Here is a 72,089-nt window from a genome sequence, read left to right as displayed (position 1 = left end):
CTCTTGTCCCAGGCCCCCCTCTACTTGGGCGAGTGCTGCCTTTTCCCACCAGTTCAAAGCAGTTTTTTTTTTCAGATTAACTTTTTGGCTCAAAAGTGACCTGACTCACCACAGTACAGGCAACATTTTTCTCTCATGCGTCTGTTGTGGAAATTTTTATTTTTCATATGCTTTTTACCTGTATTCTTGTGAAATATGATGCTTATGGAACATGGTATGATGTTGGCTTCATTGGTAATGTTTAACATAGTGTTTACATGGATGTTAAAAATAGAAAGAGCAAGATATGGTATGGGGACATGCAAGATGTATGTTAAAAACATGTCTGTGCTAACAATGTGTGGAAAGTTACAGCCACTAAGAGATGTTCCTAATATGGTTAAAGGACAGAGGCTTCGGCCTTTTACACTCTGCAGCTACTTGTGTTTCTGTATCACCTGTCTGATCTTTCTTGCAAGAAATAAAAGCTTTAAAGACAATTGGACGTGTTTGTCTCTTATGCAGTAGAGTCGGAGTTGATTTTTTGCCACAACACGTCTCTCCCTCTCGGCCTGTGATAACCGGGTTCTCCCTAGTTGCATTGGCTCCTCAGAACACCCGATCAGTGAGGAAGGTTCCATAGAACCAGTGGAGGTCTCACGACAATGTTCACCCTGACGATCTCAAATGCAGTTGTCCAGTCTGATGGCAACATCAATCAGAGACTCCAAATCAGGAGCCAGGTCTCTGTAGGTCAGCTCATCTTTTAACTCATGTGAAAGTGCACGATGGAATGCAGCTTTCAGGGCTCGCTGATCCCACTCACTTTCTGCAGCCAGGGTGCGGAACTCGATAGCAAACTCTGCAACACTGCGTGTTCCTTGTGTGAGTTGAAGCAGACGATGATCAACCTCTGCTCCACTAACAGGGTGGTGGAAGACCTTTCTCATCTCTGCTATGAAGAGGTCACTGCTGGATATGAGAGGAGACCGCCGCTCCCAGAGAGCTGTAGCCCAGTCCAATGCTTTTCCTACAAGAAGGGTTGTCATGTATGCCACTCTGCTGCATTCTGTAGGGAAACTGTTAGGTTGCAATTGGAAGGCAAGAGTACACTGTGTAATAAATCCACGACACCTCTCTGGGTTCCCGTCATACCTCTCAGGGGCTGGAAGCCTAGGCTCAAGCAGGAGACCAGCTGGTGGACCTGGCTGAGGGATACATTGAGACTGTGCTGGTGGAACTAGAGCAACTTGAGAAATGGACTGGATTGGTGGTTCTGGAGAGGCTTGATGTCTTAGACGCTGGAGAATCTCAGTTAGAATCTGTTCATGCTTGTGAATGGCTGCAGCTTGGCTAGAGAGCTCAGATAAAATGTGTTCCACATTGGAGGGAGAAGTCTGTTCCTCTGCTGGGTCTACTTCCATGGTTCAGTCTTGCGGTCACAATAACCAAAGTGTCTGAGGTAGGTCTCAAACCCAGGTCTCCCAGTCAGGGAAAGCTACTTCTTTACCTCTGGTCTACTGGAGATGATAGTTTTTCAGAAGACCCATGTGCAGAAGGAAAGGCAAACTAGGAGGCTCAGATAACTCAAAAGCAAGCTGTCTTTACTTGAAGTCAGTTTTTAAATACAACAAAAGAGCTATCACAGCTTTACAAAACAAAACATAAATAAGGTCAAATGGCAACAGAGAAACATAGCTTAACTCTTTCTAGAACTCAGGTAATACATACTGGGTTGATTCCAAGACTGAACACAGCTCAATGAAACTACCAAACTTAAATAGGACAAAATACAGGTGGATCAAATTAACTTGATGAGCAAACTTAATTAGAGAGTTCACAGCAGGTGGTGCCACCTAGTGGCTCGGAGTGTCCTCACAGTAAAGGGCAGGTGGTGCCCACCAATGGCTTGGAGAGTCATTGCATGAGGGAGCGGACAGCGCTCCCTAGTGGCTTGGAGAGTCACTGCAAGAGGAGTCTTACAGATTCTGAATTAATAGAGCAATGATGTCATAGCTTTATTTATTAGTCATGGTTTAATCATCAGAGGCTAAACATAGGAATAAAATCACAAACATGACACTTTTCTAAATAAAATAAATTTATATATACAATTTATTAGTAACAAAATTTTATGGTTTGAATCTGGGAGCTATAGTTATAAATGCAGCATCCTCACTTTTTGCTGACGGGCTCAGATGATGTAGACAAAATTATATACACAAAATATTTAGGTTACAACCAGAAATTAATTTGATGTTATTGTTATTTTCAGAAATTAGTGAAATGTACTATAATTATAAAAAATAAGGTTAATGACCATTTTATTTCTTTCTTTCTTTTATTTAATTCTAACCAGAATCATTTTAAAAAGAAACCCCAGAACTCATGTAGTAAATATGACCCTGTTGCATGTGTGTAAAACAAAAGTGGATGATTGCTCCTGATCTTCACTGGAAATATTTTTAATCCCACCAATGTCCTATATCAACGTGTTCTGCATTTATGTTCCCCAGGTTTTTCTTTTTTTTTCTTCTTAAAAAACATGTTTGAATGTGTGGCCGCTATGGTTGCCGGTGTGCAAATATGTTGTATCCACCCCTCAATGTAAAATTTGAATAGGAGGATAACATTTATGCACCTAACACAAAATAACTGCTTTCAACAGATCAATCAAAGTTGAAGAACATTCGATGTGAACACAAAAAAGTTACATTTAGCTTATGATCTCTTGAATATGAAAACACATCAAACAACAAATCCATTAGACTTAAAGTGGTGGAACATAGTGCAGAACAAAGTGCAGCCATTAAGTTGCTCCAACAGAATTTCAACATTGTGAATTAAAATGTTAAATCACATTGTTCATTAGAAAAAATTACATCTATATGTGACCCTGGACCACAAAACCAGTCATAAGTTGCACGGTAATATTTGTAGCAATAGCAAACAATACATTGTATGGGTCAAAATTATTGCTTTTTTTTTTCTTCTCTAAAATCATTAGGATATTGAGAAAAGATCATGTTCAGTTAAGATATTTTGTAAACTTTCTACTGTAAATATATATATAAATAAAAACTTTTTGTGAATGGATATACATTGTTAAGGACTTCATTTGGTCAACTTTAAGGCAATTTTCTCAATATTTATCTTTTTTTTTTTTTTTTTTTTTGCACCTTCAGATTCCAGATTTTCAAATAGTTGAGTCTTGGCCAAATGTCCTATCCTAACAAACCATACATCAATGGAAAGCTTATATATATTCAGCTTTTAGATGATATTTAAATCTCAATTTAAATAAAAATTACCTTTATGTCTGGTTTTGTAGTCCAGGGTCACATATAACAAACAAACAAAAAATAAATTAATTTAAAAATATATTAATTAACAAATAACAATATATAATATATATCAATATAAAATATTATTGAAGCAGAAAGCACTAAACAACACCTATAACCTTGATTTATTAACCCATTAAACACAGTATACCCCATTTCCCAATGATATATGTACTTACAAGTCATTTGTCCACCTGCAACTATAGTTGCCGCTTGGACTTTTGACTAAGAATACAAAAAACTATAGTTCCCTTTCGATACTTCACTCGTACTGCGTATGGGAAAAGTCTACCTTCTTCCCCATCACTGAAGCCTTTTTCAATAACGCAGTGTAACTGCACCGTCATTGGTTCACTCATAGACAAGTTGTTGAACCAATGGCGGCGCGGCATAGCCATGCGGCATATGGCGAGAAAGCACGTGAACTTATAAGGGCTATATAAGCAGGCGTTTCGCCAAAGGATTTCAGTGTTTTCTCCTTCAGCGACGACTTCTACTTCTCCTCGCTGATCTCCGCCTGAAGCCGAAGAAGCTCGCCACCTTCTAGAAGCTCTCGCCGCCGTCTGAAGAGGCTCCTGCAGCGGACTCAGCTGGACTCGCCGGTCGGAGACAGCGCCGGCGCCCTCGCTGACTGCAGCCCGCAGTGCCGTCCTCGAGTCGCCACCTTCCGCTCCCGCTTCCGTCCGCTTCCCAGCGTGTCTCCTGCCGCCATCCGGCGCGCCTTCTTGAGAGCTTCTCCGCGGCTTGTTGCCGCTCTAAAAGAGCATAAACAGCGTTTTTCACCGCTTCACTTGAGCTGTGGCCCTTGCCACTCTAAAAAGAGCCCCCCAATCGCCGTTATCACGGCGGTCCAAATGCCGCGCCACTCATGTGGCACGTGCAGAGCCCCTCTGCACGGCGACGATGGTCACAGCGAATGCGTTGCTTGCCTGGGCAAGTAAAAAAAAAACCCACGCTGATGGCGCGCTCGCTGGAGCCTCATGCCCGCACTGCGAGAGCATGAGTCTCGGTTCCCTGCGCAAGGAAGAGACAGCGAGGTAGAGCGACCCAGCGCCAGGAGTTTGGCGAGCTCATGCCGGCCTAGCCCCCGCATGCATTCTCCCGTCTTGTTCTCCCGACCCGAGCAGCTTCCCTCTGCCGATGCAAGTGACCTCATCTCGTTTGGAGGATCGGACGACGAGCATGATGACTCCATGTCCCTCGCTGCCTCCGAAGCAGAAGGATGGGCTGGTGAGCCGGAAGATCCCGCTCCTTTCTTCCCCGAGGTCCACGAGGAGCTCACTAAATCGTGGCACGACGCATCGCTCTGCCCTCATTGCCGTCGACGGCGCCGAGCAGAAGGGATAGGAGCATCTGCCACCCCTGGATGAAGCGGTGGCTGCTCACCTCTGCCCTCCCGCGGCTGTGGGATGGAAGACGAAGAGGGCCCTTCATTCCAAGCCCTGCCGGACCACATCCACTCTGGCTGGATGGGCTTACACCTCGGCGGGCCAGGCTGCCTCTGCGCTCCATACTATGGCCATATTCCAGGTCTTCCAGGCCAAACTCCTCCGCTCGCTGGATGAGTCTGGGATAGATACACTGGCCTTCAAGGACCTCCGCAGCGCCACCGATCTAGCCCTGCGAGCCACGAAGGCTACGGCCCAGGCCATTGGCTGCTCAATGGCCAGCCTGGTAGTGTTGGAGCGCCACCTGTGGCTCAACTTGACGGAGATAAAGGACCTGGACAAGACGGCCTTCCTGGACGCTCCGGTCTCACCCTCCGGTCTCTTTGGGCCAGCAGTGGATGGCTTCACCAAGCGCTTCACCGCGGCGCAGAAGTCGTCTCAGGCTATGAGACACTTTCTGCCCAAGCGCTTCAGCTCTGCTTCTGCTTCCAGCCGCCCCAGGACTGCGCCGGCTCAGCAGAAAAAGCCAACACCACCCGCCGCCCAGGCAGCGCCACTTAAGGAGCACCGCCAGCGCTCACGCCCTGCGAAGCGCCCTCCCTTCCTGCGACGCCAGGGACCCCGGCCCAAGATTGTGCTGGACCCGGTGACTCCGAAGACGTCCTGATTTCTCAAAAAGGAAGAGAATGGGGGATTGTCTCGTTGCGACCAGACCACCCCTAAAGCTCCTACGTGCAGTTTCCCCTCCGCCTCGTTTAATTCCGGGCGTGGGAAACATGCTTCATGCTGTAGCTGGGCCAACACCTGTTGCGCCCACTCAAAACGCCGTTTTCACGGCTGACACTATTTTACTTCATCAAAAAGAGAGCAAATTTCCTCTTCCACCTCTCTCGGTGTGCGGCCCCCTTCCCGGCGGCTTGCCATACGATGTCATTCAACCCCTTGTCACTCGGGCCGAGGCTTGGCAAGCCATCCCCGATGTGTCAGAATGGACCCTGGGGATCGTAACTCAGGGCTACTCACTCCCATTTGCACAACAGCCCCCTCGCTTCAGCGGGGTGCTTCAAACCTCGGTGAACCCGGACGACGCTCACGTCCTCCATGCCGAGGTTATTACGATGCTAAGAAAGGGGGCTGTGGAAATAGTTCCCCCTGCGGAGCGCGAGTCAGGCTTTTACAGCCGCTACTTTCTGGTCCCCAAGAAGGATGGCGGTCTCAGACCCATCCTAGATCTCAGACTTTTGAATCGCTCCCTCATGAGACGGAAGTTCAAAATGCTGACGCTGAAGCAGATCCTCGCGCACATTTGCCCCGAGGACTGGTTCTGTTCGCTGGACCTGAAGGATGTGTATTTTCACATCCAGATAGCCCCCCATCACAAGCGATTTTTGAGATTCGCATTCGAGGGGGTAGCGTACCAATATACGGTCCTGCCTTTCGGGCTGTCTCTGCCTCCTCGCACTTTCACCAAGTGCATGAATGCGGCGCTTTCCCCTCTGAGACAAATGGGAATCCGGGTTCTGAATTATCTCGACGACTGGCTCATCCTAGCCCGTTCGCGAGCTGAGCTGGATCACCACAGATCCGTGCTCTTCAGCCATCTGCAATGCCTGGGTCTCAGGGTCAACTTAGCCAAGAGCTCGCTGTGCCCCAGCCAGCAAATTTTGTTCCTGGGGGCAGTCTTAGACTCAGTCCATATGACGGCAGTAGTCTTGTCAGGACACGCTCTGGCGATTCAGCAGCGACCTCTGTCGCTCTGTCGCTCTGGCGACCTCAGTCAAGAACAAAGCCTATCTCCCTCTGAAGCTTTTCCAGAGGTTGCTAGGGTTGATGGCTTCCGCCTCCCCGGTGCTACAGCTCGGCCTTCTTCGAATGCGGCCTCTGCAGTACTGGTTGAAGTTCCGGGTTCCTCCAAACGCCTGGCGGCACAGCCGCCTGTGTCTCAAGGTCAATCGGGCCTGTCTTCTAGCCCTGAAACCTTGGTTGAACCCTGCCTGGTTCAGTCTTGGAGTACCCCTGCAGGCGGTCTCACGAAGGACGGTGCTCTCAACGGACGCCTCCAATTCGGGTTGGGACGCTGTGTGCGGGGGCAGACCGGCCTTCGGCTCGTGGAGTCACGAGGAAAGCCGTCTACACATCAACTGTCTAGAGATGTTAGCAGTGATGAAAGCCCTTCAATCTTTTCAGGCTCACTTGACAGGACGCCATGTCTTAGTCCAATCGGACAACATGACAGTGGTGTCGTACATAAACCATCAGGGAGGTCTCTCATCCAGCCGCTTGTGCGCTCTGGCGAAACGTCTTCTGATATGGGCTCTGCCGAGACTTCAGTCGCTCAGAGTGTTTATGCCTTTATGCCTTTCCTCCGATCGCACTGATCCCTCAGGTCATCAGGCGCATCAGAGAAGACCAACACAGAGTCCTTCTGGTGGCCCCGCTCTGGAGGAGCCAAGTCTGGTCCTCGGAGCTGTTCAAGCTCTCCACGAGAGCCCCCTGGCCGATTCCCCTGAAACGGGATCTCCTCTCTCAGGCAAACAGAACGATCTGGCACCCACAGCCAGAGCTCTGAGCTCTACACCTCTGGTCCCTCGATGGGAGCCGACTAACCTCCCAGGGGACGTTCTAAATACCACGAAAAGCCCCGTCCACGAGACGCCTCTACGCTCAAAAATGGTCGGTCTTTGTTGATTGGTGTTCCTCATGCAACATAGACCCTGTGGAGAGTGACGTATCCTTCATACTGTCTTTCCTCCAAAAGCGTTTGGATATGGGGCGCGCCCCTTCAACGCTTAAAGTATACGTGGCAGCCATCGCAGCATTCCATGCTCCTATTGCCGGCCAATCAGTGGGGCGAAACGGCCTTGTGGTCCGTTTCTTAATAGGTTCTAGGCAATTATATCCACCTCGTCCCCTTACTGTGCCCACTTGGGACCTTTCTTTGGTCCTCAGGGCCCTAAAAGGCAACCCCTTTGAGCCGCTGCATTCAACTGACCTCAGGGCCCTGATGCTAAAAACCGCTCTGCTACTTGCACTAGCATCGGTCAAGCTCGTTGGCGATTTGCAGGCCCTCTCTGTGAGCCCTGCATGCCTCGAATTCGGACCTCATGATTCTAAGTTCATTCTGAAACCCAAGCATGGCTACAATCCCAAAGTGCTCTCAACCCCGTTTAAAGCTCAGGTCATCTCTCTTTCCGCTCTTCCTTCCTCTACAGATGAACGAGAACTGAAAATTACTCTGCCCTGTCAGGGCATTGAAGACCTATGTGGAGCCATCTCAGCCTTTCAGGCAGTCGGATCAGCCCTTTTGTTTGTTTTGGTGGCCACACCAAGGGGTCTCCGGTCTCAAAACAACGTCTCTCATGTTGGATAGTCGACACCATTAATCTGTGTTACTCCTCCCTGGGTGCTGAATGCCCCATAGGAGTTAGAGCTCATTCCACTAGGGGAATGGCTTCATTATGGGCTCTGTCCAACGGAGTTTCCATAAAAGACATCTGTGAGGCGGCCGGCTGGTCTTCGCCGTCTACTTTTGTCAGGTTCTTCCATCTTGATGTCTCGACCTTACAAGCTCGGGTTCTTTCAGTGTGATTGGCGGCCCCTTATGAGTTCCGTCTCACGCCGTTACAGGATTCATTTCCTTGTAGTGTAACAAGGGATACGGCGGCTTTGCCTTCTAGCTTGTTTCCTTGGTCCTCTCTTGGCGTCCGAAACAAGTTATGTCGTTCCCTGCCGTGGCGCGGCGCAGTTGAATTCGTTCCCCATACGCAGTATGAGTGAAGTATCGAAAGGGAACGTACTCGGTTACTAACGTAACCTCGGTTCCCTGAGATACGGAACGAGTACTGCGTTACTTGCCGTGCCACGAGGCCGCGGCTTCAGAGTCCTCGCTTCAGTCGATTGGCACTGAAATCCTATGGCGAAACACCTGCTTATATAGCCCTTAACCCCGCCCATTTCGGCGGGAAAGTTTGTGCGCTTTCTCGCCATAGGCCGTACAGCTATGCCGCGCCGCCATTGGTTCAACAACTTGTCTATGAGTGAACCAATGACGGTGCAGTTACACTGCGTTATTGAAAAAGGCTTCAGTGACGGGGAAAAAAGGAGACTTTTCCCATACTCGTTCCGTATCTCAGGGAACCGAGGTTACGTTAGTAACCGAGTACGATCTCTTGTAAGATTTGTTTTGTTTGGATGATTCTAGAGACCCTCAGGATTACGTAGATATATATATGTCAACAAAAAAATCCTAATATTAACATGAAAATTACTTTTCTTTGGGAGGGTTTGCCTTCAATATTCTTCCTGAACGTAGGGGTAGGAAGTTGACAGCCTCATGTCACAGGAAGGAAGTGAATACCTTTTATTTTTGTTCTTGAAATCCTTTATTTGGATGTTTCCTTGCATGTCATTGAGAAATAAAACATGGAAAACATCTAGAAAAAAACTTACAAAAGAAAAATGACAACCATACACTTCTAAAATGGGTTAAGACTCTTTTGGTCCTCAATGATTTACATTCTTTCAGATATGGTCAGTGTAATTAACGAAGATTAAAGACTCTGTAAATGTAAATGAAATGATTGTGGTTCAACAGTTGTACAAGATTATCAAGGTTCATTTGTATCCTCCTCTCTTATCTGACACCTGTAGGAAAATAAGTGACCTGAATTGTGCAGTGCATATAATGAGCTGCAAATACAATGTGTAACAGATGTTCTGTCTGGTTAAAAGAAGAAAAGAAAAAGAAATATACAGTCTTTTCTCTTCTTAATGCTCACATTCTGAGGGGGGATCCCAAAGGAGTTCAGAAACAACAAGTATTTGAATTACAGATTCTAAAAATGTAGAAATACAGTGTAATACATTCCTAGAAATACATTGTTACCATTATCACAGCACAAAGAGTGCTGCTTGATTTACTTTTAAAAAGTGAATGGTTATACAAAGTTAATAATGTAAAGAAATGGCTAACACTCATGTGTGGGGTTCAATTCTCACTTTTAACCATGCTTGTTAGCTTGCATATACTAGCATTTTGGCTGTTTGTAAGTATTTATGAAGTACATATAAATGCCCTATTCCGCATTACCATATTCTAGGGGAGTGTGGGGTACAAACTAGCAGGGTTAGATTAATGCACATGGTTTAAATACTTTCACACATGCTAGAATGATGAAACTTAGAGTATTTATTAGTTGCCAACACTGTATAGATAAACAAAAATTGTGCAAAAATTCAGAAATAAGATATCACTGAACATTGTAGCAAATAGTAGTAAATTTCTTAACCCTCTACTGCACACATTATGATAAATCTATAGAAAAAATATTTGACTCTTTTTCTTTACTTAGAATGGATTAACTTGAAGTGCTGTAAAAACTTTACTGTAATTTATGATATGTTGCCATATGGCAACAATGTACAATAGTGGAAATAACTTAGAATAAGTGTAATATAGTTAATATTTTTCCTCAGAAATGTTGTTTGTATTGAATCAATTGGTGCTATTATAAGCTTTAGAAGTAAATATAAACAACACCTTATACTTATTTTCCAACATCTTGTTATTCTATTCTCTTTTGCTGAATAATGCTTTATATTCTTTGAATTCATAACTTACCTGAGATGTTAATTTTTTTGTGACGTTTTAGTTTGCTTTCAGCAACTACTGACAAGAGACGGCAGTCTGTCAGAAATCGCGCCACAGAAAAAATTTGCATGTCATGTGACTTAACCAAAGCACATAATTGGCTAAACTAAGGTCTTCTCTTACCACCAAAAAATGAGAATGTTCTCTTAAAGAGACAGTTGCAAGGAAATTAGTATGTTGCCAAATGGCAACACTATAGAGGGTTAATGCTCTAAAGAACTAGCTCAAGCACTTTATACAAAAGAAAACAAAAGAAAAGCAACCATTACAAATACGAACAAATAAATAAACAAGTTTAACAAAACAAAATAAACAAAACAATAGAACAAATATGTGCTGAAGAGCAGATATAACAAAGAAGCCAAGTAAACAACGCATCGACGAGCAAGTTTATTGGGAGAAAGACAACGCAGACAAAGCAGCTGCATCAACGAATGTTGCCCCGCAGTTCTCCCCAAATGCAATGGGTCCCAAAGTCAAATTAATAATAAAAAAAAATAATAATATAAAATTGTTCACCACTAGTATATAAAGGTAGCAATAGTTCTACATACCTTCAAATTATCGTTGTTGTCATAAATTTAATCATGTGCACTCGCTAACTATGGAAGCACAGCTCAATACAAGTACACAGGATGGATCGATGCTAGCAGGCAGTGACATGACAAAATATAGCTGATCCTGATTGGTCCTTGTGTGTGCAGTTAGTTAGAGTTTGACTTTGTAGATAGAATCTTTTTGTTTTCTAAAGTTGGGGACACACTTAACGACTACCTGAAACATTCTAAGACTGTACTTGTCAGGGTTCTGTCACTTCGGTCTAGTTTATTTCTTGGTTTTGTGACAGAGCTCTGACACTCCCGTTCTTGTCCTGTTTTTGTGTGAGCGTACGGTCTCGAGTGTTCTCGAGCCATGCGCTCTCTTGTCTGCGTGCCTTGTTTCATGTTGGGAGCGTGGCGTTCGGATCCCGGCACTCGTGCTCACAGTGGAGGGGCTCAACATCAGCGACACAGCGCTCAAGGACATTTTTAACAGCAGCCTTAATGAGCCCGTCAGCGCCTGGGAGATGGGAATGCTGGGGATTTTGTCTTTCTGGCAGTTTGTGGGGTTTGTTTACAACCGCGGAGAGGAGGGTGGCCTTCCCCCTCTTGGTCCACCTCCCATACCCCTCACAAGCTGCCAAGTCCCCAGTCCTCCGATGACCTCTTCGGGGAGACGGAGGAGGAAGAACAGGTTAGCCTCATCTGCCACCTGCCCAGAGGTGGCAGAACCCACTGCTGCCCCTCCAGTGGTTGCTGTGACCGCTGAGGTCACACAGAGGAGGTAGGCACAGTGCCACCTCCTCGCCCACGTAAACGGAGGAAGAGGAAGAAGCCTTCCTCTAACCTTCAAGGCCCGGAGGCCTTCCCAGAGCCCGCTGTAGGCCCGGAGGCCTTCCCAGAGCCCGCTGTAGGCCCGGAGGCCTTTAGAGAGCCTGCTGTAGGCCCTGAGGCCTTCCCAGAGCCCGCTGTAGGCCCGGAGGCCTTCCCAGAGCCCACTGTAGGCCCGGAGGCCTTCCCAGAGCCCGCTTCAGGCCCGGAGGCCTTTCCAGAGCCCGCTGTAGGCCCGGAGGCCTTCCCAGAGCCCGCTCCAGCCCGTGAGTCCGCTCCAACCCCAGAGGCCATTCTTGTGCCGCCCAACCGCCTTGCCCTGCCGGCGCCACCCGAGCCGTCTGCCCTGTCGGCGCCTGCCAAGCCGTCTGCCCGAACCCAAAAAAGTATTTGAATAAAATGGAAACTAAAAGACTTTCACAAGAGCCAATATTTTATTCACAATAGAACACAGATAACATAACAAATGTTTAAACTAAGAAATTTTACAATTTTATGCACAAAATGAACTCATTTCAAATTTGATGGCTGCTATGGGTCTCAAAATAGTTGGGATGGGGGCAGCAAATGGCTGAAAAAGCAATACATTTTGAAAAGATTTTGAAAAGATTTAGCTTGGAGAACATCTAACAACTAATTAAGTTAATTGATATCAGTCTCTCAGAAGTAAAGATGGGCAGAGCTGTGAAAGAGTGCATAAAAAGATTGTGGAATACTTTAAAAACAATGTTCCTCAACGTCAAATTGTAAAGGCTTTGCAAATCTCATCATCATCAGTGCATAACATAATCAAAAGATTCAGAGAAACTGGAGAAATCTCTGTTCGTAAGGGACAAGGCCGGAGAACTTTACTGGATGCCCGTGGTCTTCAGGCCCTCAGACGACATTGCATCACTCATCGGCATGATTGTGTCAATAACATTACTAAATGGGCCCAGGAATACTTCCAGAAAACACTGTCGGTAAACACAATCTGCCGTGCCATCTGCAGATGCCAACTAAAGCTCTATCATGCAAAAAGGAAGTCATATGTGAACATGGTCCAGAAGTGCCGTCGTGTCCTGTAGGCCAAGGATCATTTAAAATGGACTGTTTCAAAGTGGAAAAGTGTTCTATGGTCAGACAAGTCCAAATTTTACATTCTTGTTTGAAATCACAGATGCCTTGTCCTCCGGGCTAAAGAGAAGGGAGACCTTCCAGCTTGTTATCAGCATTCAATTCAAAAGCCAGCATCTCTGATGGTATGGGGGTGCATAAGTGCATACGGTATGGGCAGCTTGCATGTTTTGGAAGGCACTATGAATGATGAAATGTATATAAAGGTTTTAGGGCAACATTAAATGAAAAATATGTCAAAGACAACCACAAACACTTCAGCAGCTGGAAAACTACATCAGGCAAGTATTGGACCAAATTCCAACACCAAAACACCAGAAACCTCGATGCCCAGACATCTTCAAACTGTTTTGAAAAAAGGAGATGCTACACCATGGTAAACACGCCGCCATCCCAACTATTTTGAGACCCATAGCAGGCATCAAATTTGAAATTAGCTCAATTTGTGTATAAATTGTAAAAAAAAATCTCAGTTTAAACATGTTATCTATGTTCTATTGTGAATAAAATAATGGCTCATGTGAATTTAAAGTCTTTTAGTTCTCATTTTATTCAAATTTAAAAAACGTCCCAACTTTTTCCGGAATTCGGGTTGTAAGTTGTCACAGAATAAGAATATGTGAATAATTCAATTTTGACAAAAATGTCAAATAGAACCTTAGAATTCCAAGGGGGCGATATGTTTAAATGAAATGTTAAAAGTAGTGTAAGAAATAGCAAACGTAAATTATATTATTGAATTTGAATGATAGTTTTGCTCCAAACGTTGCACATAGAAAAATTTATATTTAGAAAAATATGGAGGAAGGCAGCTGCCAACCAACAGTGATCATCAGTAATAAAACTACAATCCAAATAAAACTGTCTACCTCAAGCCACACATCTCGATGCTGCTAGTTAGCAAAACAACACATACCTGTGAGACGGAAAGGAGAAAAAACGGAATGGGTGGACCTTGGACAGTGACACACAACGGTGCCTTAAAAGTCCCCTTTTATATACCCATGAAAGTAATTTATTGGACAACTCACACATCCAAGAAATGTTAAAATACTTAAAGAAAACCACCATTTATACCACTACATTCTCAATTGAGACACATCCACTTTATTTAACTTTAAAGTCTATAAAATAAATGTACATTTTAAACATTTTACTGTTAATGTATAGATTTTTTTTGTTTTGTTTGTTTTTTGCTTTTTTGTTAGATAGGTAACACTTTACAATAAGGTTGATTTTTTTTTAACATTAGGTAATATATTAACTATGAACTAACAATGAGCAATAGAGTATTTATCTTTGTTAATTTTAGCTAATAAAAATACTGTTCATAGCTTGTTCACGTTAGTTCACAGTGCATTAACTAACTTGATTCTGATTGGTCAATCGTGCCATCCAGCTGTTTGTTATTCCCTGATGACAGCAACGCTATACGCATACAAGGAATGCTTTTTCTTCGTTGAAGTTTTGCGTTTGGTGAGTTAATACAATATTTAAACTCAGTCAAATCAATATTTTGTGGACAGTTATTTATATCATCAGTACCATGGACTTGCTCTCTCATTTCATGCAAATGCAGCTGCTGCCATTTTCTTTTTGTTTAGTACACTGTTGGATTATAAAATAACAAACCTGTATGATTTCAAAACATTCATCTGAAATTAACACTAAGTATGATTAATAAATACTGTAGAAGTATTATTTATAAGGTGTGGGTAACCGGGTTAAACAGAACTAAGGAAAGCAGACTAAATTGCTTTTCTTTTATGCGATTTCTTAACTGTAAAATGCTTTATGTTGTGAGGGGAAGTCCGAATATATTAGAAACTACAGGAATAACAAATGATCAAACAATACTCAAGATATAATGTGACTTTTCAATAGTGCCATAAAAAGACTAAAAGAAATTCACAAATACTGCAACAAGCCAAAGCATTTTTAGGCGACAGTGGCCCGTGTTAAACAGCATGATTTAGTGATTATATGGTGGATATTCATAATCAAAGGCTTCACCCAAAACTTGCTCAAGGGAAGATTATGTTGAGAATAACAAGTTGTATGGAGATAATGGACATATCAGCCGTGAGTAAAGTGACACAATCAAATTCAACTGCTCTAGTATTCCTGGTATCTTCGAACTATAAGAGTAACACCTCACAGTCAAAACAGTTTGAGAGATAGTCAAAAAACCCAGCTGTCACAGATGCTTATATGAGAGTCTATTATAGTCATTTGTAGTTTTACAGTTTTTTCCAATTGCTAACACACTAAAATGACATGCACAGCACAATTATTTAAACGGACACACAGAGAGCAAAACTTCTTCTCAAGTCTCCAAAAGTCTAAACACCTTTTCTGTTTTACACACATTTTGCATTTCAAAATAGCACTTTTTAAATTCACTAAATACAGTTCTCTGCATAAGACACAACAATCTGACATAAAGTCACATGTTTGCCATTTCAAAACACTGCCATTCAAAATGACACTACATGAGCTAATTGACCAATTACATGTGCCACCTGGCCAAACACCTCAGTGGTTAATTGTTAACACTTCAATCAGGATGTAAGCACTATGAAAAAGACCACAGGTGAGAACCTTTTTTTTTTACAACAACAATGGAAGACATTGCAGAGAGAGGAAGAGGAAGAGGAAGAGGGAGGTTGAGAATAAGAGGGGGAGGAAGAGTGAGAGGTAGGGGTAGAGCAGGTAGAGGAGTTCATGGCCAAAGAAGACAAACACTTTCAAATGAAATCAGAGCAACCTTAGTAGATCATGTCATCAACCATGGGTTGACAATGCGTGAGGCTGGACAGAGAGTGCAGCCAAACTTGAGCCGTTTTACTGTCGCCTCTGTCATCCGGACCTTTAGACTGGAGAACAGGTATGTAACCAAAATTTCATGTAGTACACATGTAGTATACCCCATGTCATAGTGTATCAGTTGGGTGACACCTGTTTACTTAGTGTATAACATCAGCCATTCATGAACTGTACAAGTTTCCTGTACAATGTACTCTACTGTGGGGGAAAATATTTAGGCTGCATTGTCCAAGCCCTATATATATTTTTATTTTATTTTTTCTAAAGGACTGAGAGACGACACCATGGTGGAGGAAGGGGCCAAATGTTCACCGGGGTACAGGAAGCTGCCATTGTAAACTTGGTTTTGGAAAATAATGAAATCCGATTACGAGAAATTCAAAGCCACATCATCCAAGACAACACCTTATTCAACAACATTCAACGAGTTAGTCTGTCCACATTGGCTCGCATTCTCAAGCGAAACCAAATCAGAATGAAACAACTTTATAAGGTGCCGTTTGAGAGAAACTCTCAAAGAAACAAAGAGTTCAGACGAGCATATGTGGATGTAAGTACTATATTGACTGCAGTACACTACACACAACATTGTTTCCCAGTGTACTGGATAACACCATATTGAGTGATTTTTGTTCTTTGTTTTCAGGGAGTACTGGAAATGGATGCTCATGCAATCCCACATGAGTTCATCTTTATAGATGAGGCTGGGTTCAACCTAGCAAAGACCAGAAGAAGAGGGAGAAACCTCATTGGCCACAGAGCCATTATAGATGTTCCTGGCCAACGTGGTGGGAACATCACAATGTGCGCTGCCATCTCCAATATGCATGGTGTCCTCCACCGTCATGCCAAACTTGGACCATACAACACAGCCCATATTCTCACATTTCTGGACAGACTTCACAACATTCTCATACCACCAGAGCGTATGAATGATGCAGACCATCAAAGAAACCGGTACGTTGTAGTATGGGACAATGTGAGCTTTCATCGTGCAGCCCCAGTCCAAAACTGGTTTGCTGACCACCCAACATTTCTCGTGCAATACCTCCCACCATACTCACCATTTCTGAACCCCATAGAAGAATTCTTTTCGGCATGGCGGTGGAAGGTATACGACCGGCAGCCCTTTGTGCGCATGCCTCTTGTGCAGGCCATGGAAGAGGCATGTGATGAGATTGATGTGGGTGCAATTCAGGGATGGATAAGGCACTCAAGGCGTTTCTTCCCTCGATGTCTGGCAAGGGAAGATATTGCCTGTGATGTTGACGAGGCGTTGTGGCCAGACCCGGCTGTGCGGCAAGATGCTGCCTAATTATTTTTCTTGCCTTTTTTTTTGTTTTGTTTTTTTTACTGTAATATATTTTTTTTCAGAAATTTTCTTTTTCAGTTTACTTTTTTTGTAAGAATATTTTTGTTCAGTCCCATGTAAATATATCTGCTGTGCTTATGTTGTACTGACTTGTTTACTGTAGTGAAGGAAAAAAAATAAAAATGTTGCAACAGCATGTGTGTGTATCTGCAAATATTTCTGTGCATGTGAACAATCTGATACATATTTTAGTATTATGGCAAAGCATACTAAAGATGGGGGTGCTTTTCATTATGCCCAACAGTGTGTAGGTGGTTAGGCAAAAATCTGGTAATATGAATGAAGTGTGTGCCATTTCATGCAAAAGTTTGATTTTGATAATGCTCTGTGTAGTTTCGGTTGCAGTGCTTCATTTTGCAGGATATATGAGGTATTTTGCAGTTTGGGTGTGTGGTTTTGTGAATTGTGTTAAGTGTTTTGATAAAACCAGACTAGTTTGAAAAATTGTGTGTTAGCAATTGGAAAAAACTGTAATTCATCAGATTTACTCTCTTTTACCTTGTTATGGGCCAATATTAATTCATTCTGTTATTTTCTTCCAGTTTCTTCCTGAAGATTTCACTGCAGCAATAGTGTTGCCTGTTGCTGAGAAAATGTGTTTAAATTATTTCTATCGTTTGGTTCTTATCTCTTAATCTTCAGCAGAGAAGTGTATATCACTCTGAAACTCTTCATGCATCACACGATTGGCTGCTCCCTGCAAACGTCACATTTTTATTTGCAAGCGCTCAAGAATTTAAAGCCAGTGCTGTGATACCAAGATTAAAACTGAATTTTTTCTTCGACTTCAACATTGTGTATCTCAATACAGACCACGGGTTCACTTCCCCAGACTATAGACTACAACCTGTGAGTATCAGTTTACACAAAGCTCATTTTATATTTGTGTAACATGTACAGTGCTGTTTTTTTTATTTTTTTGTAAGTGAAAAACTTTTGTAAAAAGGTGTCTATCAATAATCTTCAAAGCATTGAGTAATAAGTATAAAAAAAAGCAATACTTTGATAATATGTATTTTCCTGGAGAAAATCTGCTGTATTTTCTGGGGTTTGACTTTGCCTTTTAATTGTTTCACAGCCTACAGACAAAAGAAGAACGCTGAGGTATGTCAACTTTAATTTATTTTCACGTAATATTTGTGTAACTGAATGCGCACAAACTGCTTTATTAGGTCAAATATCAGACGGTGCTTTGATATGTTTTGTTCAGCAGGTCATGAAGATCCATCAGTCTACCGTGATTCTGCTGCTGGTTATATGTGCACCATTGTCCACTTACAGCCAGAGTTATGAGGCTTTCAAAAACAAACATGTGGCTCCAAACAAGATGACTGGACGGGATTGTACCGCTGTGATCGATAATAGACAAATCAAAAAAGGCGGCGGTTGCAAACAAATAAACACCTTCATACTAGCAACTGAAGATGAAATTAAAGCTGTTTGTGAGAATGGAAAAAAGCAAGAGGATGGAAAGACCTTCATAAGCAATACTGAATTTGATGTGATTGATTGTACTTTTGACAAAAAAGAGAAGAACACTTGTAAATATAAGGATGCGAAACCAAAAAAAATTCCCATCACTTTGACATGTGAAAAGGGTCTCCCAGTACATTATGGTAAAGCATATTAGCCGGCTGAATGTGGCATCACATAGCTTCAGTTTATTTCCCTTCATGTATTTCTTCTTTTCTGTGTTTCTTTTCCAGATTGTTTGTCTTTTTTCACTTTTCACATGATTGATTACAGTATAATTTATAAGCAGCAAAAAAAAAGAAAAAGAAAAAAAGTGTTAAAAGTTAAAAGTGCTTCAGTGCCTGGTACTATTACTTTGGGTGTTGGTGTCAGCCAGTGTGGCAAAAAGTGTGGAAGTTGTTAACACTTGATGAGTAAAGAAAAGTTTCTTCATTTTAGAGAGTAGTGAATGTACAAAAACAAACAAGGGAAGAAAGATGAAGATGAGTGAAGAATAAAGTGAATGTTGTGCTTTCTGTGCTGAGACCCTCAATAAACTTCTCTATAGCATTAAACATGTGTCTGATTCTCTTAAATCTCAAGAAGACCAAACTGAATATAAGCAGGGATGTAGTGGAGGGTAAACCATGTAAAAGCAGTTCACATATGGCTATACCTTTTTGTCGAACATTATGACTTATTATTATCTTAGCATTTTCTAAATATATCAAAGTCTCTTGTTTGACTCCTGGAATGGAAATGATTGTTGTGTTTATGCTATGGTTGGTTATTTCAGTGCTATACAGGTAATATATAGGTGTGGAGCATCTCTTATTGGACAGTTTGTTGGTAATTGTCAACTTAAGGCAGACTTGTTTGCAATGAAGCAAAATATTTCATGAGGACATTCAATGAGGGAAGGAAAAAAAGGTTGGAGGTTGACAGGGAAAATGGAAATCCCATGTGTCCTTACTGGAGAAAACTCCCACCTGACTTAAAAGCCTTTCTGCAGCACAGGAGGAGGTTTGCTGCTAATAACGGTCAGCCATTCCTTTAGCTGTAAATTGTTAAACATTTTCTCTTCTAAATAATCTAAAACAGCATAAAATTATTTATGCAGAAGTATCTCCTGTGGCCTGTCTCACAAAACAGGTTTAAGTGTTTATCCAGGTTTTAGTTTAGTTTGAGCAAACTCAAAAAATAAAAATAAAAAATGATAAATGGAGTCTTACTTTTTAGTGATTGTTACAACTGTAGAATATGTGCTATCAGAAATGACTATCATCAAAAAAGTAGAACAATTCTGAAAAAACATGCACTCTTCGAAGAAGATCCCATATTAAACCATTTAATAAGTATTTTTTTTAGTAGGAACAGTAACTTGCTTGACAATACTGAAATCTGCTTACTTTGAAGTGAAAACCATCACATTCATGACATTAATGACACAAAGAACATTTGTGTCCATGTGCAAAACATTTTAATGCTATTGGTGCCAATACTGCAGTTACACAAGGCTGGTGCTATAAACACTGAATATAAACACAAAATTAAAAACAGATCATTAGCTGCTTGTTTTGTGAGCTGATAACACCTGATCCTGTTTTATCTTGGCTTTCTTTGTCACAACAAATATATTTTATGAACACACATTTACAGCAGCCAAAGGAAAGCTAACACAAGAAGACGTTGAAAAGATGTCTTCTGGACATAACTTTGCTTAGGCCTTAGGGGATCACAATAAGACGCGATGCTGCCCTCTAGTACAGTGAAGCAGAAATACATTTCATTGGTCCAAAAATGAGAGAAAAAATATTTTATACTCGCAAATGTAAATAATGCAATCATCAAATATTAAACAGCATATAAATCAAAACTGCCTAATGTTACTGAATTTTGAACCGATGAAGAGGAAGCAACTGTGAAGCTTTGGATGTGTTGATGGACTCGATCTACTCCATCTGTATTTTGATCGTGGTCTTTGACAAAAATGCAATTTTCTCAACTTTTTGTTTAAAATGTTGTCTTTCTTTATGAAACTTACCCACATTCAAGCGTTGATAAAAACTGATGCATGTAGTTAGAATAAAATGTTTATTTAATTAGTTAAAGTACATTTCAAGTATTAAAAAATATATACCTGGAACATAGTAGTATACTTAAAGTGCAAAAATAATATATAAATATTAAACTATAATTATGATGTTATGTTCACTTAAAGGTGCAGTATGTAAGAATTATGTCCGCTAGAGTTTGATGATGCCAAGTTTGAGCACAGAATCTTGGGACATGTGGTCTTCACCTCAATGGCCGGTGGAAAAGAATTGGGATAGGACTCAGGAAGAAATCATGTTCATGGATGCGATTATTAACGTCACTGTAGTATGAAGCAGAGCAGGACCGAGTGTTGTGGGAGCTGAACGAGGAGTTGGAGCGATTGATCAACACACGCCTCACGAGCAGCGGGACTTTTATTATGACAAAGTCGCCGGCGCTGCTTCCGCTTTTCCGGTCATGAGTTTGAGGTAACGCAGCTCTGTTTATCATATTAGATACATTTGAGCGTGTTGAAAATGATGTTATAACGTTACTCTGTGCATTCACTCGGTGGCTGCTGTGAGACACTGTTGCACACTGCGGTAAGATAGATCGATTTTAGAATATCATATTAAATGCTGGATGGCTTGTGTTGATAAATGACATGCAATTAATTTAAAAACGTATTGTATGATGGAGAAAATGCTGTTACTAAAAATAAAACTGCATCTGATTATGCTATGTTAGCTACTTCACAAAGTAGTGTTTTTCTCTGAGGCATAGTAAAGCATGGTACTCGCAAAAAAATAAAAAAAAATGATTTAAACAGTAAGACTAAACATGTTGAGCTATATAACAATAATTAGTTTTCTGTCAATAAATATATCAAAACAGTCGTTCCCTTGTCTTTTAAAATGTGTAATATATTTGGTGTTTCCATGGTTTCTACAACATAAAACTGAAAACCGAGGGTAACGCGGGTATGGCGTAATTGACAGGTTAAAATTGACAGTCTTGGTTAAAATTGCAGTTTTCTCAAAAATAAATATAAATACTTAAAAAAATTATATAAATACTGTTCGTTTTCTCGCACAAACCGATTGTTTCGTGTCTTAGGACATCAATGTGTCGTCACGAGCCGCAGGTTTTAATTTTGATTTGTCTATGGAAGTTTTTTCGACTCTTATTGTTCAAGTTCCCAATCACTGCTATTATTTGACTGACAGACGGCAACGGTTGCAGTTAAAAATCATAATTTGTGTTCGACTGAAGAAAAAAAGTGTTCTACATCTTGGATGCCCTGGGGGTAAGCAGATAAACATCAAATTTTCATTTTTGGGTGAACTATCCCTTTAACTGCTTTGACTAGTAAATCAGTTATGTATTAGCATGACAAAAAGTTTTATTATTTTTATAGTTTTCATAAACAGTGACAGTTTCAACTGTCTACTGTTTCTGTCATAAAACATGGAGGGAAAAGACTGATCAGCTACTGACATTGTTCCAGGGTTATTAACAAAACTATTAAAACATCATTTCATTTCAGTTAGTTGCCAAGGCAACTACAACATTTATGAAATTGAAGTACCAAATTAACTAAAACCAAATAAACTAAAATTTAAATATAAAATATAGACACAAATAATTAAAATGAAAACGGAGAATGTAAAAAAAATACATTTCAACAAAAACTATAATAGTATATCAATGATACTGAAACATTGCATTGTACTAAAAACACGTTTTTACACTCACCAGGTGCAACTCAGTGAAGACCAAATGACGAGGCTTTCAGATAAAATAAGAGAACGATTCTCATATCGGCCACTATACGCTCTGTGGACTTAAAATAGAAATATTAGAGCACATGTATTATGAACCATAATGACTTTGCAAATAGACTTTATAAAAGAAATGAACTCACTCGTCTTTAGCATCAGTTCTGTCATCAGTGTAAAAGTCCAACAGATCCAAACAAACACACAATGACACCGTGAGTGAGGATGAACTAATGCAGGTAAAAACAATCAAACTGTTGCTGTCATTTATTTGGGGAAAAACACTCAACAAGGTTTGCACCATTAACATTTGCAACAAATTTAAAAAATACAATTTATTATCATGTAAAAAAAATAAATAAATACTGGATCATCTCTCTCTCTCTATATACAAAGTAGAGATCTCTTTGAATTCACTGTATTATAAAAACAATCTGTCACAACTCAAAACTTTTGATCCAATCTAAAAAAAGAGCATTTACTACAACGGCTCATTCTTGGATTTCTGACATCAGAAACTTGACGTAATAACACACAAGTGCCCATATTTCCATATTATAACCAAGCCTTTCTAAGCATGCTCAGAAACACAGTCTGCAAGAGTAACAATGAGTAACATATTAAAATAAAGAGAATTGTTAAGAAGAGCGACATGAGGAAATACTGAACCATGAGACATATTCACAGTCCATGGCATCAATAAAACACACCATATGAGCCCAATATTGTATATAAATGAAATATAAAAGGTAAACTATTTACACAGGTTTTGCTTTAAAGCACCAAAGAGAGTCATAAGGCTGTACTTGTGGTACAGTGTTTCAGCACTGACTGATGTAGTGTATCTGATAGTGTTCATATAAGCAAGAGAAGCATCTGACACCACCAGCTGCTTATCTGAAGATGTTGTAGGGTGTCCAATGAGGAGATGCAGATCTGAAGCACAAAGCTCGAGTCTACACAGGCAGTCTATGCACCACATTAGTAAAACTGCATGTATGCACCTTATTTTGCAAGGCTATTGTCTGTGAATGTGCGAGACTTCCGATTCATTTGCAGCTATTCGCATTCACTATCAACATGACCATCAAACAAACACAATACCTAAGTATTACACAAAATTTTTAAGCAGAACACTGAACGGACTTGTGAATGTTTGAGTAAACAGTGGATGAATCTGGTAGATTGACTCAATGCAATGATTGTTGGACTGAATTAGGCTGCGTCTCCTCCGTCTCTATCTCTCCCAGCCTCCTGTTCTTCAGTCTCTAACATCGGTCTCAACTCAAATGATTGTGCTGCATTCTGGTTCTGGTTATGTGGAGTTTCATCAGGGACGGCCTCATTCTGTGTTCAGAAGGAGACACACGATTTAACCATCATCGATGCTATTATATATCTGCTTTAATATAAGGAAAGTTGCTTGAAAGATGAAATTACAAACACTTGACTGTGACACTTTTCAGTTCTTCTGGCACTCAGAAAAAAAAAAGCGGTTTTATATTTCCAGTTCATTAAAATGAATTGATAAAAGGTAACTAAAAGTACTGTGTGAGGCTGAAACACCCCGTTTCCAACAGCATGCTGGGCTTTTCCGTCGAGATAAAGTCAGTCTAACACAAATGATAAACTTGAGAAGCAAAAAAATCACAAAAGAAAACAAGTGCTGATTTCTGAAAATCTGATTAAATTAAGTGACTTTACACCTTGGCAGTTTAATACACACTCCGAACCACTGAATCGAAACAAATGATTTGTAAAGCTTCGAAGCTTCATGAAGCAGTGTTTTGAAATCGCTCATCACTAGATATTGTTGAACAAAGTCGCTAATTTGTTTTTTTGGCGCACATAAAGTATTCTCGTCACTTCATAACACTGAGGTTTTAAATATGTCTTTAGTAGCTTTCTGGGCATTGAAAGTGTTAATTATCTTGCTGTCTATGGAGGCCTCACTGAGCCATTGGATTTTATCAAAAATATCTTAATTTGTGTCCTGAAGATGAACGGGTGTGGAACGACATGAGGGTGAGTAATAAATGGCAGAAATTCCATTTTTTGGGTGAACTAACCCTTTGATTTTACTCACTTAAACAGTCGTTTTGCATCTTAAGAAAATGTATCTTGATTTAATAAAGTTTAGATATTTGTAAAGGAAAACAAGACAAAAATACTAAGTGAGAAAATCATTTTTGCAGTATAAACACTGAAACTTAAACTTAAAGCTACTTGTCTGAAGAACCTAAAAATGCAGCTGCATCATCATAATTTCATCTATAATGCAGGTTAGTGACAAATCTCAAATAAATATAACGTTATATGAGATGTTCACCTGAGAGGAGTGATTCTGCTGTGATCTTCTGGCTGGATTCTGTGTTTGTGAAAAGATGTTAAATACATGAAGTAAATCTCATATCAATCAATATCAAATAAATATTAAATCTTTAAATATATACTGTATATTACTAACCTGAAAATGCTGCTGAACTTTTTTAATGACTGAAAAAAGGGGGAAATATATTTAGTGAATCACAGTGAACTTGATCATTCTCAACTAAAGCACCACTGCTATACACACATCAGACTGTCTAATGGCTGATTCATGGATTTAGAAAACAAAGAGCTATTATTTCACCTACACCTTCAAAAATGACCTGCAGCACCAGTGTCACCAAAAATAATGAGTGTTTTCAAACAGGTTTCTCAAACCGCTATTGGTTGTACAGAAAAAATAAAATAAACAGACCCAGTGCCTTTTTAAACACCTGATTTATAGCAAATAAAGAAACTCACAGAGAAACTAAAGATCAGCCTGTTAGATGATGTCAATGTTATTTAAACTAGTGGTTTATACATATTTATAGTTTATACTCACAAGGTTCGAAAATGATTAACAGCAGCACAAATGATGCAAAGATGCATTCAGAGGAAAAGACAACTTTTCTCAGATCCTTCATCGCACGCTCACCATTAACTGTGAAATTAAAACGTTACAGTAAATACAAAGTTTGATCACTCAATATACTTCAAGCATCAGAGAACTAACTGGTGTGATGTCATTTTGAACCAATTCACGCCAAAACGAAGTTCATTTTGTGTTTGTTTCAGGAGTTTGAAGCCAACTTTCTGGAAAAAACAGCTTCGAACTACCATAGGTCCATGGTGATGTTGTAATAAGTGGGCGTGGCCCCAAGGCTCCGCCTTCTTTTACATGGAAATCTTCTCTGGTTAATTTCTTCTATTTAGTCTGCTGCGGGTGTGCCTCATACATCCTGAAAGTGAGGCCGCGGACTCTTTGATCGCCCCCTGGTGGCTGGATGCAGCATAGGTCATAGATCCCACCCTCTCCATTTAAACAAACAGGAATGAATCAAATAAAATTTTCCGAAAGATGATTTTGGTCATTTAAGGTAGTTGTTATCATGCTGATATATATTCAATAGTTTTTTTTGTGATAAGTTTGATTTTAGCTAGCAATGTGATGCTATAGAAACAGGGCGTGTCGTCGTGATTCACAGTTGTGATTGACAGCTTCTCTGAGGACTGTCGGAGCTTCCAGGGGAGACTGAAGAGATATAACTATTAATTTTCAATTTCTGTGTTATTTCACATCGATAAAATTAGTTGTTCATCAGTAAACTGTACTAACTCGGTAACGTTAAATGTGGGCTTTAAGCTATTTAATAAATGTTACTAGTTAAGATAACACACCTAATGTTAGCCATGACAGGAAAAAGCAGGTAATGGTTATCTGGCAGTTACTAATTATTTTTATAGCTATAAAATAAAAATTAGCAGGACAAAATTAATTATAGCCTACTCTAATTACAGCAATCAATCTCCTGTAATGTTAGTTCAACTTTATTTAAAATGGCAGGACCGTTTCTGACATTTTAGAGTTGTTTCTATTGGCAGATTATATTAAGTTTATCTACTGAATTTGCTGTTTCAAAAATATTATTGCTCTAGAAACAGAATACTGACGATTCCTTCTGCGCATGCCCAGGCTCCAAACTGACGTTTTTGTGTAACATGTCAACGTCCATCGTCGTACGTTTTACATTCAGTTCATTACAATGGAAGGCGTCGCCTCGCCCATCATTTTTTACAGTCTATGATCTGTTGAGGTCGGACGTTCGTGAGTAAAAACATGAACAGACTGGAGAGCCACATTATAGTAAAAAAATGAAGTTGTAATTATAATTTTTTTAAGAGACACTGACACTGTTTTTCATGCTTAATACAGTAAAGCTGCTGCTTTAAAGCAGCGTGATCAGATGCTTTCTTATATGCTGTTTTCTCACCGTTGTTATTTTAGTTGTGTGTTTTTGGTTTTTTTTGTTATTGAAAGGAAAGCATGCAGCACATATTTAAATATTCATCTAAACGTTGCTCTCAGACACATGGACGGCATCAGGACATTTTCTAACAGTATATCACTGATCACGTATTTCTAACTTCTTTTTAACCCAAAGCAAAGAATTAAATAAAACCTTGCCGTGGGATCAAACATTTAAAAGATGTAGCCTTGAATAGCTGCATTGTTTATTTATACTTTTGTTATTGCAGACTGAACTTTTGATTCACATTACAGTTTTGCTTTCCTTTCAGTTTTCAGTACAACGTTAAATGTTTATAAAAACTCACCCATTTTCAAGAACAGCTCGGTCATCAATGCAATAGAGTTGACTAGAACAACAACAACTGATCCGATAAGGTGCACAATGTGTCTAAAAGGAAGATCTGTTAAAGAGATTAAAAAAATAAAAATATATATTATATTATATTATATATAACATAAAACTGGTATGAAATAAAAAGGTTGCAGCCATGTTTAATAAATGTAAATACAGAATATGCAGAAGTTATTAAAGACTAATTGATACTGTACCCAGGTCACCAAATGAGTGTTTCAGGACCACAATTCCCCAGAGAACTTGAAGAAATGCAGCTACACACACCCATCCTTCACAATCTACAATTGGAGAAAAGCAGAAAACCATTTACATTTCACAGTATCAACTTTAATTGGACATTTTTATGTAATTGTAGCCATTATTGTACCTTTTTCTTTTTTCAGTGCTATCAGGTATGAATAGACCATTATTGTGTTCACCACTATCATGAAACTTATCCACGCTACTCTCCTGACTGAGCGCAAACCTGCGAAATGCAAAAAATGTGAAAAAACTTCAGATAATTTTGGATCAAAATGTTCATTAAACAACTCATGAATTGGCAGATTTAGCTTTTCCTGAAGATCTGACATTCATTCAACAGTGAGTCATTTAAAACCATCAAAGGTAGTGCTATTCATGACAGTTTAAGATAAATGGGTTGTCATTAAATTATCTATGATCAGTTATTGATGCAGTTGAAACACAATTCATTTAATACTTACATTTCAGTTTTTCCACACATGCATCTTTCCAATTATATCTGGTCAAAGTTAGGAACAGTGGAAAAACTCCAACAACAAAAAGCGCTGCATATGGAGAAAAACAACAGGCTTTAGAAACAAACAGTCAACATGAAATTATTTACTAGTGAGTTGCTTATCCTTCAGAAAATTAAACGAAATTCAGCTGTTTTGCCTTTTATTCATTTTCCCTGATTTTGTGATTTTATGCAGATTTACAGATCAGTCGTTTAGTAGGCCAGTTTGATCTTAGGTGTTCATTATCACTGATAAACATATTTTCCTTAAATTAAGGAAAAACATTTATTTACTTACAGTGTTAAGATATAAAAACTAACAAATGTTAGAAAATGGAATTAGATTATGCATTTACTTTTAAATTTTAAAGTATGTAGACAAAAGTTAAATGTTTATATGACGGAGGCTTTTATCTGAACTAAATCAAGTTACCAAGATAGCAAGCAATTTTATCAAAAAGAAATCAATGTTAATGGCATTGAATCAATGTTACAATGTTATGTTGGTTCAACATCATGCTTTAACTCTCAGAAAATGAAACAATTTCAAGTGACAAAGCCACACAGCCTGAAATCAATTGAAGATAAAAGAAGACAAGACATCTCTGAAGATCTCAGCAGAGGATGATTAAACAACATTACCAGCTTCACTTATTATTAACCAGATTGACTTTATTTCTGTCGTTCATCTACAGAAGTTCTTATATGTTGGATTAGATGTTGATGTTTTATTGAAAATGATTGATCACTGTTATTGTGATCAGTGTTTCCTTTAGTTGGGCAGTTTGACTCTTGGAGTTTATGGTCTTTGTAACCATGTTTACCTAAATGCATAATTTGCTGCAAAGTTAGTTAGTTTTCAACATTATAAAGTAGAAGAATTTGCTAATCTATTGTCTGAACAAAAGTGGTTATTTGTTATTCACCAACAATTCTTTCTCACCACAGATCAGACATTCTGAATTTAGATTTTTAATACATTATGGGGAAAAAAGATCATGCTGAGAGTTTTATACTATTGTGGCTCCCAGCATGCATGTCATCATTGCTGAGATTCATATGCTGATTCTTGATGTCTGTGTGTGGAAAAACAAAGAAAAAAAATCCACAATGTATGTAAAAATCTAAATTCAGTCTGATCTGTTGCAAGAAATTTTTGTTGGTAAATATAATCTATTAATAACAAATAACCACTTTTGGTCAGGAATAAGATTAGTAAATTATTGTTCTTCATGGTGATGAAAACTAAATCACCTGATCATCATTGTTTCTGGCTTTATTTGCAACTAATTATGTGTTTTGGTAAACACTGTTACAAAGACCATAAACTCAACATAAAAATCCAAGAGTCAAACTGCCCAACTAAAACACTGATCACCATAATGATGACCAAACATAAAAGAAAAACATCTAAACCTCTGTTAATTTTCAACAAGAACTGAAGACGAATGACAGAAATAAAGTCAATCTGGTTAGTAATAAGTGAAGCTGGTAATGCTCTTTTTCTTGTGTAATCATTCTCTGCTGATTTATGGTCTTCTTTGTCTTCAAGGGTGGATTATAGTTTCTTCAAGTAGTTGATGCAAAACTCCTGAATCTTCTCTGAAATACGCTACAGTATTTTTTATATTAAATAATTCATTTATTTTACAGAATGCAGTTAGTCTAAAATTTTTTAATTCACATAAATGAATCCAAATGTTTATAAAAACGTCTCACCTCCACTGGCAGCTCCAAAAGCGTAGAAGAGGAAGATGAGTTGTAACGGAGGCAGAACATCATGGCCGATATCAGACACGAGGTCTAATACAGCACGCATGCGGCCATCTTTATTTCTAATCAGTTCAGCCAATACTGTGTCAAACAAATAGAAATTTAATTAACATCGTTTCACGAAAGTGCAATAAACAGTAGAACAAGAGGAAGTGAGAAATTCACTGGGCTGAACAATTTGAGTATAGAATAGCCCAGCAATGAATAAAATCCTGACATAAATTATTAACAAAAATGTGCTTATTCTGTTGTTGAAGTATTAATGATTTACATGCTTTTCTCTAGCTAATAGTCTCCAGCACTCAAAAAAAAAAAATCAAGTGGACAATGTAGGACATATAACGTTTAGATTTCTCTAATGAATGTTTGAATGAAGTGATACTTACAGAAAACGATGTTCGTGATGCATATCAGAATCATAATCGCAAAGAGGATTGTTATCAGGACTCTGTCAGATTGTTCATAACTCAGACTTTTTTTCCAGAAAGACTGAAAAAGAACTAGAACAAAGAAAGAGACGCTGTTGATGGAGCTTAACTTGAGCTGAAACCATTTCAAGTTTCTTTAATGAGAGTGTTAATATCACTTATGATAATATGTGTGGTCGATATTCAAATTTGCTTACCTGAATAAACAACATTTGTAAAGAGGGAATATTGTAGATGAACAATGCAGTGAATGGCTGTTTTACGATTGCCTGTAAACAAAAAAAGTCTTAACTACAAAACATATCATGATTCATGTATGTAACTAAACAAACAAGCAAACAAACACTTGAAACAGAGATAGAAACATTTATTTTCTGTTCTTTTGCCCATTTACTGAAAAAGATCTGCTCTGGAAATTCTGAAAATCATCAAATCAACTCATTTGAGCAACTCGCTGATAAACTAAAATGCAGATTTACACTAAATAAAAATAGCAGTATTTCTTTGAACGGAGAATAAATAGTTGTTAGATGCTATTTATACTTTAGTGGCAGATACAATTTGCACCTCGGTGTATTGTAGTATATTATAAAACAATATGCAATACCATATTATATACAACGTCGAAATTATGACAAAAAGTCATAGCTATGACTATTATCTCATAATTATAAAGTCATTTCGACTTTGTCATAACTTCAAATTAGTATGTCTTAACTTTTTAAGTCTTAATTTCAATTTAGAATGTAATAATTTTGACTTTTTAAGGTATAACTTTGTCTTAGTATGTCAATTTTGTGATATGATAACTTGTGATTGACCATGTCAATTTCAACGTTTTATCTCATAATTATGACTTTCTAATCTCATAATTTTGATATAGTATGACATTTTGGACATCTCATAATTGACTTTTAATATACTTTCGACATTTTCTCTCATGATTATGACTTTTTAATCTCATAAGTATGTCAACTTAGTATGTCAACTTCAACTCAGTCGATTTCGAATTAGTATTTCACAATTAAGATTTTAAAGATATTATTTAGATTTTTGTCTCATAATTATGACTTTTTAAGTCAATTTTGACTTTATTTCATTATTTTGACTGTCATGACTTCAAATAAGTGTCATAATTTTGATTTATGTTGTAGTTTCCTCTATCTCCTAAGTATGACTTTTTAAATCTTAATTTCACTTTAGTCAATTTTGATCTCGTAATTGTTTTTTCATGTCAATTCAGTGTTCAATCTCATAATTACGATTTTTAATCTCATAATTTTGATTTACTGTCAATTTTGACTGTTAATCTCATAATCTCGTGACTTTACATTTCATAATTTCAGTGTTTTATTATCTCATAATTATGACTTTTTAAATCTTATAATTTTGATTATCACTACTTCGAATTTTTAATTGGTATGTCAGTTTTGACTTTTAAAGACATCATTTTGACTTTTATCTCATAATTATGACTACTTATATCATAATTTTATTTTTTTATGTCATTATGATTCACCAGAGCATGTTGAGCATTTAACATATGGAAAAATAGGCTTCCATAAATACGCAATGTGAAAAAGGAAAAAAGTTTGGTAAAAGGCGGATTCTAACTTGTACTCCACGCCACTGATCCTGTTATCAGACGGGTTTCTTTTGTAATTTTGTCTGGATCAATCAGACGTTGGTGGGCGGAGTTTGTTTAAATAGCCTCTGCCAACAAGCCAGGCTATTTGCACTTGGTATAAACAGACACTCTGAACTCCAAATGATTTAAAATGACAAACCTGGGAAATGTTCTGAATGAGGAGACACCCATAACAACAGAAGGGGCCTCAGAATATAATGAGCGCAGCAAGCAACAGTCTCACTGAGAAAACCTAGGGAAAGAAGAAAAAAACAAACAGAGGATACACTAATTATTTATTCTCTTCTACAAAACTCTGAATGGACCCATTTTACAATTTAAAACAAAAAGTGACTAGGCAATGCCAGTTTCCTCATCATTTCAGTGGAATACTGACCTTCAATAACACCCCAGAACCAGAAGGCAAAAAACATAATGAGGTTCGGTACAAAGACTGAAGAGATCTGAAGGAGAAGGGCTGCATCTAGAGAGAAGTACTTCAGTCAGAAGTGCTTAATTATTTAAATAATTATTTAGCATATACTGTATTAGTGCAATAGGGGTAATGCGCAATCTAACTTCTGTTTTCTGTAAAACAGATTAGATCGCATCCGGTTTACATCTTTTGTATGGGCTTCATGAAAAATTAGCTGTTGTATTCAAGATAACTTAAAAGGAGCGAGCCAAGATGGGCATAACGGATGTCCCCTGCATATACAGATTGATATTTAAAAGACTTTTACATTTTTCTTCACACTGCCGTTTAGATATTTAATGGAACGCCTATAAAAATGTGCACTAGGTAGATTCAATGATTACCTTAACCATGTGACGTTCAACATATACCCTATTTAACAAATGCTATACTTTCACATAAAGCCATAAACCTACTAACAATTAAGAATAATTTTTGTGCAAACATACTTGTCTTTTGCAGTCTGTGCATTTTATACCATAGAGTTGTCAGCAGAAGTGCAGATGCAGATGCAATGACACAGAGAATGAACACAATACTGTGTAAAGCAGAGTAACCTGTGAAACAGAATTTAAAAAAAAAATTACTGTCGGGTCATACAGTTTTCACCTGAGATTTGGAGCCAAATTACAGATGTCGAAAGATGGCACTATTTTATTTCCGCAGATAGATATATAGGTCTGTTAGTAAAATCTGTTGACTTTGAGTAAAACGACAGTTTTTCAGACTGTACAAAGCCTATTATTTTTTGAGACAAGCTATTAAAATGCAACTAAATTTGATAAAGCTCATGTATCAGTGAAGGCTGTTTTTTGCTCACCCAGTTGCTCCACTTCTGCAGTTGCATTGGCTGAAAAATTTCCAGCATTCGCGTGACAGATGTAAACCCCCTGGTCCTCAGTTCTGACACTCTTCAGTCTGAGAGAGAAGTTTCCTTTAGGGATTTCATCGGTGAAGAACTCAACTCTGTCTCTGTATCGCTCATCAGCTGGTAGAGTTTTATTCTTCTCAAAAAACAGAATCATGATGTTTCCATCCATTTTCCTCCAGGAAACCTGTTGAATGTGTTCAGGTGGGATGTGAGAGTCCACAGAGCAGTTCAGCGTGACGTCTTCACCCACAGACACAGATAAAAAAAAATATATATATATATATTTAAGAGAGATATTAAAAGAAGGGCTTTGTCCAAGACAAAATAATGTGATTGTTACAACTGAAAAACTTGGAAGGCCATTTCAATTATTATTTATATATTATATATGAAATTAATGACAGTAACAGGATTGACATAATGGTAACAGGACTGACCAGAGTAACAGGAATGACGGGACACACATTCTTCAGCATACAATCTACATATTTTCTTACTTTTTAATTTACATTATATTGTTTTGCATTCACTTTTTCATGGCTGTTTTAGTGAAACATTCAATTTCTAAGAGATCAAGAGCTTTATTTATAAAATGTTGCACAGAAACCATCCTAAATTTGATCTTACGATCATTTCTCAGATGTCCATATGTGAGATTCTTAGAATGAACGTACACACAGAAAACGAGCCTATGTCTCTCTTTCAGATGTGAAATATATAGCCTAAATCACAAATAATCTTGAACTTGAGCACAGCTGAATGGTTTTAGTTCTTCATCTTCTAAATCGTATGAATAGCTTAGATTTCCCAAAAAAATTGCAGTAATCTGGCAAGGAAAAGTGTGTACTGTATGTCTGTTCAGACTCTTGATGTGGCGCTAAGCACTTTTCCACGTTTTTATAAATATGAGCGCTGGCGTGGATTTAACACTCTAAGACCAAATCTGTGCATATGCACACTTTACAAAATGTTTTAAGGCTACTGTAATTAGACCAATGCGTCCATACATTTTGTCTGTGTCAGTGTGTCCCCGCACAGAGCTTAAAATATTCACTGCCTGCCGTGCCCAGCCAAAAAAAAGGTTGTTGTTGGATTTTAATAGGTAAACACTTAAGAACCTATGAATGGATCATTATTATAGTAATTATTATGTGTCTAGCATGTTATATGTTTGGCAATGGTTCTTTTAATCCTAAGAGATGTAGTGTGTAGCTTTTAATAATAATAATAATAATAATATTATGTTTTATTTATTTAGCGCCTTTCAGGAACCCAAGGACGCTTTACAGAAAGTTGCAATATAATATGAATACATATAAGTATACAGTCAGTATCAATCATCCAGATGGAACAGACAAAGAAGGTTAATCAACATTAGACTTACAAAAAACAAGCACAGTGCTGGAAAGTTGAGGCAGACAATCAAATAACATAACATAAAGTGAATAAGTGTGTTTTGAGGGCAGTTTTAAAGGTCTGAAGAGAGGAGATATCTCGAAGGTTTTGTGGTACATTGTTCCAGAGCTTAGGAGCTGATATGCTGAAAGCCCTACCACCCACACTGGATAGACGGAACTTGGGTACTGCAAGCAAGTTTTCAGTGCTCGATCTCAGAGTACGGGCAGGGACATAGGGGATAATCATTTTGCAAAGGTAGGAAGGTGCTAAACCATGACGAGCCTTAAAAACTAGAAGAAAAATCTTAAACTTGATGAGGTAATTAACAGGGAGCCAGTGTAGTTGCTGTAAGACAGGGGTGATGTGAGCTGATTTTTTGGTAAAAGTGAGGACCCTGGCAGCTGAATTCTGAATGAACTGTAAGCGATTTATGACTTTTTTGGGTAGACCATAAAGCAAAGAGTTACAATAATCAAGACGTGAAGCGTGTATAAAAGCGTATAAAAGCGTGAACAACAGTTTCTGCATCTTTGAGATTTAGTGAGGGTCTTAAACGGACAATGTTGCGAAGATGGAAGAAACAGGACTTGACAAGCTGATTGATGTGGGGTTCAAAGCTTAGCCTAGAATTGAACAACACACCGAGGTTTCGAATAGTGGGAGAGGGTTGAACCAGGACACCGTCAATATTAACAGAAAAATCGTGTTGGGTGAGATCAAGGGATTTAGGAGCTACTAGCAGAATTTCAGTTTTTTCCATATTCAACATTAAGTAGCTTTGAGCCATCCATATTTTGAGATCGTGTAAGCAAGATGTTAAGGAAGGGGGAGGAAAAACAGAGTTAGGTTGTACAGTGAAATAAATTTGTGTGTCGTCAGCATAACTGTGAAAATTAAAGCCATGGCGCCGGATGATCTGACCTAGGGGAAGTGTGTAGATTAAGAATAAAAGTGGACCAAGGACAGATCCTTGAGGCATTCCACGGGAGAAGGTGACAGAATGAGAGTTGAATTTGTCAATGCTAATGAACTGTTGCCTGTCTGTGAGATATGATTTTAGCCATTGTAGAGCCGTTTCTGAAATGCCGATTGCAGAGTGACAGACAGTATCAAAAGCGGAAGTCAGGTCCAAAAGGACCAGAATGCTGAGGACACCAGAATCAGAGGCGAGGAGGAGATCATTTACTACTTTGAGAAGAGCAGTCTCTGTACTGTGGAGGGGGCGAAAACCAGACTGAAAGGGTTCCTGCAGATTATTTTTGTCCAAGTGGGTCTGCAGTTGTGTAGCAACCACTTTTTCTAAGACTTTAGACAGAAAAGGAAGATTGGAAATTGGTCTGAAGTTACTCAGTACTGTGTCATCAAGGCCAGGTTTTTTAAGTATAGGGGTGATCATGGCTATTTTCAGTCCAGGTGGTACATAACCGGTCATCAGGGAACTATTTATCATGTGGGTGATAGGTATAATGAGGGAAGGGAGAAGGTTTTTGAGTAGATGTGTTGGTAAAGGATCTAACTGGCAGGTAGAGGAGTTAGAGCACATAATCAGCTGTTCAACCACAGATGTATTGGTGAGAGTAAAGTTCAAGATTGGGTAGGGTATCTGGAAAGTAGAAGTTTCTGAGGGAGTTGAAAAAGAGAAAGATTGATAGATATTGTCAATTTTGTGTGTAAAGAATGTCAGAAAATTTTCACAAAGGTCAGAAGAACCATTAAGCAGTGGAGAAGGTGGTTTAACAAGTTTGCTGATCTCAGAAAAAAGGGTCCTGGGTTTACACTTTGCTCTGTTTATAATATTAGATAAGTAAGTAGCACGTGCAGTGTTAAGGGCTATTTTATATTGTGATATAAATTCAGCGTAGAGGGTAGCATGAGCAGGAAGACAGGTCTTCTTATAAACAAAGGTTTCCTAAACAAAGGTGTTGAAGGATGTGTCATGGCCATATTCCAGGATGACAATGCCAATATTCAACAGGGTTAAAGCTGTGAATGAATGGTTCACAGAGCACAAAAAATCATTTTTACACATGAATGGACACTTCTGAGTCCTGACTTTAACCTCAGTGTAAGTCTTTGGGATGTGCTGGAGGAGACTTTACAGAGTGCTCACCTCTTGCATTGTAAATACAAGTACTTAACCAAAAATGTATGAACCTCCTGATGGAAATGACATCAGAACATTTATTTCCATCAAGAGGTTAGTCTTACATTGAGGTTAAAGTCAGGACTCAGAAGTGCTTATTCATGTGTGAAAATGATTCTTTGTGATCTCTGAACCATTCTTTAACCCTGATGAATATTGGGATTGTCATCCTGGAATATGGCCATGATACATATTCCAACATGGTTGTTTAAAAAGCTGCACACTCTGTTAGGATTCAAATATATTATATATTAAGTTTATATAATACATTTAAATAGCTCATACTTGAATTATGAGATTCCTGTACCAACAGTAGTAATACTACCAATACTACAAATACTAACTAACAATGTAACTGATGCTCATATGCCACCCACACTGAATGATATAGACATCAATAATACACCTGGGATGACCTTTTAAAATGTTTGCATTTGACACAGATAAATGTTAAATACAGAGAGGATAAGGTGATTGTCATCCATGTTACCCAAATGTCATGACCTGTTACCCTAAAAAGTAACAGGGTTGACAGTAACAGGTTTGACAATTTCAAGCTAATTTGCTATTTGCTAGCTAACAGACCAGATCACAAAAGCACATTTTGTACACTTTAAATGGATATTACTTGTAGATAATAATTATGTTACATTAAATAAATAATTGTTTAAATGTATACTTCAAAAATGGTAACAGGTTTGACACTGCATGACATCCCCCCTCAGTCAAACCTCATAAATCATCAAAAATAGAAAATTAAAGAAGAGAGAGAGAAACTGATTTTTATTTGAACTGTAGGCAGAGAGTTTAGAGATGATGTAACTTCCTGGAAGTGATGTCACTGGAATATACCATTATTTGGGTTCTTTATTGAGGGTAACAGGGCTGACATGAAATAGGGGACACCGATAAAATGATTTATATTTTATAAAAAATAATGTATACTTATGCTAAAACATTGCTTGACAATAAGACTATACTTAGAACAATATGCAAAAGTGATTTTTGTATAATTTTGCATTCAATTTGCAAATTAAAAGTCCTGCTGAAAAAAAACAATCATAGCACGGGACAGGCCAAAAACCTTACCCTTATGAAAATAATTGCAATTTTAATTATTTAAAATAATATTTAATTGATTTTACTTTGGTGTAATATTGATACAATGCACAGTATTGATATGTTTTTAAATCACAAATTTAATTGCTGTTATAGTACTTCAATGTCTGGTTATATCTTAGGGACACAAAAGGCACTGATTTTGTGGAATGACCCTCCTGTTGTTTCTTTTTTCTTCGGTGTTTGTTAACATCAATTGTTTCAGGAACATCATACTAACCTTTTGGAAACCTTCTTGGAACAAAAATTTGTTAGCTGGGTATAAACATTTTCTAGCAAGAAGGAAGGTAACAACAGTTCATAGAACTCAACCACATTAGAATAAAATAGAATAACAGAATATATTAACTAATATATTAATATATTAACCTGAATGCTTATTGGTCAGTGCAGTAATCCAGTCATGTGATTATTTTCACTGCATTATGTTAGGGATTATATATTCTAACAGAAGGATGGCACTTTATGAATTAGCCTATAAACAACCTTTTTATTGAGAATGTGTGTTCTTAATATGTTTTCTTATAATGTAATGGTTTTATGAAAGCAAGACGGTAGTGCTGTTGTACATTACAATGTTTGATACAATTTTTGTCATTAAAGAGTCATTATATACTAGGCTGGTAGTTGTGTATTTAAAATGAAATATGTAACCTGAATTTGATTTGATTAGTAAATAATTTCAATCATAAGAATCATATGACAGACCCATACAGTTGTATTGTATTGTATTGTCATTCAGTCTTACAATCCCCTGAAAACTGGATCATGATATTCATAAATACGAGACAACATATTTTGCTGATATTACATTTGTAAGGCCCGCCTAATGGGTCCAATGACGGTTTCCCACAGGACAGGGAAGGTTTAAGCGTGTATGTCTTTTCAGCGTCTCTATGAAGTTCACTTAATTTCACTCGTTTAATCTGACTCCAATTTCAAACGATTCTTACACTTAGGTTGTGTTTCCAATTAGAAATTCATCATTAGTTATGCATTAGTTTAGATATTTGATGATTCTGGATATTCCATATGTCAATTGTTCAGTCATTAGGGACCCGATGCCACACAGAGATACTCGCCCCGGGATTTCGCGGTAAACTCACGGACATAAACTCGCCAGTCTGATCTTCGTCAGAGGGTGTAATAAGTTGGCTAATACCTTTAGTCGGTTGCCTACTGCTCACTCGAACAAAAGTGTATTTTAATTTAGCCACTTCCATACAACTTGCTAAATCAGTGGTAAACAGAAATCAAAAGGTCTTCAGATGAAGTGCCTACTGCTCCTTCATTCATGCGCCTTCAGTTTGTTTTACCCTGGACACAGATTTACGGTAGCATTAGCCTCCCATAATTTACTGGTAATAATGATATCAGGAGAATCCAGAGTAAATCAAATATAACATTTTATTTGTCAGGTAACAGTGTATCGTGTCAATTACACACATAACCAATTTAAGCCAATTCAGAAATGATAAATGCATAACATCGATTACTCAAAGAAATGCATATATACACAGTGATGGGTGAATGTCCTCAGACATTCACCCATCTCTGGGGGGCCTCTCCTACAGATGATCCCGCATGACTGCTTTGCTCTTTACCTTTTATACCAGACCAGAACAAAAGGGTTGTAAATATTTACTACACCAACACCTGTTTTGGGGGAGAGAGGAGTGGGTTTTCAACAAAAGGCACCACCCAAAAGAGGACAGAATTTTCCTTAGTTTTCAATCTTCTTCATGATACTAGTGACTGCTGTGAAATTGAGACCAGTTTACCAATCGCACTGAGACAAATTAAATGATATCAAACATGAAAAGGGAAAATAGATAAACAAGTTACATTATATGTTTTGAATAACTTTCAGTGACTTGAGGCAGGGGGAAGGAGAGTTTGTGTGTGTGGTGGGGGGAGGCGCTGTCCTTTTGGGGTTAGGGCGAGGCGTTGTCCATTGCTACTTCTTTGAGATCTTCTTTCCAGATTAAAGTTTTATTACTTTATTGCAGGACGCTTGATCTCAGTTTTTGTTTAGCAGGAAAATCAAGCCTTACAGATGGCCCCTGGCCCCTTGGGGCAAATTCAATGAGTCCCTGAGGGGCCACTTTTGAACACTTTTGAACATTTCCTGCTTCCAGAGTGTCCATAGGCTGTCACCTAGCAGCGTCAGCTGATGGGTGAATGAGTCAAGTCGTTACCTGAAATAAGCAACATTAAGGCAGGTTGAACATTAAGATGAAAGTACTGCAGGATGCATCTCTGTGGCTCACAGTCCCTTTAGGTGTGTACTGTGCTGACTGGATGCTGCAGCAGCTGGACATGTCTGTGATCCTCTTGGTCAGGTTTGCTTCCACCTGCACTTGGCTGTGGTGGTATTCTGACTGTAGAATGACTGGTTGTACCAAGTCTGTTGTGTTGGTCAGCACGAGCAGAACGTGTCAGGAAAGTCTCATTGCACTTTTCGGAAACACCTGTGTCCGCCCCAGGTTTAATTGATCCTGTGAGAAATCCTCGGTTACCTTCAAGTAGAAGGTCTAGTTTGCCGGGCAGGTCAAATCTCCATGGGTGAAGGATTCATTTATCTGATGATGCTCCATTGCGTGCAGGACACCTGAACAACCTCTGAGTGACCATTCAATACTTGAACAATGATGATACGTGTTATCATAAGATGAGGAAAAGGGTTGTTGGAAAAACATAATAACACAAAATAACACATGATGAACATGTCAGAAGTGCGAGTGGTAAAGAAGGTCTCCCTTTCAGAGTACTATCTTTAGTGAGCAGGTCTCATTTAATCACCAGATTCTTCACTATAGTGGAATTTAGACTTGGTCTGGATGCATTAAAGGCAATTAGCAAAGAGTCTAAATAACCAGTATATTACCAGTGGTATAAATAATTAAATATATCACATACTTAAACATAGAAATACACAATTTCATAATTACAATTATAAAACTGTCTATAATAGTTGTTTTAACTGCACATCCTTAATGCAGAACTTAGGCTTCAATCAAGTCAATTAGAGAATGGAATTTACAGAAACAGAGATTTAAAATCTCTTGTTTAGCTTTTACAACCATCATCTGTGCATTTGATGTACAGGCTAGGTCACACTCAAGAATAGAGGTCTGGGAATTGAGTAACTGATTTACAGAAATGCCTGCATTTCAGTTCTAACTGTTTAGTTCAATTTGTCATTAGCCATATGTTGGAAACTAGGGGGCCCTCCTAGTTTGCAACAATGCCAAAACGTTTTGTCCAAAGAGACCAGTTACATCACTGAATAGGTCTCATTTAAATTTGGAATTTGGAATTTGAATGATCAGAAATTCTATTAATTGATGTGTGACTAAAGCCATGCACATGTCCTGCATATTACAGTGTTTCCATTATACCTCAAACTTGACACAATTAAAAAGAAAAGAAATTATGGCAATAATTTCCCTTGTCCTATATGTATGAAGGTAAATTATGTATGTTAGATTTGCATTATGTGAATTTTTTTTTCTGGATAGTCTTATGATCTATTCCAGGTAGAGATGTTGTGAGTTTGTATAGTGTGTGTTCTGTATGTTTGTGTAGAAGATGGGTGGTGTCTATATTACCATAATTGTGTTGCATAATTTAGTTCCAGTTTTACACTGGGAGGCCATGTATCTATTAGTGTCATGAGATGGCCTCTTGAAGTTTCACCCCCATCTCCTGCGTGTGAAGTTGTATGTCATGGCTCAGTACAGGTGGGACCAGAACCTTGTGGAATCTGGCCCTTAACATGGCAGCTGTTAATCCTGAAAAGGAAACAGACACACAGGAAAACAGTTTATCTTGAACCTTCAAACAAATTATGTTAAGATAGATGGTGCTATCTTAATTGTTCTTAAATGGTCTTATCCAGACAGTTGTTGCAAATGGCTTTAATCTGTTAAGATTGTATGCCATTAGAAGAAAATGTGTTTTAGATTACAGAGACATAGATCATTATTATGATTTTGTTTCTGCAAAGAAAAGGCCAGATAAACTGAATGTTAGTGGTCAGATCTGACTGCTGGTGTTAAGCGTGTCAGAGAATCTTACACCTTGAGTTGCTATTGCAGCCGTGCTTACACACACTGTTGTGTTGTGAGTTTTATCACACCCGGGTTTCCTGGGGGAATCTCACACTTATCAGATCTGTGATTAGGACACCAGATCACCTTTTGTGGTGCTGTGCTGTTTGTTTAGCAATTGGCTTTTATGGTGTCATTCAAATACTTGACCATTTGGACCTCTGTGGTCTGTAAAAACAGAAGAGTCTCTGCCTGATATTAACATTTCACACAACTTTAATTACATGTCCAGTAAAATAACTTCCCTGATCAGATCCCATATGATCCAGTGCCCTCAGAGAGGAGTTTGCTAACACTTGTCCACTTTGTTTGTGGTTTTGTTGCAAAGGAAAATCAAAATTTATACTTCCTCTTGTCACTGGGTTACAGATCAATAGAATTGAATTTTTTTAATTCATGTTTTGATCTTGAATGGATTTAGCCTATTCAAGATATGACAATCGGGTTGATTGTTTTAGTTGTTAAATACTGGTCATTGTAATTTTTCTCATTAAAGATTCTTGCACAGATAGAAGATAAAGAAGTTCTTCCCCATTAATTTTATTCCTTCCTTCCATTTTTCTTAACAACTTACTTAATGCAATTGTGAAGCACATTGTAGCCTTATGGCAATTCTATGCTCCTGTGCATGGTTTAACTGCAGCTATATGGAAGATAGCTGAGTGTTCCATTTAGGAGACAAACAAATTTAACACAGACACACATGTTGTACAATTTCAGTACTAGTTATTCCAACTTACACAAGACACATGGTCTAGAATGCATAGCATCTAACCTCAAACCTAAGTGTGTCAACGCATCACTTACAGTAAGGCAGTCATGTGTTTTAAAGAATAAACTCAACTAGTCTAGGTGCACATGTAGTAGCACAAACAACTAGAATGTGTGTTCTGTGAGAACAATGTGTCTAACACAATTACAAATTTGAATCCTTCCATTGATTCCTCATAATTCTCTCAGCACTGATAGTGCTTCCAACTTCTGTCTACATTCTGGTTCCATCTTACTACATGCTAATTCCTTCTGCTCCTCTCCAAAATCCTTTCTTCTTCCAAACCATTGCTTGAATCATCATGAGATTAAAGGCCATCCCTGGCCATCATAATATAATATATCATGATGTGATCATAATATAAATTATATTATATTAAAATAGTATAAATTAAAAATAATTTTATTTGCTGGTATCAAGAGGGTCTTGGCTGAGTAATTTGTGAAGAGTGACTTGTCACCTCACTGATCTTTTAGAAGGCATCTGGCCCTGCAGCTACAGCTGTGATGGCATTACATTGTGTTCACAGCAACAGGCTAAACTGGAAACGGTTATAGACTTTGATGCTGTGAATATTGGGTCAAATCATTTGCTCCATTTTAAGATTTTTGTGACAACAATATAGAATTGGACACAATTTTCTTATTTTTGGGCTAAGATGTTATCAATTACACTCCTCTGTGAATCTATTTGGATATGAAAAGAAAGGTTGGACAAACACAGGTTTGATTGAGAGCACAAAGATTAATTGTTGGTCTGTTTGTTTTTTCAGTTTCTTTTTGAGACACTGAACAACATACAAGAGTGCAGTAATTTTAAGGTCTGATAAGACCAAGGTAAAATATATGTTTTATAAGACTGAGCCTTAACCAGTGCTGTTTACACCATTTGTGACATCAGTTGTAAACTTTCTTAGCACCTCTTGAAATTTCTTTTATGAAACAAAGACAAGCTGGGCATGTCCTCTGATTGGGTGAAACCCTCAAGCTTGGTTACAAATCTCTCAGTGACATCATAATTATCATTATACACATCAATTTTAACATTTAGTGTATTTTCCCAGTTGCAGTCTCTAGGACTTCTGCATGGCAGCAGTTCTCCAGGACTGAGACAGAATTATGTCCAAATCTTATATTTTGAAAACTTTTTAGTTTTACAACATTGTTTTGTCCAGCTTTACATTCCACACACAAAGGATTTCAGTGAGATTTTCTCCCTTGTTATCTTTTGGCTTATCCAATCACAAGATTTTTTTCACAACATGACCATTTGCTTATTTGCAACGTTGTTGCAGCAAGGCAAATAAACATGTAGCTGGGCATTCTTTACTTCAGAATTTAGGTTTCAATTTACAGCCCTCTGTTGAATACCAGAATAAAATTTGGATGATGTTATTCCAATTTAAGGTTAATCTCTTGTTGCGTAGGCAAACAAGGAGATCTTTAAAGTTAAAGCAAGGGATATCATTTCTCATCTACGCTGCTGCTATCATGTCCCTGATAACGTGGTTGTCTAATTCTCCAGCCCCACCGGATTTCGGTCTCCGGTCTTAAATCTATGGGTATGCCGACCCATTCTACAAATGTGTCAATAACATGCAGCTATCTTTCCCTCAACACTTCTAAAAGGCAAATAAGAATGGACTTACCACAGCTGAAGAAAGAGAAGATGATCAAGCCTCTTACTTGTTGCAAATCCCAATTTTCCACTGAAAAGACACTCGCCAACAAGATATGGGAGATCACGGAGGGAACGTCACCACTTTGTAAGGCCCGCCTAATGGGTCCAATGACGGTTTCCCACAGGACAGGGAAGGTTTAAGCGTGTATGTCTTTTCAGCGTCTCTATGAAGTTCACTTAATTTCACTCGTTTAATCTGACTCCAATTTCAAACGATTCTTACACTTAGGTTGTGTTTCCAATTAGAAATTCATCATTAGTTATGCATTAGTTTAGATATTTGATGATTCTGGATATTCCATATGTCAATTGTTCAGTCATTAGGGACCCGATGCCACACAGAGATACTCGCCCCGGGATTTCGCGGTAAACTCACGGACATAAACTCGCCAGTCTGATCTTCGTCAGAGGGTGTAATAAGTTGGCTAATACCTTTAGTCGGTTGCCTACTGCTCACTCGAACAAAAGTGTATTTTAATTTAGCCACTTCCATACAACTTGCTAAATCAGTGGTAAACAGAAATCAAAAGGTCTTCAGATGAAGTGCCTACTGCTCCTTCATTCATGCGCCTTCAGTTTGTTTTACCCTGGACACAGATTTACGGTAGCATTAGCCTCCCATAATTTACTGGTAATAATGATATCAGGAGAATCCAGAGTAAATCAAATATAACATTTTATTTGTCAGGTAACAGTGTATCGTGTCAATTACACACATAACCAATTTAAGCCAATTCAGAAATGATAAATGCATAACATCGATTACTCAAAGAAATGCATATATACACAGTGATGGGTGAATGTCCTCAGACATTCACCCATCTCTGGGGGGCCTCTCCTACAGATGATCCCGCATGACTGCTTTGCTCTTTACCTTTTATACCAGACCAGAACAAAAGGGTTGTAAATATTTACTACACCAACACCTGTTTTGGGGGAGAGAGGAGTGGGTTTTCAACAAAAGGCACCACCCAAAAGAGGACAGAATTTTCCTTAGTTTTCAATCTTCTTCATGATACTAGTGACTGCTGTGAAATTGAGACCAGTTTACCAATCGCACTGAGACAAATTAAATGATATCAAACATGAAAAGGGAAAATAGATAAACAAGTTACATTATATGTTTTGAATAACTTTCAGTGACTTGAGGCAGGGGGAAGGAGAGTTTGTGTGTGTGGTGGGGGGAGGCGCTGTCCTTTTGGGGTTAGGGCGAGGCGTTGTCCATTGCTACTTCTTTGAGATCTTCTTTCCAGATTAAAGTTTTATTACTTTATTGCAGGACGCTTGATCTCAGTTTTTGTTTAGCAGGAAAATCAAGCCTTACACATTTAAAATAAGTAATTTTCTAGAGACATATATACACAGCAAAAAAACTATTTATTTTTAATATTTAATTATTAATCTACAACCCATTTTCTGTATTGCTTATTGAGTAATTTCTTCTATGCAGAGTTAAAAAGATGGCAAAATAAATTGCTATTGACATCACTACCACCACAAATGATACATTGTACACAGTTTCAGAAAACTGGTTGTTACGATACAATTACAAATTTAGGGGTGCCAGAGGGGGCCTAGAGCGGTCCATGCCCTAAATTAGGACTACCTGTACCATCTACTGTAGATAATTAATGAACAAAAGATATGCCACAAGGATCATAAAGAATGAAATCATCAGCACAAATGCGTCACATCCCTTAAACGCATGAGCCTCACCTAAAACAAAGATGTGCAATACATTAGACTTGATGTTTAGATTATTTACTGAATTCAGTAATCTGTTATTTATAAATGCTACATTTTTGTAAATGTAATATGTGTGTATAAGTGTATGTTGTGTAAATCATAGTAAATTAGTTATAGATCTTAAATGGTAACAAATGTATTGTTTTTTCTAAAGAGTAACAAAAATGATCAAAAATAACTTCTTTCTTCACATTCACCTTGTATGCTGCGATTGTCTTTCACTGAATACAAAAAGAGAATTTTCAGATAGCTTTTTCCCTGATAGCTTGTGAAAAACAGATCTAAATCTAAGCCATTATTTATGGAAAATGTTCACCTTCACTCAAAAGTCTTAAAGTAAGACATATTCAAAATGGCATGTCACATTTGCCTACAACATATGAGAACCACTAGTGTTTACCATCAATGATATCAAATCTGCAGGGGCCTCATGTATAAAATTTTCCATAGGTTCCATCCTAAAAGTGTGCATATGCATAAAAGTTTTCCACATATTCCCATCCATGTGATGTTTAACGGTAAAAGACAGGAAAATATGAGATACGGATGTGCCATCAAATTACATTGCTAAAATCATTCACTATCCTTGCCTTTATTTAGAATAAATAAATCAAAAATTTATAAAATACATTTCAGATAAAGTTTTAAGGAAAGAGTTATTCTAAATATTTTCCACTGGCCAAGTAGTAATTTTAATTGCTTTAAACAAATAAAATGTATGCAGTTTTGCCTATAAGGTAAACATACAACACTGCTTGAATGTTTATGAAACCTTAAGAATTTTCTATATTTCTGCAAAAATATGACCCAAAACACCATCAGATGTTCACAAAAGTCCTAAAAGTAGACAAAGAGAACCCAATCAAACAAAAGAGACAAAAATATATACTTTATACAAAAAAAAGACCTGTCTGTTTCTATTAAAAATATATAAACATCCTACAATATACAGTGCTGCTTAAATGTCTTTGAACCCTTTCAAATTTTCTATATTTCTGCAAAAACATGACCCAAAACATCATTAGTTATATACATCAGGCCCCTGGTCCTTCTTAAACATAATGCCGGCATTAATGATATTGCAGACCTTCTGTGGAGGTGAGCATTATTCTATGAGTAATTTCAGTCTGTTTATCACACAATGCTATCATAAGTATTAATAGTGCATATATCATATGGACTATAGGATGCTTTTAATGCTACTTGACATTAATGTTGTTGTATGGAAAAGAAAAGCATACATATTCTTAAAAACTTTCCTTTTAAATTCTGTAGAAAAAATATCAGCATATGACTGGGCGGGTTTGAGGGTGAATACGTAATGACAGAAATTTTTAATTTTAAGTGCAGCCCTGACCCTGTAAAACGTGGCCATATTCTCCAATCAAGGACTTTTTATGTCATCGTAATATACAGAAAAATATTGAAGATTAGTCACTGACACTAAATAAAACTTGTCTTGTTTTTGTAAGAAAAGCACCATCTATTTATACTCACCAGGTGATAATACTTGTAAAATGAGCAGAAACAAAGCAAAGAGGCTTTCAACTGGAAAGAGAACGATTCTCAGATCTATTGTACGCTCACCATTCACTGAGGAATCAAAATAAAGATATCAGAGACAATATTTACATTTATAGTATATTATTACAACTAATACTATGTAATCTACAAACCCGTTTCCCAAAAAGTTGGGACACTGTACAAATTGTGAATAAAAAAGGAATGCAATAATTTACAAATCTCATAAACTTATATTTTATTCACAATAGAATATAGATAACATATCAAATGTTAAAAATTGAGACATTTTGAAATGTCATGCCAAATATTGGATCATTTTATATTTCATGAGAGCTACACATTCCAAAAAAGTTGGGACAGGTAGCAATAAGAGGCCGGAAAAGTTAAATGTACATATAAGGAACAGCTGGAGGACCAATTTGCCACTTATAGGTCAATTGGCAACATGATTGGGTATAAAAAGAGCCTGTCAGAGTGGCAGTGTCTCTCAGAAGTCAAAATGGGCAGAGGATCACCAATTCCCCCAATGCTGCGGCAAAAAATAGTGGAGCAATAATAGAAAGGAGTGTCTCAGAGAAAAATTGCAAATAGTTTGAAGTTATCATCATCTACAGTGCATAATATCATCCAAAGATTCAGATAATCTGGAACAATCTCTGTGCGTAAGGGTCAAGGCCGGAAAACCATACTAGATGCCCGTGATCTTCGGGAATGCTACTGTAATGGAAATCACAACATGGGCTCAGGAATACTTCCAGAAAACATTGTCGGTGAACACAATCCACCGTGCCATTCGCCGTTGCCAGCTAAAACTCTATAGGTCAAAAAAGAAGCCATATCTAAACATGATCCAGAAGCGCAGACGTTTTCTCTGGACCAAGGCTCATTTAAAATGGACTGTGGCAAAGTGGAAAACTGTTCTGTGGTCAGACGAATCAAAATTTGACGTTTTTTTAGGAAAACTGGGACGCCATGTCATCCGGACTAAAGAGCACAAGGACAACCTAAGTTGTTATCAGCACTCAGTTCAGAAGCCTGCATCTCTGATGGTATGGGGTTGCACGAGTGCATGTGGCATGGGCAGCTTACACATCTGGAAAGGCACCATCAATGCTGAAAGGTATATCCAAGTTCTAGAACAACATATGCTCCTGTGGCAGAGGGGGCGTGGTTCAGCAAAGTCTGCAGCAGGAGAGAGCATCAGAAGACGCGTGGTGAGTGAGTGGGTTAAATGTAAATCATGAACACCTGTTTCTTATTCCAGTAATTGGCATGGAGACAGGATAAAACGCCAGGAGAAACAGGAGTGTGTGAGAGAGAGAGGTACTGCTGACTGAGAGACACTGGGACTGAGCTGGAGAGCACTACTGGAGTGAAGCCCGTCTGTGGATGTGGATTTTTTATTGTGCGTTGCACAGACTTTTGTTTGGACATCTTGTTATTGAAATAAAAAACTCAGTCAGCAGTCAAAGTTGACCCTGTCCTCTTCCTTCCCTACGAACTTGAACTTATTACAGCTCCCATCCAGACGTCGTCTCTTCCAGGGAAGACCTTGCATTTTCCAACATGACAATGCCAGACCGCATACTGCATCAATTACAACATCATGGCTGCGTAGAGGAAGGATCCGGGTACTGAAATGGCCAGCCTGCAGTCCAGATCTTTCACCCATAGAAAACATTTGGCACATCATAAAGAGGAAGATGCGACAAAGAAGATCTAAGACAGTTGAGCAACTAGAAGCCTGTATTAGACAAGAATGGGACAACATTCCTATTCCTAAACTTGAGCAACTTGTCTCTTCAGTCCCCAGACATTTGCAGACTGTTATAAAAAGAAGAGGGGATGCCACCCAATGGTAAACATGGCTTTGTCCCAACTTTTTTGAGATCTGTTGATGCCATGAAATTTAAAATCAACTTATTTTTCCATTAAAATTATACATTTTCTCATTTTAAACATTTTATATGTCATCTACAGTGGGTACAGAAAGTATTCGGACCCCCTTAAATTTTTCACTCTTTGTTATATTGCAGCCATTTGCTAAAATTATTTAAGTTCAGTTTTTTCCTCATCAATGTACACACAGCACCCCATATTGACAGAAAAACACAGAATTGTTGACATTTTTGCAGATTTATTAAAAAAGAAAAACTGAAATATCACATGGTGCTAAGTATTCAGACCCTTTGCTCAGTATTTAGTAGAAGCACCCTTTTGATCTAATACAGCCATGAGTCTTTTTGGGAAAGATGAAACAAGTTTTTCACACCTGGATTTGGATCCTCTGCCATTCCTCCTCCATCTCTCCAGAGATGCTCAATTGGGTTTAAGTCAGGGCTCTGGCTGGGCCATTCAAGAGCAGTCACAGAGTTGTTGTGAAGCCACTCCTTCGTTATTTTAGCTGTGTGCTTAGGGTCATTGTCTTGTTGGAAGGTAAACCTTCAGCCCAGTCTGAGGTCCTGAGCACTCTGGAGAAGGTTTTCGTCCAGGATATCCCTGTACTTGGCCGCATTCATCTTTCCCTCGATTACAACCAGTCGTCCTGTCCCTGCAGCTGAAAAACACCCCCACAGCATGATGCTGCCACCACCATGCTTCACTGTTGGGACTGTATTGGACAGGTGATGAGCAGTGCCTGGTTTTCTCCACACATACCGCTTAGAATTGAGGCCAAAAAGTTCTATCTTGGTCTCATCAGACCAGAGAATCTTATTTCTCACCATCTTGGCAAACTCCATGCGGGCTTTCATGTGTCTGCACTGACACATGAATTGTCTATTGTTCTGTCGTTCTATCTATCTATCTATCTATCTATCTATCTATCTATCTATCTATCTATCTATCTATCTATCTATCTATCTATCTATCTATCTATCTATCTATCTATCTATCTTTCTACCTATCATTTTGTTTATCTATACGATAGAACGACAGAATGACAGATAGATTGATAGATAGATAGACAGACAGACAGACCAAGGATGATCAGAAGAAATGGACAGCACCTGAGTTAAATATATGAGTGTCACAGAAAAGGGTCTGAATACTTAGGACCATGTGATATTTCATTTTTTCTTTTTTAATAAATCTGCAAAAATGTCAACAATTCTGTGTTTTTCTGTCAACATGGGGTGCTGTGTGTACATTAATGAGGGGAAAAAATGAACTTAAATGATTTTAGCAAATGGCTGAAACTTCCACATCATTGCATTCTATTTTTATTCACAATTTGTACAGTGTCCCAACTTATTTGGAATCGTGTTTGTAAATTTATATCTGCAAAGACTCTTTAAAACAGATTTAAACTTACATATCTTTAGCACCAGTTCTGTCATCAGTGTAGAAGAGCTCAGTAAAACAACACCAACTGATCCAAACCAATAAACAAATGTATTTTGACGACAATCTGCAATACATTTTAAAATAATCAAATAGTTTGGGAGTCTAAAAATGTTAAATTGTTCGATATTCATTTTTTAATAATGCATGAAAACAACACAATTTGCCATAATAATAATAATAATAATATGAACAAATTAACATTTTATTTGCTTGATCTCCTACTTTTAATAGGGCACATATCATGAAAAATAAACTTTTCCTTGACCTTTTGAGACAAGAGTTCATTGTACAATGAAAACATACTGAAACTCAAAACTTCCTCTCCAGTCATAAAGGAGAGAAACAGACACACAATTATTCTTAAAAAGCAAAAGAACTGACATCAGGGAAAATGCATAACCAATCATGGTCATCTGAGTTAGTGATGACAAGGTGAACTATAAGCTTTGTGTGATTTTTCAGCATTATATGTTTATACTGTGCAATAAAAATGTTTTAGGTGATAAATACATTTCCCCAGTAATTATACTGTTGGTGAAAAAATGTAATATTTGGCAGTAAATCCTCATGGGGTTACTGACTTAAGGTCAGTGTAACTTAGTGGTTAAAGACCTTGGCTGGTGATTGAAAGGTTGTAAGTTTGAATTCTATTCAAATGCACACTCAAGAATAAAAACAACGTAGTTGTTAAATTCTTAATAAGTGCATGCAATTCAAATGGGACAGAACAAACAATTCTACAGATAGGAAAACATCAAAAAAAAAAAAAAAACATCATCGAGAAGATTATCAGTTTTGTACCTGATTTATTATATGTCCATGTTAAATCCATAAGTGTCCATTGTATCTGCAGAAACCCAATCAAACAGGCCCACCCAATATGATCTGTCTGTGGAAAGGACAAGATAGCACCTAGGTGCCATATTTTATTAATGTATAAGTTTAATAAACAAGCAAGATGTACATGATGTTTTTGCATAAATACAATATATATTTTTATTTGTTTTAATAAAAAATTCATACCTTTATGATTTTCCAGTAGCTCAATGTAAAAACTGATCATAAAAATATTTACTGGTATAATCACGCCAAACCATTTCCCTTTCTGTGCCAAACATGAACCTGAAAAAGATTTGATAATGTATTTAATCAGTGTATTTATGTTTAATTCTGTTCCTGACAATTATAATCCTAATTTAGCTGTATGTGCTGCACATTTCATGGAAGACAGCTTTCAGAATCTGGATTTACACAAAGGCTATTACTGAAAGATGAAGCAGTTCCCACTTTAAAAGCAGAAGCTGCAGTTTATTGGCTTCAAACTGTAAGTGCATTATATTGTTTGTACATGTCCTTTAAACGTACAGTTCTGTTGCCATTTTTTGGCTGCATCAAGGACATAAACTAAGACCAACGAGGTTAGCTTTAATGTAGCCGAATACATGACTGAGTAGTAGCATTTTTGTGAAGGTAGTGTTTATTTATAGTTTGTTGGTGTTTGTTGGAGAAGTATGCAATAGAATTTAGCTAACTGACTAGCGAAGCACAAATAACAGTAACATTTACAAGTGATAGCATATATAAACACTTTGACACAAATACGAACGAAAATACTTTACATTCATAAACATGCTTGACCCTCTTCATCATTACTGCTATCTAATTCGGGCTCAATTTGATACGGCAATATTGATGCTATTATTTACATTTTCTCCAAAGCACATGCAACTTTTGCCCGTAATGGGCGTTGCATTTCCGGACAACTAGGAAACGCAACACTGAGCCAGCTAACCAATCTGAGCACATTGGGTATTTTGGAGGGAGTGGTTTCATATAAGCAAATGTTTCTCTATGTGAGCTTTGGCTTGAAGTGGCTGAAATGCATCTTTACACACAACTGCCAGCCTGCATGGAGAGCTTCTTGAGACTCCAGAGACACCAGCAGCTTCAAATACCCGTACTGCTCAACATTGGCTTTTTTTATAGCTGCCCTTTTAATACAATTAAGTTTTTTTTAAGAGGAAATTTCATTAATAAGCCTTTATCTGACCGAGTTCTGCTGTGTTCTAAATCACTCACAAATCGTATGATAGTTTGATAACTTCCATTCAGTTTTCACACAATATTAGTTGTTTTTATGCCTTTTGCATAACATTGCACCATTTCATTTTCATTTTCAGAAAGATTTTTCTTCCTCCCCATATTGCATGAGAACTGTGACTTGCTTAATAATGTGGAACAACCTCTAAGTAGGGTTTCCATAGATCTGGCAAATTATTTTGTCTGAGATTGATACCAGTTATCTAAAAAGACATGGATAAATAAACAAACAAACATTTTCTTAGAAAAACTAAAATCTGAATGTTTATTGTACTGAAATCTTACTGATATGTCACTTGCATAATAATTTGGAACGCAGTGTATTATACAAACAGAATTTAAATAAAGAAAAGAAGAAGAGGAACAGGAGGAGGAGGAAGCAAGAGAAATTAAGTTGTTTTTCAAATAAAGGTTTCCAAGTGGTCACAGACACGTCAGGTTCCAACATCCACCAATCACAGTGCACACCATCTCCTGAGTACTGATCACCGCCACCTGCACCTCATCACCGCACTCATCAGCAGCACCATAAAGAGCACACACACACAGCACTCCATGTCCGATCTCGTTCGCATCTACTCATGTTTATGCTTACCTCAAGGACTTCACGCTACATACTTACCTGTCTCCAGCGTGCCTCCTTCCCTTGTGTACCTCTTCTACTGTGTGTGAGTGCTCCAGTCAGCTCCAGTAATCCCCAGTGAACTCCAAGCTCCAGCGTGTCAACAGATCTCCACATCTGAAAGTATAAGGACAGTAACTATCTCCATATCTATCATCTAAACATCCATTGCTTCATCTCTACTTACCTGTTTCATGCTCTACTGGTGTCAATAAACGTCAAGTTACCTGTTTACATCTGTGTCTGCCTCCTGTGTACCGTAACAGAAGACCGGACCAACACCGCACAACCAGTATGAGCCAACCGGATCCCTTTCAGGCCCTGGTGGATGCGCTTCGGCGAACCCTCATCACCAATCCACCGCCATCATCTCCTGTCACTTCTCCCTCACCTGCACCAGCGAGCACTGCAGCCAGCACCACTGGATCTCCTTCACTGCCGCTGTACGCCAGTTCCATGGCCAAACCGGCGCCCTACTCAGGATCGGCGGAGGATTGCAGCGGATTCCTGCTGCAATGCGAACTGGTCCTGGAGATGCAGCAGCACCTGTACTCGAACGATACTTCCAAGATCGCCTTTCTCATTTCTCAGTTAAATGGCAAACCATTGAAGTGGGCCAATTCCATCTGGTCACAACATGGTGCAGTGACGCAGTCCTATCCTGCGTTTATTTCCCACTTCCGGGAGGTGTTCGGGAAACCGATCACAGATTCATCAGCTGGTGAGAAACTCTATAATTTGAAACAGGGATCAATGTCTATTTACGACTATGCTTTGCAATTCAGGACACTTGCTGCAGTTAGCGGATGGAACGAACAAGCTCTAATTACCACATTTCGTCAAGGATTGGAACCTCGGGTACGGCTGCATCTCGCTGCATACGAGGATTCCATCGGCCTTGAGAAGTTCATCCAGCTATCAATCCGCTGTGCCACTCGTATGCAGGCGTGCCTCCAAGAGCACCAGGACCAGTCACTCTCCAACATGCTCCTCTGCCGGTCCGAACCCGTCAGCTCCCCAGAACCAGCCAACGAGCCTATGGATGTTGAAAACTCACGTTTATCTCCTGCTGAGCGCCATCGTCGGCTGACCCTGAACCTATGTTTATATTGTGGCGCTCCTGGGCATGCGATTGAGGCGTGCCCCACACGACCACCTCGACCCATGGTGAGTGCCATCTTCCCTTCTATTCAGAAAATGAAACCACTCACCACTGTCGTCAATCGTACTGCCGCTGATATTTCCCTTACAGTGGTCGCGCTCCTCGACTCAGGGTCAGCCGGCAACTTCGTCTCCGGCGCCCTCTGCCGGCAGTTACGTCTCAAGACCTCTCCGTCTCCGACGATCTACCAGATCAACTCAATAACAGGCAAGCCTCTCAGCCGTAAGCACGTCCGTACCGTCGCAGGACCCCTCAAGCTACAAGTTGGCTTATTACATCAAGAGGAATTACATCTGCTGGTTCTGGAGGATACCACCACTGACGTGGTTCTGGGGCGCCCCTGGTTGGAGCACCACAACCCGACCATCTCCTGGAAGACGGGCGAAATCCTGAAGTGGGGTGACACCTGTTTCTCTCGCTGTCTGACTGAACTTCCTGTGCCATCTTCTCCATCTTCTGATCTCTCCCTCTGCGCAACATCCATCGAGAGTCCAGTTGAACAACGATTCTTCGACATCCCTAAGTGTTACGCCCCCTTCAGTGATGTCTTCTGCCCGCAGAGGGATTCCAAGCTGCCTCCGCACCGGCCATGGGACTGTGCCATCGACCTGCTTCTGGGTGAACCAGTGCCGAAGGGTAAGATATACCCACTATTCATCCCGGAGGAGAAAGCCATGGAGGATTACATCAAGGAGGCCCTGGCTCAAGGATACATCCGGCCGTCTACTTCCCCTGCTGCTTCCAGTTTCTTCTTTGTGGCTAAAAAGGACGGAGGCTTGCGGCCATGTATAGACTATTGCTCTCTCAATGAGATCACTGTCAAGTTCAGATATCCCTTCCTCTTGTCCCAGCGGCCCTGGAACATCTCCGTGGTGCCACTGTGTTCATGAAGCTGGACCTCCGCAGCGCGTACAACCTCATCCGGATACGTGAGGGGAACGAGTGGAAGACCGCCTTCATTACACCTACTGGACACTACGAGTACCTTGTTATGCCGTATGGCCTGGTCAACGCCCCCTCCGTATTCCAGGACTTCATACACGAGGTGCTCCGGGAGTTTCTCCATCGCTTCGTCCTAGTCTACATTGACGACATACTCATCTACTCCCGGAGCCAGGCCGAACATCGCCGACACGTTGCGGAGGTCCTCACCCGTCTTCGCCAGTTCCACCTATTCCTCAAAGCAGAAAAGTGTTCATTCCATCAACCTACCATCTCTTTCCTTGGATACATCATTGATCACAGTGGCATCCGGATGGAGGAGAGGAATCGCCTCAAGGAAGCCTTCACCACTGCTCCCTTACTCGTTCACCCCGATCCAGAACAGCCCTTCATCGTAGAGGTGGACGCCTCTACCACTGGAGTGGGAGCGGTGTTGTCGCAGCAGCAGGGGACGCCAAGTAGACTCCACCCATGCGCCTTTTTCTCCCGCAAGCTCAGCCCGGCGGAAGTCAACTACTCCATCTACTCGCTGTGAAGCTTGCCTTGGAAGATTGGAGGCATTGGTTGGAGGGAGCCAAACATGCGTTCCTGGTTCTAACAGACCACAAAAACCTGGAGTATCTTCGTTCCGACAAAAGGTTAAACCCAAGACAAGCCCGATGGGCCATGTTCTTCTCCCAATTCAACTACACCATCTCCTACCGACCAGGCTCGAAAAACATTAAAGCTGACGCTCTCTCCCGTCTCCATGCTCCCGAAGAAAAGACTGAAGAACCCGAGCCAATCATCCCGAGCTCACTCATTGTAAGCCCCATCACTTGGTCAGAAGAGACCATTCCCTCCTCCAATGCCTCCACAAACCCTCCGCCGGGCTGTCCACCTGGCTTGCTCTACATCACCCGGACACGACGCACTCCAACCATCCACTCCGCTCACACGTCACTAGGCACTGGTCACCCGGGGGTCAATGAAACCCTTTCATTGCTGAAAGAACGCTTCTGGTGGCCAGGGATGGCAGCTGATGTCAGAAGGTACGTGCAGGGCTGTAGGGAGTGCGCCATCTCCAAGAGTCCTCGTCATCTGCCAGCTGGGAAACTCCTTCCTCTGTCCGTTCCCAACCGACCATGGTCACACCTAGGAGTGGACTTCATAACTGACCTCCCCGTCTCTGATGGAAATACCTGCATCCTAATCATCATAGACCGTTTCTCCAAATCTTGTCGTCTCATTCCACTACGAGGATTGCCCACTGCCATGGAAACCGCGGAGATGCTCTTCAACCACGTGTTCAGGTATTTCGGAATACCAGAGGACATTGTATCAGACAGAGGACCCCAGTTCATCTCCAGAGTATGGAAAGCATTTCACTCCCTCCTAGGTGTGGCCGTCAGCCTAACTTCGGGATACCATCCGCAGTCGAACAGGCAGACGGAAAGGAAGGTCCAGGAGATCGGCTGCTTCCTCCGTACCTTCTGTCATGACCACCAGGACTCTTGGAACCAGTTCCTGGGTTGGGCCGAGGACGCCCAGAACTCTCTCCGGCAGTCGACTACAGGACTCACACCATTCCAGTGCGTACTCGGCTACCAACCCCCACTGTTCCCCTGGACTGGGGAACCCTCCAACGTTCCGGCAGTGGATTACTGGTTCCGAGAGAGCGAGAGGGTCTGGGACTCAGCTCACCACCAGCTGCAGTGAGCCCTGCGCAGACGCAGAATGACAGCGGACCTTCGGCGTTCCAACACTCCTGTCTTCCAGCCCAGACAGAAGGTATGGCTGTCTACTCGGGACATCAGACTGCATCTGCCCTGCAAAATGCTGAGTCCCAGGTTCATTGGCCCATTTCCCATCATCAAGCAGGTCAACCCAGTCACTGACCAACTTCAGCTACCACAAGGGTATCGTATTCACTCCACATTCCACGTATCACTCCTCGAACCTTACCACCCTTCTGCTCTCTCCACAGGACCTGACGTGAATCCCGCCGAGCCCCCCCTTCCACTCATCCTGGAAGACGGCGCAGCATACGAGGTTCATGAGATCTTGGACTCCCGGCGTCGTGGTGGTCAGCTGGAATACTTAGTCGACTGGGAAGGATACGGCCCCGAGGAACGCTCATGGGTCCCAAGAAACGACATCCTTGATCCTAACTTACTCCAAACTTTCCACGACAGCCACCCTGATAGATCGGTACCGCGGGGAAGAGGACGACCACCACGGCGTCGGGGTCCTCGGCCCTCAGGAGTGGGTCGTGGAGGGGGGGGTACTGTGACAGACACGTCAGGTTCCAACATCCACCAATCACAGCGCACACCATCTCCTGAGTACTGAGCACCGCCACCTGCACCTCATCACCGCACTCATCAGCAGCACCATAAAGAGCACACACACACAGCACTCCATGTCCGGTCTCGTTCGCATCTACTCATATTTATGCTTACCTCAAGGACTCCCCGCTACATTCTTACCTGTCTCCAGCGTGCCACCTTCCCTTGTGTACCTCGTCTACTGTATGTGAGTGCTCCAGTCAGCTCCGGTAATCCCCAGCGATCTCCAAGCTCCAGCGTGTCAACAGATCTCCGCATCTGAAAGTATAAGGATAGTAACTATCTCCATATCTATCATCTAAACATCCATTGATTCATCTCTACTTACCTGTTTCATGCTCCTTGCTCTACTGGTGTCAATAAACGTCAAGTTACCTGTTTACATCTGTGTCTGCCTCCTGTGTACCGTAACAATCAGATTGTGTATGTGAATTTATTGTACTTGCTCTGTAACTACGTGAAACAAGAGTAAATTTCCCCAGTATTAAAAAAATGCAATATTGTAGTTTTACTTGCCTTGAAACAACACAGTCAGTGCACTTTTGCAATAAAAACAAATTACTGTAAAAATGCACTGAAATGTGGCCTACCCGGTAAGTTTTAAAAAAAGCCTTTATATATTTGAACACTATTATTACAAAAAGGTGTGCAGTGTATATTCTCGCTAAATTACTCCCAAACGTAAGATTGTTGCATATTTTAATAGTATAAGTACCCCTTAGTTCTAAAATGCTTACAATAAAAATAATTTGTTATTTTCCTGGTTGTTACCCCTTTATTCCCAAGACTTTACATATTGTTCCCCTATACTTACACATATTAACTTTATAGGTAATTACCATAAGTTACACTGTAAATACATTGTAATTACGCAGTACTTTCCAGGCTGTAATCTAAAGTGTTACCCATTACATTGCCCCATTAAAACAAACCAATTTATATAACTTCTCTTCCTCTGAACGCGCAAATACATGTGATTTCTTATAACACCATCTCTTTCACTGATAAAGAGAATTATAGTAAAGTAAAAGACGTTCCAAGTGCCTAACCATAGGGAACACAAATGTTGACTTAAACCAAAACATTTTAGGGAATAATAAGTTTATGAAGTCAACTATGTGATCAACATTTTCAGATGCATTTACAATTTAACAACATTGATGATGACATTTTGAAAATATATTAAAATGTATCTGTCTGACTTGGTGTTAATTTTTTTTGTATTCTAACTTAAGACTACGTTCTCTAACATGGCCCATGTGACACTGTATCTGACTTCATTTATCCCAACAACCAGAAGAGAAATTATTATAAACTACTGTGCAACTTACCATTTTGTCTGTCTGTATCTTCCACATGAAAAGCCATACTTGCTAACAGTGGTATAAATCCAGTAGTAAAAATCACTAAATATGGAAAAAATAATAATGTCAATAATAATAATAATGTCAGACACATTATTCAAAAGTCAGAAAAGTGAGAGTTAAATTGATTTTCTTCAGAAGAACATCAAGGTTATAAAAATAGTACCATATACTGTATAGTGAAAATACACTGGAAAATTCAAACACGTTACAGGCTAAATTGGATGTACACAATTAACTGATCTTGATTTATAAACATAAACCTGTGTATATGTTCTAAACAATTGATGCATTTTATACTATCTTCAACTCAAACTTAAAACATTTGTCTCCATACTCCTAATAATTTAATCCAAATAGTAAATAAATGTTACCTGTTGTCAGAAAGCCTGCAGAAGCCACAAATATATAAACTAAAAAAACCACGATACCCAGTAATGTCCAACAAGCTGCCCCCAGTATGTCTGACATAGTTTTATTTTTTTTCCATCCAACACAAAACTTCACTATATCAGAAAAGAAAGGACAATGAGCACATGACCATCCAACATACACTCAAACAATATCTATTTAGTGATCATAACCCAGTCTAGTTGCAAAAATTATGATTATTATTAGGGGTCTAAGCATGAAGTGCTGGAAGTCTATTTATTTGTAGAAAAAGGTATGCATTTTTATTTGTGAATAATTAACCCCTTAGCATTCTTGTAAAATTGGCCTAAAACGCCTTAAAAGGCATACCAAAAGTACAATTCTGTAATTTATTACTCTCATGTCGGATTTCATAGTTGAAATCCATTGGCTCTGTGAGGCCTTCATAGGGAGCAATGACATTTCCTCTCTCAAGATCCATAAAAGTACTAAAAACCTATTTAAATCGAATGTAAATTGATCTACATTTAAAGACTAAAGATTCTTTTATTTTTTCTTTTGTGTTTTACCAATGTTTTATGATAAAAAAATGTTAGAGACAGTAATTTATTATAGTAATTTTGGCAATCCAAGGTTTGCGCAATCTCTCCGTCTCTCTCTATACTGTTATCGTTTCAGTCAGAGCAAAAGAAGGAGCTCATGAGAAGAAAACAGGAGTTATGATACGAGTTAACCGGAGTGTGTGACAGATAAATGGATGCATTCGTCCGAAGAGACAGATGAAGCATAAAACCAAATAAATACAGGATTATAATCATATATGAGTTGTCTACGATCTCCAAGCAGTCTAAACGTGTGTATTTATGCCGCATTCCAGGCAACCCGTAACCTGTGTTTTTCCAACCTTCTACCCATGATGAAAGTGCACTGGAACGGCAGTCAAATTCGTGACTTCCCACCTGTGAACTTGTACTAGATCGATGTACTCCCAGTTCCGCGCTCTGACATCACATAGCCCGCGAAACAACAATGGCAGCCCCTATGAATGCTGTGTTTATGCAAGTGGTGCATGGTGAGAAATAGACTTTAGGACAATATAACATTGCAGTCACATTAATAATAATATAATACATCTAGCTACCACAATTCCTTGCACTCAGACAGTTTGGCGTGACTTGCCTGGAACGCTATACAAAGTTGTGAGTCGTGGTTTGAAATCGTGACGTAAAGCAGGCATACACCGTGCGATTTCTGTGCGATTTCAGCAAGGTTACCAGATATCGTCAAAAGCATCAGCTATGGATATCAAGAGGATTTATCATTTCCAATGCATATATTAAATTATTATTATTTATTATTATTAATTTATTATTATTTATTATTATAAGTAGTATAATAATAGGATAATAAAAGATTTGATAGATTAGCTTACTCCTCACTGAAAATAATTTAAAGAAATTTATACAATAAATAATTACAATTATTTACAGTAGGCTTATGTGTCTGAAGACTGCAATAATCAGACTTCAAAAACAACTTGTTTAACACAAAATACTTCTCATTTTTTCCCACTACTAATCAGACTGCAACAACCAGACTGCAACTTCACTTCAATAACAACTTGTTTAACACAAAATACTTCTCATTTATTTTTCCACTACATACAGTATATGGGCCACAAGAGAAATAGTAAGAAAATAAATTAAGACATATAGCCTACTGTTATCAGCAGATTAAATGGTTTAATTTCTATTTTCGCGCAGGCGAAGTGAGGTAATAAACACAGAGTTTAGGGCAATCGGTTCGTAGCTCTGCTTCAACTGTGCGATATCCTTCTGATTGCCGGTTGGGAGAAGTTTATTGCCTCTCTTTTCCCCATGTACACTGCACGAACACTGCATGACAAACAACGTGCGACAAAGATGAAAATCGGCCATCTCAAAAAAAGAGTTGCACGAGTTGGAATTCGGCTCTAAATCAGATGAAAATCGCAGTGTATGCCCTCCTTTATGAGCTCAAAAACCAGCATTATTATCGCATTGGTTCTGCCTTATACAGTGATCAGAATCCCCATCGGATCGCATGGAAGTTATTTCAAACGCTCTTGTCTGAAAATGAGTTTTGAGCTGAAAACTGTTTAAAATGTCTTAAATATTATAGTTAGCTGGTAGCCTGGGAAATGAGTAGTGGTTTTGACCGTCTCCTGCAGTATGGGGTATCTGTGAAACAAAAGTGGCATTTCTGAATTTGTGGGTGTTTATAACTCACGCAATGAAAATGGCGCAATCAAGCCCTGGAAGTGACAACAGAAATACGACTGGTCCTGGCACGCACTAGCACGCCCGCTTTTGGCCCAACAGTTGAAAAACAGCTATTTTGGCCTCAGTGCTTGAGGTCCAAAGCTATTGGCCTCACTCAGCACAATGTTAGCCGTGGCTCGCACTGTCCCGACAGTGGAAAAGCTGTTTTGGACAAGGCTCGCTTTCGTCACTCTGCAGAGTGTGTGCGCAAGCACGAGCAATAAGTCGCTGGCTGTAGTTCACTTAACGGCTACCAGTTTAATTAACAACAAGGGCTTCTGAATTCTACATGTAGACCCTTTAATGAAAACCAGGAATTATAATTTGTCTGTGGGTAATCATAACACAGATGGTTAAAGTTAATATTTGCAAACAATTTGTACTTCCGAAATAGGACATATTTCCAAATGACCAAATTAAATGGGAAATTAGGCTGTAACGTCTGGATGGATCCGTTCAGAGTCAATAAACTTTGGAGTTTTCAGAACGCTTTTAACCTGATGAACTGTGTTCTTAATCACTAAATTGGCTCCGAACAGTCTGCTAAAGATGAGCCCACTTGACACTTTTGTGGACCTGCGAGGGTAAACAGAAAATGGCAACTTCCTCACTTTGGTGACTTCAAAAGGAGCACCCCCCCCGACCCCCCCCCCAGAGACTGACCAGATCCACATTCCAACACCCCACACACACAGGGACACACAAAAACACACACACAGACACATATAGAAACACACAATCATACATTTTTGACTGTATATGTAAGATACAACTATGCAAATGTTGTATCTATGCAAAAACTATGTATATATTATATACAAATATATCCATCACGTAGTATTTTAAGGCCTATGCATGTTTCCTAGTGTAAATGAGTGTATTTGTGCTAGTGTGCATTTTAACAATATAATTTTGTCTGTAAACCATAACTTCTATCCTATGCCTTTCTGACCTATCGAGTTTGGTCTCTCCTTAAAGCCCCAGACACGAGCTATTCACTGAAACATGTCACACAGCTGACAAATGCATTTTTCTATGTGTTTAATGATACTGTGAAGAACACACTCCATTTGGAGATCTGATCTGATAGTCATAAATCATGCAGATTAAGTCGTGAGACCAAACAAAGAAAGAGCTTGCCCGCCAACTTTGCATCAATGTCATTGGCCATTCCACCTCAAGGAGGTGTGTCGGCTTATCTGTCATAAAAAGGAACACCAAGATTCTCCAGTGTTCTCTCCCGATTGTCTCACGAGCATCTCGTGCACGTTTTTCCCGGACCCCTCCGGTAACCACGCGCTGCCATCGCGCTCAGCTTCGGGATCGCCATCTTCCAGCGAAACTCACTCTCGTCCTCAGTTCAAACCTTCCCGGTGAACGGAGGAAGCCAACGAACTGCACCAGCGCTAACCTGAAATTCGACACACGCAACCAATGCAAGTATACTGCCGTTTCTCAATCTTAGATGATGAAACTGATTTCCGTGCTGGCTTAGGACTGGTTGTGAGTTTGCTACTTGCCTTCTCTCTTTCCTTCTCTACTTCTATTCTTGTACATAGGTGTGTATTTTCTTGTATATATATTTAGATGTATAACCTCTGTATTCGTAGTTTGCATATATTAAAACGTTGTTCACGCTCGATTGTTCTGTTTGTTCTTTCAGCTGAAAACCAAGTCACTTTAACGTTTTTCGATCGCTTTATGCTTTGATGTTATAATAGCAAGTTAATTTCACGGCCAGAGAATAACTCTGTTTATAATATTCTGTGAGGGACTTAGTTTGCTGGACAAACGAACAGTTTCTCTAAATAATTATTAAACCAGAACTAAACATATATGTAATTGATTATAATTCGTTGTAATTGATTCACAATATATGTTTAATTCCCCGTTGGGTCAATATATGAATCATAATTTATTCATAATCTTATGAATTATTATATTCATATTTCATCCATAAATTGATTCATAACCGCTACACATTTCGTTACAAGGCTAATTGTGAGATTCAATTATATGCTCAGGAAACAATCACATAATAAATTAAATACCAGGTGGAGCCAGCTGAAGCAAGATGACAGGTGTCGTAGCCATTTAAAAAAAACATATTTAGTTTTATATTTTTGTTTCAGTATTACAATATTGTTTGTTTATGTTTTGGTTTAATTTAATTTATGTTAATGAAGAAAGAAAATAACGTTAATTGGATACGTCAAGGGTGTAGAGATGGATTGAATTCAATATGTTGGGAGATATGGAGTGGGTCAGAGATGACTTTTGACCACTTCATAAGTTTGTAGTATTTCATTTTATATCATTTATTTCTTGGTTTCATTCAATGTTTTGTTAATCAAATACTCTGGATTTAAATAAATAGGAAAAAAAAATCAACAACGCCTGGTGAAATGAAGTGCATAACCAAACACGAACCCTATACCATGCGTCTGCGGTCTTGGAGAAAAAGCCAAAACAATAGGTTTAGACAGTTTAAACTTCTGACTATTGGTATTTTCGAATTAGTCTAGATAATGTCAGTGAAATACTGGCATGAATCATTTGCAATAAGACCAGGAACATGTATTATGATTACTTTTTTTATGTATTACTTTTTTGTATTAGTGTATTATGTATTAGACAACTTTTTTCAACATTACATAACTTACAAAAAAGAAATAATTTAGTGATACTTACAGCACAAAAACAGACACAACAGTAACAGCATTAAAGAGGCAGTACTTGATATCAAGCCTGTAAATGAAATTTTAATATGCCAACTTCTATCCAGAATATATGGTGAAATAACTATGAAGAGGAAAAAAGAACGCAAATAAAAACAATGAATACAAAGTTAAAGTCTGCAACATTATACAATTTTACAATTATATCACACAAGAAACCTCACTTCAGAGTTTTTTAGACAAGTGCTGACACTGAGCAGCACTGCGATATACAAATGTTGTTAATGCTTAAATTATATTATTATAATTAACAATGTTGCTAAGAGATCACAGATATAAAAGAAATGTTTAAGTGTTCTGAATGTGTTGAGTCCTATAAACATACAGATTTTCATCACTGAACACTGTCTCACTATCATGAATCATGACATACAGGAGGTGCAACAGTAAAGAAGCACTTTATGCACTGATGGAATATACAGTATATATGAAATATAATATAGATGTGCTTACCTGGATAAACAACAGCCGTAAAAACACTGTATTCAATAAAACTCCATAATCCATAATTCATCCATTTATTACAAATCACTGTAAAAATTAAACATCAATAATTCAATCAATTTAAATTCAATTGACAAAATATAATTCAGGGTAAGTATACATTAAGTACAGAAAAGGACTTGATAAATCAAACAAATTTGATCATCATTTGATAAAATACATGAGTGAAATTAAAGCTGCAAGCAGCGATGAAAGGGCCCTTGCACCTGTGCCTCCAGTGGCTTTAGGAAAATAGAGCAATATCCTTTTAAATAGGTAAATATAAGAGAAATATGTCATTTGTCATTTGTATTGGTACTGGTCACACTTCCTGCTGCCAGTCAGCTAGTGGTGCTATGACTATAACTACATTTTGGCATGTAGATGTCTTCAGGTCAGGGCAAACATGTGAAGTTTTGGGCAGATTGGACATTGTATACCTGGGTTACAGAAACTTCCAGTTTCATTGCATTAAATAAGTGCTTAGCATTCATTTTGGAGAAGAAGAAACTGAGCAATTCCAAGAGGGTTCTCACACCATTGGTGCTAAGGCCCTAATTATATACTGTCAGAAAAACTACAGACTAAACTACAGAGGGTCAACATGAAACAGAATATGTAATATGTCACAGATGATTTGTATTGAGAGGTTGACAATTAAATAATTAAACATACCCCAAGGTATTGTTATATGTGGTCCAGCTCTGAACAGCATGGTAGGCCTCAGTAAATGTAGAGCAGAGCAAGCAACAGTCTCATGCAGAAAACCTGGAACAAAATGAGATTTTAATGTTACAGCAAATGTATGAAAGGAAAGTGGAGTATGAAATCGAATTTTACTGCGATTTAAAAAAAAAACTGAGATCACACATATCATACACTTTAGTCAATTGACCCTTCACAAAGACCCGCCCCGCTTAGTTACTGTTGCTTTGTCCGACAAACCGTGGTGCTGTCACACCACACACAGTGAAAAATACATCACGGAACAAAGAGGATACTGACCACACGTCAACAGACAAGACAGAGCAGGTTACTTGTGATATTAAACAAAGTCCCAGCTTTCAAACTGTGTATTTTTTAAAGAAATTTGAACAAAAATTTTGTGGCTCTTTAATGTGACGTGAAAGATTGCTATAGAGCCTCAGCTGGTGTTGACCTGGTTCTTAAAGGCTGAGATTGGGTAACACTAAACATGTTCAGACAAGTTCAGACAAGTTCAGGGCTGGTTATGGGTTATTATAATAATAGTTATTATATAGCGCTTTGAGTAGCACTTTCACATATTGAAGGGGGTATCTCCTCAACCACCACCAATGTGCAGCATCCACCTGGATGGTGCGACTGCAGCCATATTGCGCCAGAACACCCACCAGACACCAGCTTATTGGTGGAGAGGAGACAGAGTGATGAAGCCAATCAGAGTATGGGGATGATTAGGAGGCAGTGATCGACAGAGGCCAATGGGCAAATTTTGCCAGGATGTCGGGGTTACACCCCTACTCTTTTCAAAGGACATCCTGGGATTTTTAATGACCACAGAGAGTCAGGACCTCGGTTGAATGTCTCATCCGAAGGATGGTGCTTTTTGACAGTATAGTGTCCCCATCACTATACTGGGGTGTTAGGACCCACACAGACCACAGGGTGAGCACCCCCTGCTGGCTATTATGAAAAAATACTATTGTATTTGAAGGAGAGAATTTCAAGGAAACAGATAAGTTTTGTCAGTCATGCGCTTAGTCAGCATTATTTACACTGCAAAAAAAAAAAAAAGGGGGCCTATCCATTTCCTTTAAAAGTATTTAAACATCCTAAAATATATGTTTATTTGGATAACTGCATAAATTTGATTTGTTTAAAGCAAATAAATAACTGTCTGGCCAGGAAAAGATTGAGAATAACTCTTCTCTGAACAGTATTTCATACAATTTTCATTTATTTATTCTAAAACAAGACAAGGACACTGAATGATTTTTAGTTATGTAATGTGACAGCACAAAGTCCATATCTCATATTTTCATAACGTGGTAGCATGGATAAGAATATGCATGGAAATGATATGCAGATGACATTGTGCGTATAGTAAAACTAGGTGTTAAGCTCCATAAATGGTTATTTCAGGGAGGGTGGAGATGCATACGCACAATTTTCGGTAGCTGAATGGGTTTTATAAATGGAATTTTGTGCAGGTTCTACGCAAAATCTAGCTTTTGTGCTTGTGCACATTTTTAGGATGAAATCTACAGAACGTTTTTAGATCTAGACCATCCCAGGGCTGTCATTCTTTGCTGTATATGGGCTGAGTGTTCTGACTATTTAACTAATCAATTCATTGTTTTTATTTCATTGGTTAGGATGCATCATGTGACTTAGGTTAGGTTGTGGTGGCCATCTTAGTTTTCACTTCACAACAGCTCTCTCTCTCTGTCTGATTAAAGTTATTCTTCTGTTATTTCATGCCAAAGAAGCCATCGTCTGTAAGTTTAAGGAGTACTTCATGGCATTTAAAATATATGCTGTACATTTACAGATGAAGATTATCTATATCTTTCTTTTGTATATTAACGTTAGATGGTTTTCTTACTGTAAATTTACTTTTATTCATACTTAATACTTAATGCTTTGTGTTTGTATTGAAGTCTTACAAAAATTATGTTGTGGGACTGAACATTTCAAAGTAAAACATCAAAAAATAACTCCTTTGGTTTCAACTTTTTCTTCAAAACTCATCCTGGTTATCTGTCGAGGTGCAACCTACTTGCAGCAGGGAACAAAATACGGAGAGAAACTGATTGTGTGACCTGTGTGAACAATTGCTATGTGGACAGTGGTGTCCAGCAGCAGTGTCTCTACTAATAGTCACAGTGGGCGACGTTACTTCCTCATTACTGCGAAATGTGAAGTAGATGTGAAGTAAATGTGAAGTGTGAAACTATTTTATTGATGATGTCACTGTGCAGAGGTAACAACAAGCTTCTGCATGCATGAGGACGGCAAACACATCTTTCCCATCGACAAATCGGCTGCCTGCTGTCTGACTTACGCTCGGAGCTTCGTGGAGTTTATCCTAAATCCTTCTCTTTATTCCTATTCACATAATATAACTTTCTTATTTTTCACTAGATTACTTAACCTTGTCGATTTAATGGCGGATTTATCCGATGTATGTTATTCTGATCTGTCCTCGCCAGATCGGGAAGCTGTGGAGACGTTGCTGTCCGGCATTCATCGATCCACCGCTAGGTACAGCGTCCCGCACATCACCCTTGCCCCAGGCACCGGGAAGCGACCGAGACATCCAGCCAGCGAGTCCCGTGTGCGTTGCAGTTTTTCGGACGGCGTTCATCAAACACACGGTCAGTCATATCCGACGATTATCATGTGTATTAAATGCAACATGTACAGCTTAGCTCTTTCTGTCAGCAGTGAGACTTACACATGTGATAAATGCAGGGATATTGTCAGGCTGACAGAGAGAATCTCAGAATTAGAGACACGCATCCAAACTTTAATTGAGGATAGTGAGAATGAAAGGGCCTTAGATACTGCTTTGGATGCGACTAGCCTAGTAAACACTGCACATTCGGTTCCGGTTGTAGAAGCCATGCAGCAGGCTAACTGGGTGACTGTGAGGCGGCATAATGGCAAAAACAAACACCACTCTTCCGTTCCGATTAGAACATCAAACAGGTTCTCCCCACTCAGTGACGCACCCACTGAGAATCCTGTTGAAAGTGCCCTAGTTATTGGCGATTCTATTACACGGAACGTGAAAATAGAGACACCAGCCACCATAGTCACATGTTTGCCGGGGGCCAGAGCACCTGACATCAAAGCAAATTTAAAAGTGCTGGCTAATGCTAAACGTAAATATTCTAAAATCATTATCCACGTCGGCACAAATGATGTTCGACTTCGCCAGTCGGAGATCACTAAAATTAATCATTAAAGAGGTGTGTGAACTCGCAAATTCAATGTCAGCAGAAGTAATTTGTTCTGGCCCTCTTCCTGTTCGTCGGAGTGATGAGATAGTTAGCAGGTTATCATCACTCAATGGCTGGCTGTCTAAGTGGTGTCCGCAGAATAATATAGGTTTCATAGACAATTGGAAAAGCTTTTGGGGCAGACCTGATCTGTTGAAAAGAGATGGTATTCATCCCTCCCGGGATGGTGCTGCTCTTCTATCTAGAAATTTGGCAAATAGTCTTAGAGCTGAAACATGACAAACCAGGGCCCAGATCAGGACGCAGACAAACTGGCTAAACCGACCGTCTGCTAGCCGCCTCACTTCAAAGAAATCAAATAATTCACAGCACATAGAAACTCTTTCACCTAGATATTATCACATAGAGACTGTGTCTGTACCTCAAACTAGTAAATACAAAAAACTTCCGAAACCTTTTAAGGGTAAAAATTTAATTGATGTTCAAAAAATGAAAATCATAGATAAATCAGATAAACAAATGATAAAGCTTGGGTTACTGAATATTAGATCTATTTCTTCAAAAGCACTTATTGTAAATGAAATTATCACAGACAATAAACTAGACTTGCTGTGTTTGACAGAAACCTGGCTAAAACCAGACGATTACATTACTTTAAATGAATCTAGTCCTCAAGGTTATGATTATCGACACAATCCTCGACAGAAAGGCAAAGGGGGAGGTGTTGCTGTAATTTATAGTAATATATTCAGAACAATTCAAAAGAATTTCAAATATAATTCCTTTGAAGTGATGGTGCTTTATGTAACATTATGTAAGTTGACATTTGTGCTGGCTACTGTATACAGGCCACCAGGGCACCATACTGACTTTATCAAAGAATTTGCTGATTTACTATCAGATATAGTACTGGCTGCGGATAAAGTCCTTGTTGTTGGTGATTTTAATATCCATGTAGATAATAATAAAGACGCATTTGGATTGGCATTTGCAGACATTTTAAACTCTATTGGACTTAGACAACACGTGTCAGGACCCACTCATTGTCGTAATCATACCCTAGATCTAATACTGTCGCATGGAATTGATATTGATGCTGTTGAAATTCTACAGCAGAGCGATGATATATCAGATCATTATTTAGTCTTGTGTATAATACAATTAGCCAAGGCTACAAAACCACCACCCAGCCATAAATATTGTAGAACCATCACGTCTACCACTAAAGACTGCTTTATAAATAATCTCCCCGAGCAGTTTCATCGCCTTAGTATACCTGACAACTTAGAAGAACTCGATGCTGCAACAGAAACTATTGGCTCTCTCTTCTCCAGCACATTAGATGCAGTTGCTCCTTTACGTCTAAAGAAGATTAAGGAAACTAATCCAACGCTGTGGTATGATGAGCACACTCTAAAACGAGCTGTTAGAAAAGCTGAACGTAGTTGGAAGAAAACAAAACTAGAAGTTTTTCGCCTTTCGTGGAAAGAAAAAATGATTGAGTACAGAACGGCTATAAGAAATGCTAGATCTACTTATTTTTCAAATCTCTTAATAGAAAACAAACATAATCCTAGGTATTTATTTGACACTGTGGCTAAATTAACTAGAAACAGAGATTCAACTGCTGACGTTTCCATAGAGCACAGCAGTAATGACTTTATGAACTTCTTTACTTGCAAGATTGATAATATTAGAGAGAAAATTAAAAACATGCAACCGTCTACAGTTTCGCTTCAGACAGTGCACTGTAGTGTCCCTGAGGTAAAACTAGAATCATTCGCCGCTATAGGAGAGGAAGAATTATCTAAACTTATCAAATCATCAAAATCAACGACATGTATGCTAGACCCAATGCCGACTAAACTACTGAAAGAAATGCTTCCAGAGGTCGTAGGTCCACTTCTTGATATAATTAATTAATCCTTAACACTAGGATACGTGCCAAAAACCTTTAAGCAGGCTATTATTAAACCTCTTATTAAAAAACCTCAACTAGATCTGAGAGATTTAGTAAATTACAGGCCAATCTCGAATCTACCTTTTCTGTCAAAGATACTAGAAAAGGCAGTTTCAACACAACTGTGCTCCTTTTTAGAAAGAAATGGAATCTGTGAGGATTTCCAGTCAAGATTTAGACCATACCATAGTACTGAGACTGCTCTCGTTAGAGTTACAAACGATCTACTCCTATCATCCGATCGTGGCTGTATTTCTCTATTAGTGTTATTAGATCTCAGTGCTGCTTTTGACACTATCGATCATACCATTCTTTTAAAAAGACTTGAAAACTATATTGGCATTAGTGGAATTGCTTTGGCATGGTTCAAATCGTACCTATCTGACCGTTATCAGTCTGTAGTAGTTAATGAAGAGATGTCGTATCGATCACAAGTTCAATATGGAGTACCACAAGGCTCAGTACTAGGACCGTTGCTTTTCACTCTGTACATGCTGCCCTTAGGAGAGATAATTAGGAAGCATGTTGTTAGTTTTCACTGCTACGCTGACGATACTCAGCTCTATATTTCCTCGCGCCCTGACGAAACCTACAAATTCACAAAACTAACAGAATGCATAGCTGACATTAAAAAATGGATGACAAGAAATTTCTTATTATTAAATTCAGAAAAAACTGATATCCAAATCTTTGGACCAAAAACTTCCTCACGAAAAAACCTTGAATACTCTCTAACACTTGACGGGTTCTCCATTAAATCTTCGTCCTCAGTTAGGAACTTGGGTGTGCTCTTTGATACCAATCTTTCATTTGAAAGTCATGTTTCTAGTATCTGTAAAACCGCCTTCTTCCATCTAAAAAAAAAATATATCTAAATTATGACATATGCTCTCAATGACAAATGCAAAACAGTTGGTTCATGCATTCATGACCTCAAGACTAGATTATTGTAACGCTCTACTGGGTGGTTGTTCTGCTCGGCTTTTAAACAGACTACAGTTGGTCCAAAATGCG

General features: G+C 39.0%; 1 protein-coding gene and 1 long non-coding RNA gene across 2 annotated transcripts; both read right to left on the bottom strand.

The window, feature by feature from the left end:
* Positions 1–24,690: 24,690 nt before the first annotated feature.
* LOC137009057 (uncharacterized) lies at positions 24,691–33,174 on the bottom strand. The gene is made up of 13 exons (XM_067370947.1): positions 32,869–33,174; positions 32,498–32,605; positions 31,971–32,057; positions 31,734–31,826; positions 30,144–30,215; positions 29,905–30,018; positions 29,465–29,599; positions 27,711–27,794; positions 27,374–27,472; positions 27,201–27,284; positions 26,957–27,052; positions 25,185–25,283; positions 24,691–24,808 (listed from the first exon to the last, which is right to left on the bottom strand). Exons 1-13 carry the CDS (start codon positions 33,086–33,088, stop codon positions 24,735–24,737), a joined length of 1,365 nt encoding a protein of 454 aa, XP_067227048.1. The 5' UTR covers positions 33,089–33,174; the 3' UTR covers positions 24,691–24,734.
* Positions 33,175–45,702: 12,528 nt separating this feature from the next.
* LOC137009049 (uncharacterized) lies at positions 45,703–50,864 on the bottom strand. The gene is made up of 3 exons (XR_010892838.1): positions 50,727–50,864; positions 47,387–47,482; positions 45,703–45,859 (listed from the first exon to the last, which is right to left on the bottom strand). It is a non-coding gene; the product is annotated as an uncharacterized lncRNA (long non-coding RNA).
* Positions 50,865–72,089: the final 21,225 nt, after the last annotated feature.

Source organism: Chanodichthys erythropterus, chromosome 3 (assembly GCF_024489055.1).
Source record: "Chanodichthys erythropterus isolate Z2021 chromosome 3, ASM2448905v1, whole genome shotgun sequence".
Taxonomy (NCBI): domain Eukaryota; kingdom Metazoa; phylum Chordata; class Actinopteri; order Cypriniformes; family Xenocyprididae; genus Chanodichthys; species Chanodichthys erythropterus.
Note: the sequence above shows the minus strand (reverse complement) of the source record. Positions and strands in the feature narration are given on the sequence as shown.

Coding starts and splice junctions, on each gene's coding strand:
- LOC137009057 (XM_067370947.1), bottom strand. CDS start 33,088: ATGGATGGAAACATCATGATTCTGTTTTTTGAGAAGAATAAAACTCTA. Junction 30,019..30,143: donor TACAAATGTTGTTTATTCAG/GTAAGCAAATTT, acceptor TCTTTGTTCTAG/TTCTTTTTCAGTCTTTCTGG. Junction 29,600..29,904: donor CATCACGAACATCGTTTTCT/GTAAGTATCACT, acceptor TGTTTGACACAG/TATTGGCTGAACTGATTAGA.